Source organism: Cupressus sempervirens, chromosome 3 (assembly GCF_028749045.1).
Source record: "Cupressus sempervirens isolate cs-2001-9-10 chromosome 3, ASM2874904v1, whole genome shotgun sequence".
Taxonomy (NCBI): Eukaryota; Viridiplantae; Streptophyta; class Pinopsida; order Cupressales; family Cupressaceae; genus Cupressus; species Cupressus sempervirens.
In genome coordinates this window covers 591,050,992-591,123,080 of record NC_143120.1, presented here as the reverse complement: position 1 = coordinate 591,123,080, position 72,089 = coordinate 591,050,992, and the positions used below count along the sequence as shown (strand labels likewise).

The 72,089-nt window shown below is 34.8% G+C and overlaps 1 long non-coding RNA gene across 1 annotated transcript; it reads left to right on the top strand.

Moving 5' to 3' along the window:
- Positions 1 to 29,013: 29,013 nt before the first annotated feature.
- On the top strand, positions 29,014 to 64,158 carry LOC149568054 (uncharacterized). The gene is made up of 2 exons (XR_016361653.1): positions 29,014 to 29,062; positions 63,712 to 64,158. It is a non-coding gene; the product is annotated as an uncharacterized LOC149568054 (long non-coding RNA).
- The last annotated feature ends 7,931 nt before the right edge of the window (positions 64,159 to 72,089 follow it).

The following is a 72,089-nucleotide window of genomic DNA, read 5'->3' as shown; positions in this document are numbered from 1 at the left end:
ACTTACTTACTTACTTTCTTTACATCTGAATGATACAATACATTACATATATATACCATCCAAATAAACAATACATGCAAGGTCGGCCAAAACAACAAGTGCAAATCTCTATACAAAGTTGGCCCAAGGTAAAAACTCGGGTTCACTGAACTGACTCGGTGTCCTTCTGATACTCGGCATCCACTACGTTACTCGGCATCGTCATGCACTTGGTAGAAGTGAAGGCACGGTCCATACTAAACACTTCGAGTAGTTCTGAACTCGGTAACCACTGGAGACTCAGTAGAAGAGATTTCACTCGGTGAACACTTCTATCTGAACTGTAGCTCGATGATCAAAGGAAACACTCGATAGAACCTTGTGACTCGGTGATAGTTAGTTTCCTTGATAACCGTCTGAGCTCGGTAAAATTAATTTCCTTGATAACCGTCTGAGCTCGATAAAATTAATTTCCTTGATAACCTCAGGAGCTCGGTTATCATGAAGTTCTCGGTCAATACTAAGTACATCTTCACTCGGTCAAAACTAATTCCTTTCTTTACCTCGAACACTCGGTAAACATTGGCTGCTTTGTTCACCTTGATCACTCGGTAAACACTGACTTCTTTGTTCACCTTGATCACTTGGTAAATACTGACTTCTTTGTTCACCTTGATCACTCGGTAAACACTGACTTCTTTGTTCACCTTGATCACTTGGTAAATACTGACTTCTTTGTTCACCTTGATCACTCGGTAAACACTGACTACTAGGTAAAGCTTGGCTTACAAAGGAATGTCTGGTGAGAGCTCGGTAAGCATTCAAAATCCAATAAGTGTTGTAACTAATGACAAAAATGTATCATAATGCCAACAATCTCCCCCTTTGACATTAGTGACAAAAACACTTATGAGATAAAATTTATCTGACATGCTGATGACTGATTCTGAATATACATAGCTTCGTTATATACAACTCCCCCATAGAATGTACAAACAGTATTTACATGAGCTGTATATCTCTTCCTTTGTACAATTTCTCCGAAAACACTTATTCACCCATAGTATACATATCCAACAATAATCTCCCCCTTTTTGACAATAATTCCAAAGAATAAAAGAATATATATACTTATATAGAAACACCAAAATGAGAGATGAACTTTGAATGTACCTGGAGAATAAGCTGGAGAATCTTATCCCAATTCTCTTGCAAAATTTTGCAGGTGGAAAGAGCTACTTGAACTGCAGCCAAAAGTTCAATCACATGGTCTGCAATGGAGAAGTTATTATCATGGATTAATGTCTTTGAATGTGCAATGTGCTTCTGCATTGAATCCATGATGGGAAGGATCATGTTTTGAATATCTATCAATGTAGATTGGATCCTTGCCTCTTCTCTCAACAGTTCTGCCTGCTTCTCTGACAAAAATTTGATCCTGAGGTGATGAGATGAGCTTGAACTGGGGTCAAGCTTCAAGTTCTATGTGCTCACCTTCAGATCCTCATCAATTTTATTTAGTTTCTCTCTTATTTCCTTAGTGTACTCGGTAACATCACAAAGCTTAGCAAAAAGAGATGTTACATTATTAAAAGAATTTTCCATATCTGCCAAAACTGAGGTTAATGCAACCTGATTTATTGCAATGTTCTGGGAAATGTGCCCCAACACCTTATTATCAAATTTCTTTGTTGCACGCTCAATCAGCTTTTCTTGTCCGGAGGCATCTTCATTGAATTTATTAACTGCCTCTTCCAATTGAATCAAAATGTGTTGAGAAGTATCAACATCAACACCGATAGCCTTAGTAATTATGTTCCATGCATCCTCAATTATCTTGTATTCCTTATCCCTTTCTGATCTTAACTGCATCTGAGTAGCCTTTTTCTCAATAAGTTGACTAGCATACCTCATTTCTTCAATGGTAGCATTATCAAAGTCAATCTTTGGAATTACTATCTCTGTGTCTAAGTCAATGTCTTTAGGAATTTCCTTTTCAGTGATCATAAGTCTTAATGGTTGCTTTTGTTTGACTTCTGAGATGACTGGTTTGACCTTTGGGATAGACACAACAGTAGAGACAGAAGGACTAGCAGTAAAAACTGGGATGCTTAAGGTTTGAGTGCCAATAGGAGTATGTACAGGGTCAAAATTTTGAGTACTGGCCAAAACTGGTGATACACTCGGTAATATAGTATCTAAGCTTACTGTGCCTGAAGTAGATGGCGACAAAATTGTAGAACAAATTGGAGTAATCAAAATTGGAGAACTTACAGCAATACCAACAGATGATGATGGAGTCGAGGAGGCCAACTCGGTAGATGAAGAGGGGTGCAGCTCGGTAGACGAAGAGGGATGCAGCTCGATAGATGAAGTGGTAGTCACTTCCACTGATGATACCTGGAGCTAAGATATGGCAGGTGTAGATGGTAAATCTGGTGTAGATGAACCTGCTGAAGCTGACTCCAACCTTGATGATGTCACAAGTTTAGCTAGGGAGTGAGGAAGGGATGCAATAACTGCTACTGCAATTTTTACCGTATCATCCTCCTTATCTTCCTTTTCAGCTTCTTCCTCTTTGTCTTCTTCCTCTTTCTCTTCCATCATTGCATGCAACTCTCTTGGTGTAACTGTGATGGATGGAGCGCTATCTGATTCATCACTACTGCTGCTGCTGTCATCATCCTTTATTTCTACTGGGTCTACACTGGGCTTATGTAGATGATAGATGTTTTTCCACATGTTTGTAGCATCATTTACAACATGCTCTATATCTTTGATCAAAATCAAACAAGTGTGGAATCTGATCATCATTTTACCTTCATAGATTTTTAATTCAGATTTTACCTCTGCTCCAGTGAGACTAGGCCGAAGATTCTTCAGGGATTGCTCATATATATCTTTTACCGTCTTGGTGGCTAACTCCCATCTTGGCTGTACTCTCTCTAGTAGTTCTTTAGAGATATGAGGAGCAATCTGGTCCGGGGAGTATTTCTATTTTCCCATTTTGTTAAGTACCAGTTCCTCAATCTGCATTTTCTCTGCATCAGTCCTTGTCTCAAATTTCAATGCCTTGAAATTTGTGATTCCAGCTCCTTCTTCCAATGATTTGAGCCTTTGCTCGAATGTAGGTGCAGGCTTGACCAATACAGGTTCCTGAATACCTTTTCTTGTCCTCCGAGTAAATACTGCAGTAGGCTGCTTCTTGGGCTTGGTAATGATTACCTTGCCTTTCTTCTTTGCCGGTTGCTCTTCTTCTGATTCTTTTTCTCCTTCTTCTTTTTCTTCACTTTCTTTATCTTCACCTTTTCCCTCGGTGAGCATAAGAGGACCTATTGCAGTTTTCAGTTTGGCCACTTTCCTCTTACCTTTGCTGATGGCCTGTGGAATTTTGATTTCCAGTTCAATTCTGGCCTTTGCTTCATCATAAGTACCAAAAATCTGTTGCCTTGGGTCTACTGGCTCATTTACCAGTGCTTCAATGATATCCCTTGTTTCATCAATATTTACCTCATATGGAAGAGGTTTCACCCATGCAACTCGGGGTCTAACTGCCTGTATGTACACCTTGTCACAGTCAACCATAAAACATACATCATCTTTATATTTTTCAACAAGCCTAGGAGGAATTCTGAATCGGTTATTCATTCTCTCCTTAAAGTCTTCAAAATAGTTATCCATGATACTATCAAAATTTTCTCCCATCTCTGCTATAAACTCTTTAATCTGATACAAAATTGGGATATCTTTTCTCCATTCTACAGTTCCCTTTGATGGAAAGAATTTTTGTACATAAAATAGTAAACATATTAATAGAGATCCAAATTTATAGGGGTTATTCTTCGATGTCCTTATACTGTCCATGTTCTTGTTTAATTGCTTCAACATTACTTCTGACAGATCAAACTCAAGATTCTTCTTTACAATTTTCAGGGCCAAATCCACAGCTTCACACGGTACACTATTTAATCTGCTGGAACTATATAACTTATATGCAATAATATGTATGCCAAATCTTAGTTCTGGATCTGTTACAGTGTTAACCTTCAATCCTCTACTATCCCACTCGGCTAGGGTTTTCCTCTGTAACTCATCCCGTCCTAGGGTTTTGGTGGTTTTGGCTTTGCTGAGCATTGGGAGACCCGTGATTTTGTGAATCATCTTCTTGGTTATCAAAACAGGTTGTTCCAACCACAACTAACCATTACCTACTCGACTCAAGATATACCTAATCCATTTGGTTTGGAAGTTTCTAGGCATATGCACGATGTGAGTCAAACCTTTAGTTTCCAAATGTTTGTGCTCGATTTTGAGAGAACCATTTACACATAACTCCGCTAGGGCATTATCCATGTCTAATGTCCCTATTTCTTGAATAGCACACTTAAAATGAGTGCGAATGTCGTTCACGAGGAGTACCTTGGGTGGAATCTGTGATTGAGCTCCATTGGGATCGAGTGATTCAGTGATGGCAGGAACGAGCTTGAACGAAGGTGCCTTCCATTTCGTTCCCTTCACAAGTATTTCGGAACCCTTCTTCGCCTTGCTGCTGCTAGTGCTTGCGGATGCCATTGCTACTCGGTGAGTGAAGAGGTTTCGTAAGAATACTTCACTGGAAAATCTCTTCAAATCACTTGAACTCGCTTGAAAGCCCTTTTTCTTCTATGTAAATCTCGAATTCGCGGTGAAAAATGAGGTTGAAATCTGCCCTTTTGATGAAAAATTCACCATTAATGTTCAGTACGGAGGTAGCTGCGATCGACAGACTGTCATCCACTAGCTCGGCTTAAACTTCACAACTCGGTGACCAAAAGAAAATAGGTTAAACCGACCTTAACTCGGTAAGAGAAGAACCAACCATGCTCGGTAAGTGCAACTTGGTGAAAGAAGCCTTATTGCACCCGACTGAGCTCGGTAAGGTCATGTACTGACCATGATCCTGATGTATCTAAAATACTGATTTGATCATATTTTCATTCTAGGACTGCTTAGGATATTGCTTTGTAGATACAGTCCTGGTCTTATCCTGATGAGTCTTAATTGGAAATGGTACAGTCACTCACTTCTTGAGTGACCATTCCATCACTTGAATTATCTGGCTCGGTAGACTTAGGAGTCCATTGTTGCTTCATTTGCTTCCGAATATTGTCTACTTTGATTTTCTTCTCATCCTTGATTTTCTTTATGTTCATGCAGTTTTTAGATATATGACCAAGTTCTGTACATGTATGACATCTTACAGTGGTATCCATTTTTCTTAGGTGATGCCTTGCACAGTTTATGCTAGTATGACCATATTCTCCACAATAATGACATCTGCACCAAGTGTTGTAGTCCCAACCAAATATTGCTTTGACAAGTTGTTCAGCTGGATTAAATGATTTGGATTTGCATTGTGATGCCTTATGACCTTGCTTTTTGCATTTGTGACATTTACCTTCAAATTTTGGTTTCTCTTTGCATTCATTGGCTTTGTGTCCATGCTGATTGCAATTGTAGCACTTTCCATTAAATTTGCCTTTTCCATTGCTCTAACATCTGTTAGATGTATGACCTAACTTACCACAGTGGCTGCAAGTAGGTCTTTGATTCTTTTGAGTACCCTGTTTGGAGGATTCACCTTCTTCCTTGTATCCAAGGCCTGCTTTACCATTTTGTTTATGAAAATTTTCTTCATTTTGCAGATTCAATTGATCCATGTCCTTTTGAGATTTTACCATTCTCTCATTGACTTGTTTTTCAGAGATCAGATCACTTTGTAAGCTTGCATTGATTTGCCTTTCAGTAATTAAGTCATTTCTCAAATTTTCATTCTCAGATCTTAGATTCATAATTTCTTCATTTGCATTAGATAATTGAGTTACAAGATTTTCTAGCTGAGAGGATTGATTATTCCTTACCTCTAAGTCTTCAGCTGCCTTTTTCCTTTGCTCCAAGATTTCACATAGCCTGATGGACTGGATTTCTTGTTCCCTTTTGAGCTTTCTTAATTCTTCCTGCAGAGATCTATTCTTTTCTAAAAGTTCTTTGATTGCTTTGTCAGCTTCATCTGAACTACTTGATGGTGAGAGATCTTCAATCTTTTCTTTAACATACTGATGGTCATTCATTTTCCTTGCAAGTTCTTTTCTTCTTTTCAAAGATTGTGAAAGATGCTCTTTTGCTTCATTGAGTTGAGCCATGGCCATTTTCAGATCTAGCTTTTCATTCTCAATGGTTTTGTCAAGTCTGAATATCTCCATTGTCCTTGATCTTTGCTCAAGCTGTGAAACTTTTATCTTGAGAACCTTAAAGCTCTGATACCAATTGTTGGAAATATTCAAGATGTGACAAGTTACTGAGAGGGGAGGGGTGAATCAGTAACTCTTAAAATTTCAAACAATAAAACTGCATACTGATATATTCACCATTCATCCAAGTAACCTATTGTAAGCATGAAACAAAATCATTTGCAATACTTGAACACACAGATTTGGTGACCCAGAAACCTTCCAAATAGAAAGTAAAACTGGGGTGGGGATGAAACCCACAAAGCTTCGTTACTGCAGTATGAAGTTGGTCGGTTAAGGCTTACAATGACCACTTCTGGTGATCTACCCTGTTAGGAGCACAAAGGATTGCTAGATCCACCTTGTTAGAGGATTTACAAACATACAATAAAGTATGCACTCTGTTAGGAGATTTACAAAAGACTGTTAAGTCTACCTTGTTAAAGGATTTACAAAAACTGATTCACCTGTTAGAATGAAACAGTGGATCTGATTGCAACTGATTGCTGATAAGATCCGCTATGCTCTGATTCACCTTGATGTGATAGATAAAACTTTTCTACTCCAAAACTCGACCTTGCTGAATACCTTCACAACTCAGCACATATACTTTCGCACGCATGTATTTCTTTCACACTTTCGCTATTTCCATTACTCTACTTTTCTTCTTACTTACTTACTTACTTACTTACTTTCTTTACATCTGAATGATACAATACATTACATATATATACCATCCAAATAAACAATACATGCAAGGTCGGCCAAAACAACAAGTGCAAATCTCTATACAAAGTCGGCCCAAGGTAAAAACTCGGGTTCACTGAACTGACTCGGTGTCCTTTTGATACTCGGCATCCACTGCGTTACTCGGCATCGTCATGCACTCGGTAGAAGTGAAGGCACGGTCCATACTAAACACTTCGAGTAGTTCTGAACTCGGTAACCACTGGAGACTCAGTAGAAGAGATGTCACTCAGTGAACACTTCCATCTGAACTGTAGCTCGGTGATCAAAGGAAACACTCGATAGAACCTTGTGACTCGGTGATAGTTAGTTTCCTTGATAACCGTCTGAGCTCGGTAAAATTAATTTTCTTGATAACCTCAGGAGCTCGATTATCACGAAGTTCTCGGTCAATACTAAGTACATCTTCACTCGGTCAAAATTGATTCCTTTCTTTACCTCGAACACTCGGTAAACACTGGCTGCTTTGTTCACCTCGATCACTCGATTAACACTGACTTCTTTGTTAACCTTGATCACTCGGTAAATACTGACTTCTTTGTTCACCTTGATCACTCGGTAAACACTGACTTCTTTGTTCACCTTGATCACTCGGTAAATACTGACTTCTTTGTTCACCTTGATCACTCGGTAAACACTGACTACTAGGTAAAGCTTGGCTTACAAAGGAATGTCCGGTGAGAGCTCGGTAAGCATTCAGAATCCAATAAGTGTTGTAACTAATGAAAAAAATGTATCATAATGCCAACAATTGTATGCCTTGAAAGGGCATGTTGATAATGTGAAGAATATGTATATATTGTGAATATTGACTTTGGAAATCCTCCTCATGGTGAGAGCCCACCTTCACCCATTATTTGATTCATGTGATGAATCTTTGTGCAAGCCTTTATAAGGGTTGTGATATAATTATTTGTGTAAATCGGTCATTTTTTTGTGGTTATCATGGCATCTGAAAATGTAGCACGGAACCATTTATGCCTTGTTTCCCCAAGCTCAATGGGTGGCCTCCTTGAGGCCTAGGTTGGGAGGTGAGCCTCCATGGTTCCCATTTTGTCTTTCTTTTGTAGGTTTTCACTTGAAGAGTTTGAAAGTTGATGGTCATGAAGATCATTACTTGCATAGAAGAAGACCCCTTTATGAATGGTGTTGAAATGGAGAAGTGAACTCCATCTTATGATGAGCATTCTTTGTGTAGAAATGTGTTGTCAGTGGTCTCATGTAGAGAGATTTTGAGACATCTTGTTGTGTGATTCTCCATGGTGTATTTTGAGTAATGTCTCCACCACCTTGTGTTATTTGATATTGTGTTGATGTTGTTTTATCATTGCTTAAATTTGGTATGTGTTGAGAAAAGAAATTGTATCATGGTATATCATGGATAATGGATTGAGCATTATTATTTGATATCTTTATCTTTTCAGAATTGCATGGGAATCAATTAATTGTAGATGTTCAATATTGAAAGTAAAATTAATTTTAAGATATGCATTGGATAGAATGGAATTGTTGATAGTATATTTGTTGAGATTAGATAATATTAAATGTTTCTTGATGTATATTTGATGCTCTGAAAATTAGTTTCAAGGAATCTTGAGTTCTTTATTGCAAATTTGTTTATTTGATAATAGCATAATGGTTGCTTCATGATAAATTGCTAATTAAACTAGAAGATGATAAGGTGTAATGCAATATTAGACCATCACAAATTTAGCCTTAATATTCATTAAGAATGTTTCAAGGGAACTAATTGATTAGTAAACTTAAAAGAGGTCTATAGATGCACATTTTCATTCTAGAAAATGTATGGGCAGACCCAAGAAAACTCATTCTATTACAGGGAAATAAAATAATAAATCATGGGTTTACAAGTTAAAATTAAATCAACTTAAAATCCTCCTTAATAAATAAAATGTTCATGATAAGAAGCACATTAAATGAGAGAATATATTTGATTAAATAGTCCAGGAATGGGACCACTAGTGAACTAATTTCCACCTATGCAGTCGACCACCCTATGTGCATGTATATACTGGTTAGCAAAGGAAATAAATTAGACTTAATAAAATAAGTCAAAAAAAAATCACCTATCCCACTTGTCTTGGCGCAATAAATAATACAGGTGGCTTTTTAATAGACAAAAGATGTAACTTGTGGAACAAATCCATGAGAGTTCTGGATTCACTGACTTAATTTAGACTTTAACATTCAAGTGGGTAGCAGATTTAATGGAGCAGGAGCTATCACATTGACCTTGCCATATTCTCCAACCACCTTGTTTATGGGGGCATGTGAACAGTAAGAATATGAGCAGAAGATGGAGGTGGGCGACCATGTAAGAAGAATCAAAATGTTTGGAAAAAAAAAACAAAAGTTTGTAATCATAGCTTGGACCCACCTTACCTTGGACTTATTAGGCGCCATTGAAACTTGCATGGAAAAAGGCACTTGCTCCTAGCGCCATCATCTACCCACATGGACATGGTTTAGGGGTTGACTCCACTCATAAATATGTGCATTGTATAATCCAAGGAATGCTTAGGCAATAGGGTAGTGATAAGATAGTGTTAGGATGGGGTTTGAAAGCAAAGTAAATAATTGTTTATGTTTTATTAATTATTTGGGATTCAAATTATTTTAATTTTAGAATATGAGTTAGTTGACCACTTTAAGTATATAACTATATATATGTAGAATAATTTGGATACAATAGTTTCCAATTTAGATAATTTTAAAAAAATAATAAAAAGGTAAAAGTAGTATATATATAGATTGTTGTTAAAGTTTAACAGTTAAGAGTAGAATAGTTAGAAATGAAATTGACATTAGTTTATTTGATGATAAATCGAATATTATATGTAATAGTCATAGTTCATGTTATGGATTAATGAACACATACTTAAATAAGTGGATAAAGATATATCCAAATTATAATGATAATTGAATTTTAATTAAGAGGAAAAAAAAATTTAAAAAATTAACTCAATATTAACGGAACAAAATGATGAAAGGATGGAACTTCTTTGTATGGCAGTCCTAAATCTTTCCATTGATCCGACAAGTTGAGTTATACTCTCACATCATAGTGCTTCACTTGGAGGGTTCTTATCCATAACATTTCCAAGTAGAGAATAAAATTAGTTGTGTTTTTGCCTCCTAGAATTGTGGCATGACAAAGAAGTAGGATAACTCAGAAAAGGATAAGTAGGATAACTCAAAAAAGGCTAAACTAAATGTTGAAGGTTAACCAAAACCTGTTGATTAGAAGAGAAGGATAGGTGGAGGTGGATTTTGTAGTAATTGTTTTAGATGTGGTGAAGAAGGGCATAGATCTTTTTTGTTGAAAACAATTGATTAATTGTGTATTGTCTTTGATATTATACAAAATGTCATATCATTTCTAGTTAGTATATGCTGAGCTCACTCAAGCGATGAAGATAGTTTCCTATGTCTGCTGAGTATTCTAGAGTTTTCCTAGTTTAGAAGATACTATCTATCGAGTTCCCTCGGTCATCAAAGGAAAGTTTGTTGAAGATAAGTGTTAACTGAGCTCGCTCGGTTAATGAAGAAAATGTTGGATGGAACCACTGTTAATCGAGCTCACTTGGTTACCAAAGGAACTTTGTAAATATGAAATGTTAATTGAGTTCACTTGATTAACACAGGAAAATTATTTTTGAGTTAATTTCTACCAAGCATGGTCTACTAATGAAGGATTTTCTTGTTTTGGCATTTTGAGTTCAATTGACTTAATTATTGGCTCTAGCTGATTGAGGAAATGAATATTAAGTATTCTAAGTTGTATTCAAGCTAACTTGACAATGTGTAAGATATAAATATAAATTCAAGTTGAGGATTGAAGGTGTGGAAAAAAAATAGAAGATTTGATGATGCTTAGAAGAAGCAAAGTAGAAGGATAAGAAGAATATCCTTATTGAGCTACAAAGATACAATCGATCAAGAATGATCAAGTATTCAAGCCAAAATTGAGATCTGTAATCAATAATTTAGTTGTATCATCAATTAGGTCATCTCATTGTTACTTTTTAACCATTGTAGTAGTGGTCTAAATCTCTTAATCGAGTTGGCTTAACAACTATTGTAAATCCTCAAACAAGGTGGCATTTCTAGATTGAAGTGTGTAAAGACCTCTAACAAGGCCACTCCTAACAAGGTGATTAAATCCTCTAATAGGATCACACCTAATAGTGTGTTTTGTAACCTTTAATAGGGTTGGCTCCTAACAAGGCTCACTTCAGAATAGTGAAAATCAATAACTAGTTGCAATTGGTAGTTTTTTCGAAATTGGGTTTCCACGTTAAATCTTGGTGTCACTTGTGTTCATGCTATTTATTTTATGTGTATGTAACTAAGTTAATCTTAAGGCTAATCATAGAAAATATCTTAAGTTCTACATTTTTTGAGTTACAATTGTTATTTTAGTTATTGTCGAGTTATAGTATTTGCTAGTATAAACTGAATGCATGTGTGTTTGTTGAGTTATAGAAAAATACAATTTAATTAGAGTTTTGATTTGTGTTGACATCTAAGAGATCTAGGATTTTTTTTTTTAGTAACTGATTTACCCCTCCCCTCTTAGTTACTCCTCTTTTATTTCCAACAATTGGTATTAGAGCTTCTTAATGCTTGGAAAAAAGCATTCAAAGACCTAAGCTAAAGATCAGGATGTCTTACAGAAGGGAGATTCCGAAATTGAACAGAGATAACTTCAAGGCATGGTAGAAACTCATGAGGATACACTTGGAAACCATTGGAGATACAAGGCTAAAGAATCTAGACACCAAATACAATGCTCCTACCAAAACTATGACCATTGAATAAATTGCAAAGAAGAAGAGTAATAATATCATGATGATTGATACTGCTTCATCTCTCAACTATGTCAAATTTGATGAGGTCAAAGATTGTGGAACTACTTCCAAATGGTGGATCAAGCTTAAAGTCATCTATGGAGGAGATGAAAATGTGAGCAGAGCCAAAGAAAAAAGTCTTAGAGGATAGTTTGATCAAATGAAAATGAGAGAGGATGAAAACATTGCAAAATATGTTGATAGAATCAAAGCCAATGTCAGTGCTATCAAAGCCTCTAGAGGAACAAGTAATGATGTAACAATGGTAAGAAAGGTACTCAGAACCCTAATTTCCTATCTATGCAATCAGAGTGTCTGCTATTCAAGAGATGAGATGTGATCCAAATCATACTATAAATTTGGATGCTCTAGTTGGAATATTGATAGCATTTGAACTAGATAACTATGATAATTATGTTCCTAGTTCTAGCAATCTTGAGTTTGCATTTGAAGCCAAGGTTTCACTCGAGAAGAAAGTTAAAAGATATAAAAGAAAACAATCTAAAAGTGAAGAGGAAGACAATTCTGACAATGATCTTGAAACCATTAAAGCATTTCTTGCAAGAAGGTATCCCAAAGGAAAAGGAAAGTATAAAGGAAAGATTCATCTAATCTGTATCTCTTGTGAAGAAGTTGGACATAGTGTTACAAGGTGTCCAAACAAAGAAGGCAAAAATGAAAAGAAACATAGGAAGTTCAAAGGAAAGAAGGATTTCAAAAACTAAAAAGACTACAAGGATAAAGGTAAGAGATATTATTTTATAGCTAAAGATTTAGATAATAGTGTGGATGATGAAATGGTTTTTATTGCTATAAAAGATGAATCTGATGATGAAGGAGATAAAATGGAACTTATCTCTCATGTTAACAAACAAGATACATGGATTATTGATAGTGGCTTCTTGCATTACATGACTAGTGATAAAAAAAATTGAACACATGGAACATTATGATGATGGTACTATGAGATTTGGAAACAATGAACCTTGTTTCATAAAGGGAAAAGGTTGTACCTCACTAACCAATGAACTTAGATGTGACAATGCTTATTGGATTGAAGGACTAAAGCATAATCTATTGAGTGTGGCATAGTTGAATAAAATTGGATTCAAGGTGGAATTCATGAATGGGAAGGCCAAATTACTAGATGGAAAAGGAAATTTGTTTGGGTCTAGAAAACAAACAAAAGGTAACCTATTCTACCTAGATCTTAGTGAAAGTTCATATTTTATTGCTCAACTAGAAGAAAGCTAGTTATGGCATAAAAGGTTATGTCATGTGAACTTTGACAATCTAGTCAAGACAAGAAAAAACAAAAGAGTAAGAGGTATTCCTAGTCTGAGGAAACCTGATATGGGTTTGTGCAAAAAATTTCAAATTGATAATATGAGAAAGACAAGTTTCAAAAGCAAAGACTATCATTCAGAAGAAGTCTTGAAGGTAGTTCATACAGACTTATGTGGACCTATTGGAATAGAGAGTTACATTGGAGATAAGTACTTTATTCTATTTGTTGATGATTATTTTTAGAATGATGACTGTAATGTATCTAAAAGAAAATTTTGAAGCTTTTCAAAAGTTTAAGTGGTATCTAGCAAGAGTAGAGAAAGAAACTAGAAAGAAGTTGAAATGTTTGAGATTAGACAACAGTGGTGAATTCATTTCCAATGAGTTCAATGAATTATTCATTGAGACAAGAATTTAGAGACAAGTATTAGCCCCTGGAACACCTCAACAAAATGGTATAGCTAAAAGAAGGAACGTATCCATCATGGATTGTGCAAGAATCTTAATGATAAAACAGAGTGTTGCAATCAAATATTGGAAAGAAGTAATCAGTACTTCAATGCATACCTTGAACATAGTATAGTTAAAGAAAGACTCAAATCAAACTCCTTATGGAATATGGTATGGGTACAAACCCAATGTAAGTTACTTGAAAGTATTTGGTAGCAAATGTTATATCTTGAAGGAATTTAGGAAAGATAAATTTGATGTCAAAGGTGATGAAGGCATATTCCTAGGATACTCCTATAGACATAAAGCTTACAAATTTTTGAATCTAACTACTCATAAGATCATAGAAAGTACACATGTGAGAATTGATGAATTTGCATAAAAGAGTGAAGAAGAAAGCAGCAGAGAACCTGAGGATTACAAAAGATTTGTTTACTATGAACCTAATACACTAACAAATCTATTTGGAAGTTAGAAGGCCTCATCTCTTGAGTCCTCAAAATCTCCAAAAGATACTGAGTTGCAACTAGTGGAAGCTGAGTCATAGTCTAGAGGACTCGAGTTGCAATCAAATGCTACTAAGTTGTTGCCAGAGCAAACCGAGTTAGATGGACCTGAGTCACATACAATGGGAACCAAGTTTTATATAGAAGATCATGAAGAGGTTTATGGAAAATGTTTTAAATCAAAAGTACCTATTTTAGCAAGATATGTCAGAAGGCATCATGCACCTAATCAGATCATTAGAGACAAGTCAGATGAAACAATGACAAGAAACAAATTGAAAGGTACATGTTTACTTGTTGAACTTGAACCTAGAAATGTTAAAGATTCTTTGGATAATTAAAGTTGGATTGAAGCTATGAATGAAGAAATAGAAATGATAGAGAATAATAAGACTTGGACTTTTGTTCCTAGACCCAAGGATAAAAATGTAATTGGCACAAAGTGTGTATTCAAAAATAAGTTGAATGAAGATGAAAAAGTTTCAAGAAACAAAGAAACGTTAGTTTGTAAAGGTTATTCTCAAGAAGAAGGTATTGATTATGGTGAAACTTTTGCTCCTTTCGCAAGATTAGAAGGTGTTAGAAATTTACTAGCATATGCAGCACATAGAGGATTTAAAGTTTATCAAATAGATGTAAAATTTGCATTCTTGAAAGAAATTCTTGATGAGGAAGTCTACATAGAACAACATAAGGGTTTTGTAGATCCTAGAAAAAGAGATATGGTATAAAAATTACACAAAGCATTGTATGGTCTCAAGCAAGCTCTCAGATCTTGGTATGAAAGACTTTATAACTACTTGATAAAGATTGGTTTTCAAAGAACAAATGATAATAGTAGTCTATATATCAAAGGACCAAACAAGAAGATTGTGTTGGCAGAAATCTTTGTGGATGAGACTTTATTTATAGGAAATGATGACTTATGCAAGGCATTTTTAGTAGAGATGAGTAAAGAATTTGAGATGTCCATGTTTGGAGAGATAAAATTCTTTGTTGGATTGCATATTCAACTGAAGAAAGATGACATCTATATTACTCAATCCAAATATATCAAGGAGATACTAAAGAAATTTGGAATGGAAGATTCAAAATCTGTTGGAACAACTATGTCTACTAGACATAAGCTTTCCAAAAATGATGATTCAAAAGAGGTAAATCAAACCACATATAGATCAATGATTGGAAAATCACAATATGTAGTGCTCACAAGGCCTAATATTACATTAGCAGTTGGTATGGTGGCAAGATTCTTAGCAAATCTCAAAGAAAATTACATTATGGCAATCAAAAGAATCATGAGATATCTAAAAGGTACTGAAGACTATGAATTATGGTACAAAGAAGGAGGCAATTTGGATTTGAAGGTGTTCACAAATGTTGATTGGGCAGGAAGTGTTGATGACAAAAAAAGAACAAGTGGTGGAGCATTCCTTCTTGGTAAAAGACAAGTATCTTGGACAAGCAAGAAAGATAATTATATTTCTTAGTCCATAGTAGAAGCAAAGTATGTGGTAGTAGCAACTAATTGTTCCAATGTTGTTTGGTGCAAGCAACTATTGGCAAGTATGAAGATAAAGATCAAGGATCTAGTGGTTAATTATCTGTGATAACACCAATGCAATTAATATATCCAAGAATCCTGTGATGCATACCAAAACCAAACACATTGTTATAAAATATTATTTTTTGAGAAAATTAATACAAGATAAAGAGGTAAGATTGGAATATGTGAATACTAAAGAGAAAATTGTAGATATATTCACTAAGCCATTACCTAAGGATGAATTTTTGTATCTAAGAGGTAAGTTAGGGGTTATTCCCCTATTTGAGGCTCACTAAATGAAGTTTAGTGATGCATCAACCAGAGTAGTTGAAGATTAGATAATTGATACAATATTGACAGTTGATCCTACCATGCTCACAATTACATTCAAAGGAAAGCCCAAGATTGAAGACCAAGGTTGTGGTGAGTTGTTTATGTCACAATCCTTTCACATTTGGAAATTACCCCTTTCTCCCAAGTCATATGGCATACCACAACTCATGTAGATCAGATAGTCCAAATTCTCACTATAGAAGAAGCCCTCCATGGCTTTCACTAGTGGAGGTGGACTACATGAAGAGTATGTTCATGAGAACACATCCACATGGGTTGGAAAGGCTAAGTAAGGACAATAACCTACTCCAATATCCCCATAAAAGTATGGACCTAGATTTACCATCATGCAGAAAAGGGGATATGACAAATGTACTAGCCTTGGACCTCAAAAATAAGGCATAATTGAACCTATTGTTGCACAAGGACAACCTCGTAGTCTAGGGCTTAGATTTAAGCCATTCCTATTCAGCCCTCCTAGTACTAATTTATCCTTGTGTGAGAATGTGAACACTTCAAACAATGAAAAGGCACCTAAGAATACTGATCCAAAAACCAAAGAGACTAAACCCAACACCAGTGATCCTAATAGCCCGTATGGACTTGACTTCTAAATATGGAGCTCATGATCCTTATGATAGCAATACCCATGTCTTCACCTTTGACCAAAGTTTATTTAACACCGATCATTGCATTTCCCTAGTCCACCCCAAACTCATTAATTAGGACCAACAAGGACCACCAACATTTGATCAATTCAAAAATGATGAAGCCATTGCAAAATTATTTGAACTTTGTGAAGGCATACCATGAGAGGACCACAAATTAGGATTTTCTATTGACTTGAACATTGTGGCATATTTTTGGGAGTCATGTACATCTTCCTATCACAAAATAGAAAACCAAGGTAAAAATGAAAAAATTGACAAGAATAGGTCTCTTGGTGAAAACCAAAAGGTGCCATCAAACTATGAAAAATTAAAAATAAAGGACATATCAACTAAAACCTCTCTAAGGTACCTTAGATGGAAGATTGGACATACCCCCACTCAAATAAAAGTTGATCTTTCTTATTGAAATGATAGAAGAAATAAATCTAGGAACACCTAACAATCCTAAGATCATACACTTTGTAGCCTCATTGTCAAAAGAAGAGAGGGATGAATTTGTTAAATTCTTTCTAGTGAGATAGATCAACTTTGTCTAGGCTTATGCAAACATGCCAGGATTAGATCCAAAACTAGTCCTTCATCAATTTCCATTAAAACAAAGAACAAAACCTGTAAAGTAGAAGTTGAGAAAAATGCTTCCCCAAGTAGCTCTCCTTGTCAAAGAAGAATTGAAGAAACTATTAGATGTGGATTTCATAATACTCATTGATTATGTAGAGTGGATATCTAGTACCTATAAGAAAACACTCTAGGGGCATCTAAATATGTACACATTTTTGTGATCTCAAAAAAGCATATCCTAAAGATAACTTTCCAATGTCAAATATAGATATCATCATATATATATGATAGCTTGATATGAGATCTTACCATTGATTGATGTCTTATCAGGATACAATTAGATTAGAATAGCTCCTAAAGATAAACATAAAATATCTTTCACATGTCCTTAGGGTACATATTGCTAGAATGTCACAACTTTTAGCCTTAATTGTGTTGGGACAACATACTAGAGAATGATGACTACTATTTTCCACAATTACATGCACATCTTAATGGAAGAATATATAGATGATCTACTATGAAAGTCACCTAAAAGAAGAGATCACTTGGGCATCTTAGACAAAATATTCAACAAAAAGGAAGGCCATAAGCTAAGATTGAATCCTAAAAAGTGTGTCTTTGGATTTGTTTTTTGAAAACTCCTAGGATATATTGTTTCTCAACAAGGAATCGAGGTTGACCTTGGAAATGTAAAATCAATACTTGAAATACCTCGTCCAACCAATCTTAGAACATTAAGAAGCCTACAAGGGAAGCTATAGTCTATTCATAGATTCATTGCATAGCTGGTAGATAAATGTCACTCCTTTTAGCATCTACTACATAAATGATTATTCTTTTAATACAATAACCAATGTGATGATTCCCTTCAATAGCTCAAAGACTATCTTCTAAATCCACTAGTTCTAATGGCTCCTATTATGGGAAAACCATTTATTCTATACATATCAACTACAAAAACAATAGTAGGAGCTCTCTTAACACAAAATGATGAACAAAGGAGAGAGAAATCCAATTATTACATTAGTAGAACACTTGTGGGATATGAATTGAACTATTGACTCATTAGACAAGTGTGCCTTATTTTTTTCTTTACAATCCAAAAGCTAAGGCATTACATGCTACATCAAGGAACCATTCTTGTCTCTAAGATAGACCCATTAAAATATCTCCTAAGAAAAGTTTCTCTCACAGGGCGCTTAGCCAAATGGGTTATGATCCTCAATGAATTTGACATAGAGTATGTGGTTAGAAAATCAATCAAAGGGAAAGTGATAGGTGATCAATTAACACAAGAACCTATAGCAGATGATCTTCCCATGATAATAGATTTTCTAGATGAATCTATATTTAACATGGATATAGCTATCAAAAAAAAGCTTTATGTTGTTGGCTCACACACAAGAAATGGTTCAGGAGATGGCATTATATTTGTCACACCTCAAGGGGATATAATCCCTAAGCCATACCAGATAGCATTTAACTTTACAAACAACATAGTAGAGTATGAGGCAATGATAATAGGATTGAAGCTAGCCATCTAATGGAATATACAACATCTAAAAGTATAGGGTGATTCCCAATTATTCATCCAAAAAGTCAATGATGACTATCAGACCAAAGATGATAAATTGATGCCTTACAAATAGATATAAGATTTCCTCAAGTCTAAACTTGTAATTATCTCTTTTTGTCAACTCCCAAGGATACATAATAAACAAGCTGACACTATGGCCACTATTGCTTCTATGATTGATGTGCCACAAAATCTTGAACATTGTGAGTTCCTAGTAGAACAACTCTTGATACCTGGATTTGATCTCTCTCAATCTAAGTTTATGTGTGAACTTGTTGGTTCTAATTACCCTTGGTACCAAGACATTTATGACTACCTACATACCCAAATCCTATCTCTATACTTATCCAAGAATGAATGTTGATCCTTCATCTATCAAGCCACTAGATACGTCATTATCGATGATACCCTTTACTAGAGATCCTTTGACCAAGGTTTTCTTAGATGCCTTAATTTGTAAGAATCAAAAATTGCCTTACATGAGGTACATGAAGGTATATGTGGATGCCATTTCAATTTTTTGAGTCCAACCAAAAATTTGGTAAGAGATGGATATTATTGGCCCACCATGGAATAAGATGCTCACAATTTTTCCAAAACATGTCATAAGTGCCAAATACATAGTAATTTGGTTCATGCACCAATGTAAGAACTTTAGTCAGTAATCTCTCCATGACCTTTTCCATAGTGGTAATTTCATCTCATTGAAGCTATTACTCATCCTTCCTCTAATGGCCATAAGTGTATTAGCATAGAAACTAATAATTTACCAATTGTGTTGAATTTGTCACTTTGACTTTCACTACTTGAAATCAAATTTCAAGGTTTATCCTAAATTATACTATATACCTCTATGGAGTCCCTATTTCCATTATTACTAATTGTGGTAGTTCATTTCAAAACAATGACATTGGCAAGCTTTGTAAATAGTACAATATCTACCATGGATACTCTAGTATTTACCATATACAAGGTAATGGATAAGAATAAGCATCTAATAAGACCATTATCAAGATCCTCCAAAAGATTGTTAATGACTCTGGTCAAGAATGGCACTTGCAATTAAATCTAGCTCTTTTGGCCTACTGAACAAGTGTGTGTACTCCCACTGGTGCAACACCATACTCTCTAGTTTATGCCACTAAGGCCATCCTTCCTATTGAGATTGAAATTCCACCATTGAGAGTATCCCTACAAGACATTATTGATTATGAGAACTACAAAGTATCCAGACTACATGAACTTGAAATTCTAGATGATTAGAAGTGAGCTGCATTAACACATTTTCAACCTTACCAAAACCAACTCAAGAGGAGCTATAACTAGAAAGTCTAAGGTTGTCACTTTGAGGTCAGTGATCTAGTCTTGAAGATGAACTATAAGACCCAGTAGCATAGAAACAAACCAAGCAAATTTGAATCTAATTGGGAAGGACCCTATGTAGTTGTTAGCATGAATGTTGATGGTATTCCCTTGGGGGAGTATCCTAAACATTTCCAAATCATGTGGGAGATTGTTAGAATGATTAACATGTTGCATTCATGATTGTGTTCATCATTTATGTCAATATAGTATATTTCTATGATGACTGGCAAAGTAGTAAATAGAGATCAAGGTCATACAGACAAATAATTGATCGTAAGGTCAAGAATAGTTAAGGATGTATTATACACTATGTCCTAATGATGAGGTTAAGTGTGAATCAAGGAGAGAATATGTAGAAGATATGCTTGATTACAGATAGTAGTATATAGACAAAGTATATGAGAGACAATTTTTAGTGAATAGATTGTATCTCCTAACAGAGATAGAATTGTGACATGTGAAGTTAGATAGTGATAGAAGATAGACTAAGGGAGATGGCAGTGAGTGTGCAAGGTTTGAGGTCACAAGTGTAAGAATTTGTAAGGATGCAAATGTTGTATGATTCTAATATATTTAATTATCTTAATGTAGTCCTAATTTAATTAATTGTCAAATCCTCAAGGTTGACTCGAGGAATTTTTTTGAGGACATGGTATAAAAGGAAGGATATTTTCCTTATTTGGAAGTTTATCAATTGTGTGGATTGTGTGAACTTGAGTAGAGTATTTGGTAAATGCGAGTAGGAGATCCAAGGGATTATTGGATGAGAAGTTTGTGATTTGGTATTGAGATCAGAAGAAGAAGAGAACTATGGTTGATAGGATAGAGGAAGAGGAAGTACAAGAAAAGTTCATTTCTATTATTTTGCAAGGAATAATACAAAGATAAATTGGATAGTGAGTTCAATGATCTTTTCCCTGAATTTGTTTGGATAGTGGATCCATATGCCTTCTACAACTCCTAACAAGGTTGACATGACTCCTAGCAGGGTTGAAATATCCTAACAAGGATTCAAAGTCTCCTAATAGGGACTGATATGTACTAAATGCTTTTATTGACTCCTAACAAGGTCCATCCTCTAACAAGGAATATTTATATTAGTACATCATTTTGTGGGTACCATCCCCACTGGGGTTTTCCCTCTGGTCAAGGATTTCCCTAATCAACATATCTAGTATTATTATGTATGAGTATCTTGTTATGGTTGGTGGATATATTGTTCACATGCATATGGATTAATAAGGTTGATAATTGTTATAATAGTTGGATAATTGATTCACCACTCCCCCCTCTTAGTTATATTGGTGGAGTTTACTTTCTAATAGTAGTCATAATAGTAGTCACTATAGCATTTAGGTCAATAGTATATCATCTTGCAACTCAGGATGGAAAACCACTACCTATTTCCATCAACAATATGCATCTTTGTAATTATTATACTTCATTCTATCTAAAAGTCCTAAAAACATATATTAAAAAATGGCAAAAGTCTTGAAAAAAATCAAAAAATGACAAAAAGTCCAAAAAAAAAAAAGTCACAAAAAAATGGATGCCAAGTGATGAAAACCTAGCAAACAAGTATCTTGGCACAAAAAATTTAGTCAAGAGAAAAAAAATTATCCAAAAGTGAAAACTTGGCAAATTGGTACTTTTGACAAGTACTCTAGTGAAAACTTGACAAACAGGCGCCATGTGTAATCAGTTGTTGCTCCTCCATCTATCAGGATTCTATCTTATTTTTCCCCCTCCTTTTCATTCCTTAATCACATCCTTCATACTATAATACATCTCTAGTCCTTGATCATGTCCTACAAAATGGTTAATACCTCTTGTTATCTTACCCAAGCGTCACCAATTTGTACATACTATGTCTTTGGCCTTTGTACATAGTTTGTGTCTTATTTGTGTTGAAACAATTGATTAATTGTGTATTATCTTTGATGTTACACAAAATGTCATATCATTATCAGTCAGTGTATGCCGAGCTCACTTGGGCATTGAAGACATTTCTTTGTGTCTACCGAGTATTCTAGAGTTTTCCTAGTTCAGAAGACAGTGTCCACCGAGATCACTCCAGTGCCAAAGGAAAATCTATGGAAAATGAGTGTTAATTGAGATCACTCAGTTAATGGAGGAAATTTTGGATGGAAATAGTGTAACTGAGCTCACTCAGTTACCAAAGGAACTTTACAAGTATGAAGTATTGACTAATTTCACTTGGTTAAGAAGGGAAAATTGTTTCTGAGTTAGTGTCTACCAAGCATGGTCAACTAGCAAATTCTAAGTTGTATTCTAACCAACTTGATTAAAAGAAATATATAAATATAAGGTTAAGTTGAGATTTAGAAAGTGTGAAATACATGGAAGATAATTGAAGATTTGATGATGCTAAGAGGAAGCGAATCAGAAGGATAAGTAGAATATTCTTAAGGAGCTGAAAAGATATATTTGATCAAGAAGGATCAAGTATAAAAACTAGAATTAAGATTTGTAATCAGAAATCTAGTTGCATCCAAATCAGGTCATGTCATTATTACTCTCTAACCATTGTAGTAGTGATCTAAATCTCTTAATAGAGTTGGCTTAACAACTATTTATAAATCCTCTAACAAGGTGGCATTTCTATTGAAGTGTCTAAAGACCTCTAACAAGGTCACTCCTAATAGGGTGATTAAATCCTCTAACAAGGTCACACCTAATAGTGTTTTTTGTAACCTTTAATAGGATTGGCTCCTAATAGGACTCACTTCAGAAGAGTGAAAATCAATAACTAGTTGCAATTGGTGGTTTTTCCCAAATTGGGTTTCCATGTTAAATCTTGGTGTCAAATGTGTTCATGCTATTTCTCTTATGTATTTGCAACTAAATTAAAGTAATGATAATCACAAATAACATCTTAAGATTTTCATGTTAATTATTTTCTGGGCATTTTTAGTGTTTAGCAAGTTATGGTAGTTTTTTGTGTGTTTGCCAAGCATTAGCAGAGTTTGGTTTTCAGAGTTTATTTTGTACTAACATCTAATGGATCTGGGATATGTTTCCATAGTAACTAATTCACCCCTCCCCTCTCAATTATTCCTCTTATATTTTCAAAAATTGATATTAGAGCTCTTAGTGCTTGTAGAGAAGGTTTCAAGGACCTAAGCTAAAGATCAATATGTCTTATAGAAGAGAGATTCTCAGGTTGAATCGAGACATCTTTATGGAAAGGACTTGTGAGATTGCATCTGGAAACTATTAGTGATTCAGGTTGCAAATATCTTGATACTAAATAGAAGACTCCTACTAGAACATTATTATTTGAACACATTGCTGAAAAGAAAAATCACAACATCATGATGATTGATATTTCATCTACTCTTAACTATACTAAATTTAATGAAGTAAAAGACTACACTACATCTCATGCAGTGTGGATCAAATTAAAAGACATTTATAGAGGAGATGAAAATGTTAGAAGAACTAAACTAGAAAGTCTCAAAGGTCAATTTGATTAGATGAAAATGAGAGAAGATGAAAACATTGCAAGATATGTGGAAAGAATCAAAGCAAGTGTGAGCATAATCAAAGCATCTAGAGGAGACATTGATGACAAAATAGTTGCAAGAAAGGTATTCAGAACCCTTCTTCCTATCTATGCAATTAGAGTTTCTACTATTCAAGAGATGAAATGTGATCCAAATAGCAATATAACTTTGGATGCTCTAGTTGGAAGATTAACAACTTTTGAGTTCGATAACTATCATAAATATGTTCCTAGTTCCAAATGTATTGAGTTTGCATTTGAAGCCAAACTCTCACTCAAGAAAAAGAGTAAGAACTCAAAGGCCAATCAATCAAGAAGTGAAGAAGAAGAAGAAGAAGAAGAAGAAGAAGACAAAGAAAAAACTAATAGTGATCTTGAAGTTGTTGAATCCCTACTTGCAAGGAAGTATTCCAAAGGCAAAGGAAAGTACAAAGGTAAAATTCCTCTAATATGCTTTTCTTGTGAAGAAGTTGGTCACATTGCCACAAGATGCCCAAATAGAGAAAACAAGGATGAAAAGAAAAATAATAACTACAAAGGCAAGAAGGGCTTCAAAAACTACAAAGACTACAAGGACAAAGGTAAGAAATCTTGTTTTATGGCTAAAGATTCTGATAACAGTGAGGACAAAATGGTATATATTATTGTAAAAGATGAATCTAATGATGAAGGAGATAAGATGGAACTTATCTCTCATGTTAGCAATAATGACACATGGATTATTGATAGTGGCTGCTCACATCATATGACTAGAGACAAAACAAAGTTTGAGCACATGGAATATTATGATGGTGGTAGTATGAGATTTGGAAACAATGAACCTTGTTGCATAATAGAAAAAGGATGTATCTCTTTGGCCAAAGAACTTATATGTGATAATGCTTATTGGGTTGAATGACTAAAGCATAATCTATTGAGTGTGGCATAGCTGAATAACATTGGATTCAAGGTAGAATTCATGGATCGAAAGGCCAAACTACTGGATGGAAAAGGAAATCTGGTTGGATCTGACAAAAAAACAAAAGGTAACCTATTCTATCTAGATCCCAGTGAAAGTTCATGTTTTATTGTCCAAGTAGAAGAAAGCTAGTTATGGCACAAAATATTATGTCATATAAACTTTGATAACCTAGTTGAGATAAGAAAACACAAAAGAGTAAGAGGTATTCCTAGCTTGAGGAAACCTAATATGGGTCTATGCAAAAATTGTCAAATTGGTAAGATGGGAAAGACTAGTTTCAAAAGCAAGAACTATCATTCTGAACAAATCTTAGAGCTTGTGCATACAGACTTATGTGGACCTATTGGAATAGAGAGTTAGAGTGGAGAAAATTTTTTCATTCTTTTTGTTGATGACTATAATGTATCTAAAAGAAAAATCAAAAGCTTTTCAAAAATTCAAGTGGTATCTAGCAAGAGTAGAAAAAGAAACTAGAAAGAAGTCAAAATGTTTAAGATCAGATTCTCCAATGAATTCAATGAATGCTACACTGTTAAAGGAATTAAAAGACAAGTATCAACCCTCGGTACATCTCATTAGAATGGTATAGCTAAAAGAAGGAATAGATCCAACATGAATTGTGCAAGAACATTGATGATAAAAAAGAATGTTGCAATCAAATATTGGAAAGAAGCTATCAACATTACAATTCATAGCTTGAATAGAGTACAGCTAAAGAAAGACTCAAATCAAACTCCTTAAGAACTATGGTATGGATACAAACCTAATGTAAGTTATTTGAAAATATTTGGCAGCAAATGTTATATCATCAAAGAATCTAGGAAAGGTAAATTTTATGTCAAAGGTGACAAAGGCATATTCCTAGGATACTCTTGTAGAAGTAAACCATACAAGTGTGTGAATTTGTCTACTCATAAAATTATAGAAAGTGCACATGTGAGAATTGATGAGTTTACAAAAAAGAGTGACGAAGAAAGCAACAAAGAGCCTGAGGATTACACCTCTAACTCACTCTAGAGCCCTCTTATCACCTCCATCATCTAAATTACTAGCTCTTTGTTACCTATCTATGTTGGCACTAGCATCTCCCATGGGGAATCTAAGGGACCCACATCTATATCCATCATTGGGGCATCCATGCCTATGTCCTCATCCCTATTGGACTCACTCCCATCCTCACTGTCATCCCCTCCATATCCACCCCTATTGTCTCCACCCTCCTTATCATCATATCCCTCCTCATCCTTATCACCATTACCCTCCTCATCCTCATCATCCCCTCCCTCTATATTTGTCTCCTCCTCCCCATCACCCTCCTCATCTTCATCATCTCCATCCCCACTATCCTCGACATCCCCTCCCTCTCCATATGTCTCCTCCTCCTCATACCCCATATCCTCCTCATCCTCCTCCTCCACAACCCCCTTCCCTCTATCCTAGTATGTATGTGGTTTGACCCTCATTACTAGCACCACTAGATCTATCAAAGGCCTCAGTCAATATTGTGAAAACCATCTATCATATTCCAACATCATACCTACATCCATCACATCTTTTGCCACTCCCCATAGATAGGGATGTAACTCCTCTAGTTTTGCATATGTTACCTAAGTCCTAATGGGTGCTCCTCACTCCCTAATCTCTTCTCTCAACCATGCAATGATTTTTATAGGAATACCATGTCTCTCCCCAAACTATCATTGCACTTTCTTTGGAAAATAAATCTCAACGACAAAATTCCCAATGATGGTATGCCCAATCAAGTACTACTCATGTCTATAATATGGTAGGTGGATCTCATCATCCTCCCACCCAGAGTAATCTTTGTATGACTTCCATATGAACTATGTCAGGGTATCCAATTGATGTTTGAAGTATAATGTATATCCTCCATAGCTATATACATATGGCATGTCCTCCACTACTACTTTCTCTACTATAGGCCTAAATAACATTATGTGCTCATATGCACAAATCTATAGTAGTATTACCCTAATCTTGAATGGCAATCATCCTCTGTAGGAAATCTAGTGGAGGTGATAATATAGCATCCCTAACATGCGTGACCCTCAAGAAAATATAATCCCATCCATCACCATCTCCTCCAATACCTTGCCCCATCCCACTAGAAACCCATGTCCTTTCATGTCCAAAATCAATAATCTCCCCACCAGCCAACATATCACTGTTATAAGGTGCTCATGCAAAAGCTACAAGCATCTCCAATCTGATGTTATAATCCATGATCCTTAACTTCACATCTCCACATCTGAACATCCAATGTAGAGTGGCTTGCCCTGTCATGGGTTCATACACTACCAACTCCCCATGTATAGGAATTTGAAGGATGTGCCAAACATCCTTTAATTGCATAGTCCTCTCTCAAATAGGTAGGTGGAAGGAGCTTGTCTTTGAGTGTCATCTCTCTATTAGTGTTTTCAACAAGCTCCTATTCCCTATAATCTTAGGCATAAACATAATATGGTATAGCTTGAGCCCAGTTAGTATCTCTCATTTGGAAATAGTCATTTTGTAATGTAATGATAGACTCGGTGGCCTATGTCCCTTGTCCTCAACAAGGGGAGGTCCTCTTGCATGATCAAACACCTTGTGTCAACATTGTGTAGTTTTTTGTGTTATTGACCAAGTTTGATCTAAGTATTGTAAGCACTCAAAAATGGTCACCTTGACTATGTGCCCTGATTTCATAAGTTATCTAAAGCTTGACTCAATATTTACATCATCATTTCCTTTGATCAAATTAAACTATTTGAACTATTCAATTTATTTGAATTATTTGAAGTATTTAATTAATCATTATTATTTACATCAATTTCTTGATTAAATTGGAACTATTTTAAATAAATGGCTGATCACTTTGATTTTTGGCATTATTTAATTAAAGGAATTTTCTCCCTTTTAGTTAAATAAAACCTCTCTCCACATTATTTTATGTGCAAAATTTATTATTTTAAAAGAAATAAATTAAATAAATGTCACACACTTTACTTTATAAGAAAAGGGATTATTTTATTTTTAAATACCTCTCATCTTATAATTTTTATGGAGTTTTACACTCCACATCACTAATTAAATGCTAATTGCACATTCTTTTATGTGGATCACACCCTCTCATTTAATTTTCAATTTCCCTCCAAATTCCTCATGCCTCTTGGCTTTGGTATATAAGGAGACCTTCCTTCATTTTTCATGATGCAATTTTATTATCACAATTATGCTACATGTTTTTGGAGCTTTCATGCGATTTCCTTGAGGACTTGAAGTATTCTTATGATTGATCATACTTTCATACACACTTGATGCTACTACTATACTTGAAAAATTGAAGCTTTCTTCAAGGCTTGCAGATATCTTGCATGTTTATGTCCATTTGAATCTTCCATTCATTCGATGTATTTGCAAATACCAAGACCTATGTTCATATGAGAGCCACCTCTCTACAAACCTTTGTACATTGATGATAGGAAGCCATGAGTTGATTCTTGAGATCTTGCATTTTCATGGAGTTTTACAAATTGATCTTGAGTATAAGGATTCATAAAAGTATGTTTTTTTATTTGTCCACATGTTTTACACACATTTTTTGGTTGTCCCACTTTTACATGCTAGTTTTTTTGGAGCTAACCCCCTTGTCCAGATTTTTCTTAGAGATAAAACCCTAGATTTTAAAAGATTTGATCATATCTCCCAAATGGCCTAGATTTTCTGTTTGAATTTTTGTTTGCAAATTGGAGACATATAAAAGAAGCTTCACTAAAAACTTCAAAAAATTTCAAGGTATTGTGATTTTTTTATAATTTTTTCTTTATTTTTCATTAAAAAAAATTAATTTTCAGCACAAATCGGCATTTTTTTGGAAATTTTTACATTTTTTGAAATATCTTTAAATTCTATAGTGGTTTCATTCTTCATGTATTAAATTTGGATGCAATATCATAGCTTATTTGGTCAATTTATGAAAACTAGTCTATTTTGGGAAAATAGTTTCCTAGGGCACAAATGAAAAGATCTTTTTAAAATTCTAACATTTTTGGAAAGATCTTTGTTTTTAAATAGGAATTTCCTTTCTACATTTAGGGTTTGGGATTTGAATTTATTTCAAATAGGTCCAATCTTGTTAACAAGGTCAAAAATTTAAAAAAAGGGGGGCATTTAATGATTAGCTTGCACTTATTTTTCACATGGTTCAATGCATGATATAAGTTGTCATTTTGATTATTTCCTAGTTATTATTGCTCATAAAAATTGATTTTTAGTTCTAACCATAGGGTTTCTAAAAGTTGAATATACATTGCATATCTTGTTTGATTATTTGATTGTTTTCTTATCTTGCTTGTTGGAAAGTTCATGGGTTGCTTGCGCGGAAAAGCTCAACAAAAATAAAAATAAGGTAAAATATTCTAAGTGAATTGCATGTATTACCAAATAGTTTGTTTAAAGCTCTATAACATTTGGTTTCCTTTCATTAAAATGAACCTCTCACATGTCTTGCTTGAGTGATTTTCTGCTTTCATAGATCACATTCCAATTTCTGCTCTAAAGTAAAAGAACAAACATAGATTTAATTTCTCACATATCTATTAGACATAGTAATTAGGCCCTATGAACACTATTTTTGATCTTGATAGAGTGGGCTTCAAAGCTCTTCTTGATGATGGAACCACTTGTAGGTAGGGAAGGTGTTGATCAACTCTTGGTTCAAACATCGTCAAGTCTTCAGTAATTGACAGTATGTTCTCTCTTAGTCCCTTTTAGAGAGAAAAAAAAATCATTTTCGTTAGTAGATCAACTTTGTTGATTTGGTATCAATGATTTAGCAGGTCAATTAATCTATTTGTTTTGTTTTGGTGAGGTGAAGAGGTTGGAGGACTATGCTATGTTCCCTTTAGGAGCATCAAAAACTCAAAACTCTAGAATCCAAACTAGTCCACATGTGGTCCATATTGTGAGTCACCTTTAAGAGAGGGTTAACCATAGCAGACACTCCCTTTATTTGGTAAATTGTTCTAATCAAAACTTCAAAGTGGTGATAGTCATATCTGGAAGTAATAATCACTATATAAATTTCTTGTTGGAAGAAATATCAATGGGTGCAAGTCATGTTATGTTACTGATATCCTCAGCATCTCCAATTGATTAAATTCTCAAAATGTGTCAAAACCCTGTTGTGCCTAGATTGGATGTCATATGCATGATCTTGTAAAAGTTACTATTAACTGTTACTAGAAACCATTCTTAAAGGCCAATTTTCTATACTAGGTCTATGTGCATGATTGGAAAACATTTTTAGAATATACACAAGTAGTGGTTCTAGGGATTAGATTCATACTATGACACTATTCTTGTTCATGCGGAAGGTTGATTTATCCCTTAGTCATTGGTTGTAGACATTTTCTTAAAATCCCTAATTTTTTATCTGTGCCTAATTATCATTTATAAATCTAAAATTGATCGCAGTTGGTTAAAAAGAATAATCAAAATTGAGTTCCTCAAGTTATCGACCCAACTTTCTAGTTTACTATCCTACTACTACCTTGCTTATTGTGAACCTATTGCCTAGTTAGCATTCATCATTTGGAGAGTTTAATTCATTGATCTGACTTTAGAGTTACCTTTTTTTTGTCATTCCTAAGTTGATTTGACCATTATGGATCTAATCCTAAATGTCTAAACTTTTTGGTCATTTGGATTCTTGTTTCATAGCTCCCTTGAGTTAGCGAATCTTGCCTTACCTTGTTGCTAAAATCAAGACTTGCAAACTTTAGACACTACCCTAGTAGCGAAAGATTTCTCTTAGATTCTTTGATCTCATCCTTGGATTGTGGGTATTCAATCGTCTAAACATATCATTTTATCTCATATTATTACATTTTTATATTACATTAGAACTCTTGGATATTTCCACAATTATGAGACCTCCAGGCATATTGTGTTGGCTAATCGTGAGACCTCTATGACAAATTGAGTTGACAAGAGTTACAGACAGTTACATTACTATATTTTATTAACTAGACAAGTGATTACTTTACTACCCTAGAGTGATACCAATGCTTCTTGGAGTCTTCCTATTTACAAGAATTTTCCCTCTCATGCCAGTTACAACTAGGTTTCAAGTGAGTCATGGTGAATGACCTCAAGTTAACTTTGATTAATTACCCTTAGTACCAACTTGTCAAAAATGTAAAGGAAAAGAACCTATCTTTGATCAACCACCTAAGAGAGAAACAAAAATTGGGTTTAATCCTTCTAGTTATCTCAGTGAGTTGAACACATCTAGAGATTCCTTACATCTTGAGAATAGAATCTTTGAACAATACATGTTATTCACTGGAAACAAAGACAAAAGAATGGATGACATGATTAATGATAGATTATTGCAAGAATGTGGAGTTGAGCAATTAAGGCCTCATGGATTTCATGAAGTTATATATGGATCTACCTCAATGAATGATTTTGATAGAGATTTACAATGAGGAAATCATCACTACTCTCCATTTCTTACTCCTAGATTTTCACCTAGATCTTTCCATCCTATGGATGATAAAGCTAGACAAGTTGAGTTGGAAAGGCTAGTTGACTTGGAGAAAAAGGAAAAGTAAGCATCTCAACAAATTGATAAGAGTTTAGCTAAATCAGCATAATTGAGATAGAATGTTACTTCTAAAGTCCCCTTCTCTCTTGGAAATGATATGGGGAGACTTAAGGATTTTGAACAAGTCAATGAGGAATACTTGAATGCCCATGTTACTCATAGGATTGAAAAGATAGAAAATAAGATGATTAATGGTATACTTCCACAAGGTGGAAATGGTTATGTGTCTTCTACTCCTCTTCTTGAGTCTCCTAAAGGTAATGATGAAGAGAGACATCTTGAGAAAGAAAGACAAGCCTACATGGATGTATACATACAATGTGAGGCTGAAAAGAAAGCTAATGAAATAGAACATAAGAGACTTAATGATATGTGTTCACAAGGTGGTAATGTTTGCCTGCCTTTTATTCCTCCAGGATCTCGTAGAGCAATTTGACATGTGTCACCATCACCTCCTCTGAGGAAACCATCTCCTCCACCTAAGAGTGGTTCAAATCCTCCAAGATATCAACATAAACAGTATTCACAACAATATCCTTAGCATACTACACATGGTTTTGGTATGGATTATGATCAACTAGAACAAGATCCTAACTTTCACAAGTATATGGATCAATATGTTGAACTCAATAAGGATAAATATTCATGGATTAAATCAAAAAAGGTGTTCAAGTACGTTACCATTGTCAAGTGTGTGTTGATAGATTTGGGTGTGGGGCTAAATATTTGTTCCTTTTGTTTGCTCAAACAATTGGAATATTTAGAGAAATTTATCAATACTCAAAGATAATTCAGTATCAAATCTTATGATGAAGTTGTGAGAAAGTCTAAAGGGTTGACTATTTTACCCATTCATATTAGGCCAATTAAGAAAGACATTTTGTTTCAAGTGGTTGACGCTAATCCTTTTGCATACAACATTTTATTGGGTAGACCTTGGATACATGACATACAAGTGGTTCCCTCTACATATCATCAATGTATTAAGATTCCTTATAATAGGGAAACATGTTGAAGTTGATGAAAGATCAATCCCATAGCTCCCAAGAATCACCTGTATGCAAACACTTGTCACAAAAAGAGAAGCAAAAAACTATGGAGGCTAAAATTGCGAAATCCATAGATGAGACATTCTTGATGAGCAAAAAAGAAATTGCTATTATCAAAACTAAATGAATAAAATTACAAAGAGATCAATCCTTATAAAAGGAGATCAAAATCCAAAAGGGTAACCTAAAAGGTAAAAGCTATTTAATAATTACTAATTAATTATTAAATAGAGAATGAAAAAAGTGCATAAAGAAAAATCTTAAGAAGAGAGAAAAGGTAATTTAATTAATAAAATTAAATTAGCCTTTTTCTCTAACACCTCCCCTTAAGATGAGCAATAATGCATTTATAAACAATGCAAAAAGAGGAAGGAAACTATAAATGCAATACTAAAAGCAAACTTGGGTCCCAACAACAAGGCCTAATGAGGTACCCAATCACAGCAAAATCTCTATGAAATAGAGAACTAGAGAAAACCTAATGGGAAAAACTTTACTCCAAAAAGAGATAGCTAAAAACCTAGTGAAGGACTGCAAAAGCCTCCAACTAGAGGAATGTTCTAGAAAATAGGAACAAAGAGTGATCATGAAGAAAACCACTGAAGCATGTAGAAGTTGCAAACTCTGTCAAAAAGAAATTTCTAATCTGTAGAACCTCCTCTGAAATAGAACCTGACCAGGTAGAGAAGACTGTAATCCACATCAAATCAGAAGGCAAACAAAGGCAAACAACTAAACTCAAAAATAAAGATGACATGAAATGATAAAGCCTAAAGAACTAATCAATCAAACCAAGGAAGCATGAGAAACAACAAAAGAACCCCCCCTAATGTAAACAAGGCTGAGGTGATAGGCCACTGAGAAAGTGGGTTAGTATCTCCTGTAAAACAAAAAGAACCAAGAACATCGAGAGTGAGGAAGAGGTACAAACACCTATAAAGGCACATTTCATTGACACATCATGGGGCTAATGTCGTGAAAGGAACACTCACTTGACAAAGAAAGAAGGCACTAAAAGGCAAACAATTATCACCCCATGGCACTTTATAATGTAGTGCGAGTATAATAAGTCACAATGATGAAAAAGATCCCAAAAATGCAAGGAGTAGCACTTTATCTCAGTGTGTTTGCATAAACATGCTTACAAATGATATCAAAAATGATTAGAAAGGGAAAAGAGCTATTACAAAAGATAGTATAGCCCAAAAGAAGAGATCCCATGCCGCAAAAAAATCCTCGGACATAAAACATCCAAGATATCCACCATAGTGCAATAAAGAAAAAAAACATGATAGAAAGAGCATGGAGTAGAACCTAGAAGAAAAAATAGCATTTCTAAAAAGAGAACTAAATTGGCTTTCCAAAAATATAACATTTCTGAAAAATGGAGTTGGGATGCTCAAGATATGCCCTCTAGAGTGAAAAATAGAACACCTAGCTTTGACTACCAAAATAGGTAACCAAACTACATCAAAACTCCAAATAACCTACACCATCATGATGGGCTCAAAATAATCTTTCTGATGCTTCTTTCAGATCAAAAAATGGAGTCTGGATGAACAAGTTATGGCCAAAAAACCACAGACAACTTTCAAGACAAACCAAATCATAGAAGAGATGGTTTGAAGGTCATCAAATCTTGGCTCCAAATTTGTTGACATCACACCTGTGGCTATCAGACCTATTGCATCAGTACTTGGCTTGACATGCATTAGTACCTTGCTGACATTTGTGTGCTTGATGATGCAAGCATCACATGCTTTTTTTTTTAAATACAAGAAAGAAAGTGTTTTTTGAAACTTTTTTTTTGGAAAAACATGGGTTTTTTTTTTTTTAAGTGCTTTTTTTTTGTTTTTTGATTTATTTTAAATAAAAAATAAATCATCACCTTGTAAAGTGTGCCCAAATTTGGGAGCAATTTTTGTGCCTCAAATTTCAACTACATCCAAATTGGATAAATTTTATATGGAAATAGGCATTTTTGGGTGCTACAAATCCAACAGAGAGGTTTGTTTGGGCTCAAAATACACCAAAAAAATGACCCCCCTAGATCCAATACAAAATAACTCTGAAAATTGAAACCCTTTGAAAATTTTTTAAAAAACACAGATCTGAAAGCCAAGAAAAATCTCTCATAAACTAAATAGGGGCATGAAGATCTGGAGCTCTGATACCATGTTGAAGTTGATGAAAGATCAACCCCACAACTCCCAAGAATCACCTACATGCAAACACATATCACAAAAAGAGAAGCAAAAAACTATGGAGGTTGAAATTGCTAGATCCATAGATGAGACATTCTTGATGAGCAAAAAAAAAAATTGCTATTGTCAAAAGTGAATGAATAAAATTACAAAGATATCAATTCTTATAAAAGGAGATCAAAACCCGAAAGGGTAATCTAAAAAGTTACAAAGGGTAACCTAAAAGGTAAAATCTATTTAATAATTACTAATTAATTACTAAATAGACAATGCAAAAAGTGCATAAAGAAAAATCTTAAGAAGGGAGAAAAGGTCATTTAATTATAGAAATTAAATTAACCTTTTTCTGTAACAAAAAAATATGTATTGCGGGGGAGAATACTTTATCTATCAACAAGATTTTAGTTGAGTCACATGTTCCTCTCAATAGCTCTGTAGATGAGATATACACTAATTTCAAATTATGTGAAGACAAATTTAGACATCTTGATATAGGAATGGGAGAATACAAGACAAATTTTGTTGTTACTCTTCCAGTTTCACATTGTTCCTATAGATTACCTTCATATGAAATGAAACCTTCTTCTCCTACTAAGATAAAATTTGATACATTTGTATCCTTCATTCCTATGGAGGAGAAGAAAGAAGAAATTGTTGTTAAAGACTAGATTTATAAGGATGAAAAGGTTAAACATGATGAAATTTTTTCCCTAGATCCTATTAACTATGGGAAAGGTTATACTTTTTTGAAAGATGTGGGGTATCTTGTTCATGGTCCTTTGAATCATAGAATGGATGCATGTTTTGATCCTCTTAATTGGCTTGATGGAAGAAAATATAGAGATACCATTGGTTTGGGATTTGGAAATAATTATGATCATGGGCCCATCTTTGATGTTTATGATGATGAAGATGAGGAAGTATATATACTTGATACTAAAAATTAAAATGATATGTGTAATGATTGGGTCCCTTTGATGATGAGACTTATTTGAGAAGATAGGCCTACTCTAGTTAATTATGACAAAGAAGCTTTCACTTTAGGAACCCAACATGTTAATGAAGCTTCTACATCAAGAGCCCAACATGGCACAAACATGGAAAATGATGAGTCGGATATTGAAGATCCTTATAAAGAACACCAACATAAGGATATTATTTGTTTAATGAAAAGAGAGAGATTTACTTATGATAACAATCAAGCTTCCATGTCAAAAGGTCCCAAACCATCATGGTTTAAACATCCTAGTCGAGATTCAGAAACAGATTCACATGAGTATGAATAGGATTCATTTTCGGCACCTTCTACAATTGATTTGGGCATTGATGTGATTCATACTTATGATGCTCAGCCCAATGCAGTTAATTAGCCTAACTCTCTAGTTATTTGAAGGATTTATGATTCAAGTGATATTGAGGAAAACCATATAGATTTTGACTCTTCGGTTGCTAGTGAAGATGAGATCCATATTTTCAACCTTGTGTCTTCTACATTCTTATCTCTCATGTACCCTAGTTCTTCTAGAGGACATACATTTATTATCATAGCTACTAAGTACTTTACTAAATGGGTTGAAGTTGTCCCTCTTTCCATTACTACAAGTAAAATAGTTTCTATGTTCATCTTGAACTATATTATTTTTAGATATGGTATACCTTCTTGAATTATTATTGATAATGGGGGTCAATTCTAGAATAAGGATCTTAAACAGTTGTGTAAGAAATTCAAGATTAAGCAACATTGGTCTTCTATTTTTTTTCCTCAAGTGAATGGTCAAGCTGAGGCTTCAAACAAAAATCTCATAAAAATATTGCATAGAACTGTCAACAAATTAGGGAGAGATTGGCACTTACAAATTAATCCTACTTTATGGACTTACAAAACTAGTATTTGTACTCCTAGTGGTGCTACACCTTTTTCATTGGTTTACAGTTCTAAAGTTGTTTTTCCTTTAGAGGTTGAGATTCCATCATTGAGAGTTACTCTTAAAGGTTTAGTGACAAATGAAGATTACATAATTATGAGATTACAAGAACTTGAATTACTAGATGAGAAAAGAAAGGCTTCCTTTGATCACATGAGAATTTATCAAAAAAGATAATCTAAGACTTACAACAAGAAGGTTTTCCCTAGAGAGTTTTCACTAGGAGACCTTTTTCTATGTGAGAATCCTAAGAATTGGTAAAATAGAGCTCAAAAAGGAAAGTTTGAGCATAATTGGTTGGGTCCTTACATTATTACAGTTGCTTTTGGATCGAGTGTCTATTATTTGTACTCCTAGTGGTGCTACACCTTTTTCATTGGTTTACAGTTCTAAAGTTGTTTTTCCTTTAGAGGTTGAGATTCCATCATTGAGAGTTACTCTTAAAGGTTTAGTGACAAATGAAGATTACATAATTATGAGATTACAAGAACTTGAATTACTAGATGAGAAAAGAAAGGCTTCCTTTGATCACATGAGAATTTATCAAAAAAGATAATCTAAGACTTACAACAAGAAGGTTTTCCCTAGAGATTTTTCACTAGGAGACCTTTTTCTATGTGAGAATCCTAAGAATTGGTAAAATAGAGCTCAAAAAGGAAAGTTTGAGCATAATTGGTTGGGTCCTTACATTATTACAGTTGCTTTTGGATCGAGTGTCTATTTATTATCTACACCTGAGGGAGATCAGCTCCCTAATCCTATCAATGTGCTTCATCTAAAAATGTTCTACTCCTGATGTCTTTTCTCGCTAGGGGCATCTATATATATGTTAGAAATAGATAATGTTGAGAGGGGGGGTGAATCAATATTCTACAAACTTTTTCCCACAACTAAATATTGTTAATTACTTTATAACTTGCATATGAAAGTAAACCAACAATGCTAAATAGTAAATATAAACATGCACAAAGAGAACTCATAACACCATTATTTATTAACTAGGGAAACCTTGGTTAAGGGAAAACCCTGGTGGGGATGATACCCATAATATTATCCACTAAATAAAAGAATCATGCTAAGGATATTGACCCTATTAGGATTCTATGATGTACATATAGTTTCGTGAGTCCTTGTTAGAGGACTAGGCCTTGTTAGAAGCCTCAACCCTATTAAGAGTTGTTTTAAACCTATTAGGAGTTGATAGAACAAATACAATGTATGCAAGAAGAGCCCACTTCTCTAACATGCAATTATACAATAAAGTTCCTTCACAAGATTAGATATACATACAATACTTTCTTACTATTGTATCTCACACTTGCTCTGAATTCACTTCAGATCTCACATCATATAAGTTTTCACATCACATATACTATCTTCACAATAGTTCACATCAACATATATTGCTTGCACATCTCATACTCAACGCTCTCTTATCTATGCAAGATAAGATCTTCATATATACTTTGATGATTTAAAAACTATGCTTTATCAACCTTTATGCTCTTACAAGCTTACCCAACTATACTTTAGGATGTTGGCTAACCATGACTAAGTAAAAATTTTGTTACCAAAATAATTCCTTAAGTTTTACAACTTAAAACTCTAATATGCTTTGTTCCGCTCTGTTAAATACCTAAACTAGTATTTTAACTATAACTCGTGTCATATAGTCCATACAAGCATGTGCATTGGAGCATGTCATCCTAACATTGTCATAAAGCTATCCTCAAATAGACATGAGCTAATTCAAAGTGTGTCATCCATGCATATCACATTTTTATTTGTACTACTACAAATTGTCTAACACATAGACAATTTTCTAACTCTAAATGCATAAATGAAATGTTGAATACATGTTGTCATATATGACAACTCTCTAGACATCTAACTAAGCATATTTCCAAAAATCTCCCCCTTTGGCATTGATGGCAACATTTGGTATAATTGGCTAAGTCCCAAAATGATCTTATACAAAACATAAGTAAATACAAAAGTAACTACACAAAAATTGCCTTCAAAATAGAAACTATTTTATTCATGTTCTGATGTATCATTACATTCCTTATCACTCCTTGCATTGATAAATAAGTGTATTCTCCCTTACATATACATGTATACTATGTATACAATTACTTCTCCTCAGTACATACAATTTTTCTTACATATATTACTCCCCCTCTGACATCAATGGAAAAGGTGTCAAAAATTGTATACAAAATCTAGGTGGCCTATTGCTGATCAACTTCATATCCTAGAAAACAAGTATGCACATAAAAATTTTAGTCTTTAAACTTCCTTCTTCTAGATCTCCTTAACTGTATTTGAGATACTAATGAGTTTGCAAAGTGCATAAGGTTCCACTTCTACCACGCTCAAGTAAGTATATGCATTTTTTTCATAGGAGGCCTTGCCTGCAAGATACTCCTCCAATTGCCTCTACAAAGTGTTGATCTTAGGTGAAAATTTTTCTCTAAGAGTAGAGTACCTTGTTATTATATTTTCCTTATCAATGTCTATGCCTCTTATCGCATTATCGATCTTCTCGACTTCTATTCCAAAATCTTCAATGTTGGCCTTAGGGAGCTATAATCTTGTAGTGAGTGTGTGAAGCTCACTCATCTAACCCTTTAATTAATTCTCAAAATCTATCAGGTATTTGTATGATAGTTTGCATTATCCATACAACTTCTTACCTGCATCAATATGCTTTCTCAATTCCTTGATGCATTCATCAAGTTGCTTCAAGTCGTTCCTCACATTCGTGCACACTATATTAAAAAGTGATACATCATGTTTGGCTTGCGCTTGTGCTGAAGAAACTTCTGACAAGTTTGTGAATTCTTCATCAAAAGACTTCACCAATTCTTTAGCCTTAAACTGCAAGTCTATATTTGTGACGGTTGTGGTAACTATCTTTTGCATCCTATCCAAGACTTCTGATAATGTCTTCTCCAAAGACTTAATTGACTTGTTCTTTTGGAGAAATTTTCTCAAATACCTCATTAGTCCTTTTTTATCATCATCATCATCATCAGATAATGTTGTTGCTTTTGTTGCTACTACTAATGGAGTTGCTACTAGAATGAGTGTAACTACTTTCAATTATGTACTCTTCTTGTCTTCCTCATCCTTCTTCCTCTCTTCTTCTAATCTTTCTCTCTTAGCTTCATTTTTTCTTCTTCTTCTTTCTTTGATTCTTCTTCTACTTTATTCCTTTCCTTTTCCTCTTACTTCTTCTTCGTTTCCTCTTCCTCTTTCTTCTTTTTTCTTTCCTCTTCTTGTTGCTTCTTTTTCCTTTCCTCTATTGTCCTTTTTTCCTCTTTTCTTTTTTTTTGTTTTCTACATCTTTTCTTTCTTCTTCTCTTTTTCTCTCTGCTTCTTTCTTCCTTTCTTCTTCTTCATTCATCTCTTCTTTTCTCTTCTTTTATTTTCTCTTAACCTCTTTCTTCCACTTCTCTTCTACCTATTTCTTCTTTTCCTCTTCTTCATCTTCCTCATCAAAGCTGGTATAAGCAGTAATATTGCTGACATTGCCAACAATGTTTGTTCCATATTGAGAAAATGGATTTTCTTTGGTGTCCACTATTATGTGCATACTATCCACTTGCATGGATTCAATATCCATGATAATATGAGGAGGTGATGGTGCTTGATGTGTCTCCTCAACATTTTCCTCATCACTAGATGTGTACTTGCCTATACATATATTGGGCTTACTAGTTTTGACTATGCACTCACTTTTGGCATAGAAGTCATATATTTTACTATGGCTTCTTAAGTATCCTTCTTAACCTCTTCATAATTTCCTCCCATCAGAAGAATTTCTCAACTAGGCTCTTCTCAGTTTCATCCTCTAATTCCTCAGAATCACTAACTTGCAATGTCTTTCTTATTTTCCTAGGTCCACTTGTAGTTTGCTTGACCCTTTTCTTGGTGGATGCTGTAGGTTCTTGTTTTACCTTCACCAATCTTTCTAACTTCCTCTATGCAATTGATGTTTCAATCTTTGGTTTCCTTTTAGGTATTTGAATTGTAATTGGTTGTATTTGCGCAATTGTAACATAGGGTGCCTATGCACTAGGTTTTGCAATATTCACACCTTTAGTTGGTGTTGCAATAGAAATTGTTGTTGCTAGTATTACCTCAATCTGTCTACTTGTCTTTATTTCCAATGCTATACCTTTGACCTCATCAAACTCCTCTTGAGTCATGACTAATTCCTTAAGGATGGAATCTATCTTCTTCTCCACATTTTTCTTGATTTCCTTACTATGAAGTTTTGAGTGAACTTCCCTTACTTTCTCCTCATAGGTACCCCATCTAGGGCATTCAATGTCCTTGTCTAATTGGAGTATGATCTGTATATACTATTCTATGAGTTTTGCACTTATTTCATATCCCATGGGCTTAATGAATTTCACCCTTGGTTCTACTGCTTCCATACAAGTGTTGTCAATTTCCACCACTAACCATAATTCATTTTGTACTTCTCCACCATGGAGGGAGGGATTATGTATCTTTCCTTCATCTTAGACTAAAAAGCCTTCATCATCTTGTCAATGTCATCATCTCTGACATTCTCCAAATTTTCTCTATTACACTATATTACCAACTTCATTGCACACTTATTACTTTCCCAATTTTTGATTCCAAGGAACTTCTTGGTTGTGTAGAAGAATAAGTGTGTCAATAAAGACTCAGATCTAAAGACTGCATTCTTAGTCTTCTTCAGTTTTGCAATGTTGTCCAATAGTTGAGTTCTGACTTTCTCACATAAATTTTCTTTTTGTATATCAACTCTCATTACATAGGTTGTATGTATGAATCATATTGGTACTAAGTTAACCCTTGAACTATGGTTAAAATTAGATCCTAAAATATTACTTAACACCTTGACTCCTTTGTCCTTAATCATATCCACCTTCATATTACATTTTAGTCTCAACTAACTTCCTTATATTTCTATCATTCACTAGGTTGCGTCCCTCATTACTTAGACCTGTGACCTTATGAATTAAGTCATTGTCAATTGCAATTGATACATCACCTATCCAAAACATCTCATCATGAACTCAACTCAAAATGATTCTAGTCCACTCACAATTATCACACTCCATGTAGAACATATACTTCACTAGGTTTAACTCACTAAGGTGTGTGTGCTTAGATTTCAAGGTTAGGTCATTATTACACATGACTCCTAACTCCTTATATATGTCTTCATCTCCAATACTTTCAATCTTACAATGGATATAACTTCTAACATCCTCTACATGTAGCACATTTGATGGGATTTGTGAAAATGTGCCTAATAGATCATCCACTAAAGAAAAAAATGGATGTTTCTTGAACTTATACCTCAATCTTTTACTAACATCATATACCATCTGACTAGCCATTGATTCTTAAACTGTATATATTGAAAACTCATTCCAAACTTCATAAAATACCTTAAAATATCATGTTTAGGATTTTTGCAACTTTGCACTTCAAACACCTTTCTTCACACTTGAAATCGCTCTCAATTTGCCTTAAACTCTTTGTGTGATCAAATGGTACTCACAATATTTTTTGCAATCTTTAAATCACTTCAAATCGGACTCTGCATTGAATGTGCATCTACCACAAATTCAAATATTGGCATTTATCATCAGTAAACTTATTTTCTATCTTTCAGCTCACTACAATCATATCTAAGATAATGCACTTAACCATAGCTTCCTCTCTATGTCTTCTAGTTGTCATTAATTGCACAACTTCTAATTCACTCTCTAACATCAATTATTATTAACCGATGCTTTGTCTCTACTAAAACTACTTGATTAAGATAGGATGAGTCAAAAACAATTTCTAACTTCAATTTTCATTCAGGTGCATGAGAATATTGTTCTTCCAAAAATATATAAGAACTCTTTGGATTACAAGCTTTTAAAAATGCTTCTTTGAGTTCATCAACATGTTCTTTGATTATTTCCTTCTGATTGTTGTTACTGCTATTTCCATTCCTTCTATCATTTATGTTATTTTTCCTTCTATTAGTAGGATTTCTATTGAAATTCCTTTTGTCCATTCTAAAAAATCTTGTTGTGTGTCCAAAGTTATTGCATAAATGACATATAGGTGCATTTCTCCTTTGATTGGTTTGATTCTGACTATTAGGTGCTCTACAATTCCTTGCAATATGTCCAGGATTATTACACTTGTAACATATAATCAGTTTCCTTTCACCATTGAGTCTTTCTCCATCGTTGGATCTACTCTAGGATCTTCCTCTTTCATTACCTGTAGGGTTAGTATTCCTAAACATTATACTATTACCATCAAATTTAGGTCTCCTACATTCTAGTACTTTATGTCCATAACCATGACAATTATAACAATAGAAATTAGTAATAGGTTTAAAATACTTACCTATGCAATCTCTCTTCATATGACCAAATTCATTGCATATGAAACATCTACCTCTGAATTCATGTCTAACTTCCTTGGGTGATTCATCTTTCTTAGGTTGATCAACTTTCTTTGTTATCTTAGTTTCATTAGATTTCTCAGAAAAATCAACAATCTCAACTCCTTTAGATGACTTAATCTCATTCTAATTAGTTTCTTTAGGGGTTTCTACAATTGGATCTGATTCTTTGCTAATTTCTACTTTCTTGGCTAACTTTTCTCCAATAAGATATCCAAGACATATTTTGTCATAAGAGGGTCTCTGAAAAAATATCTACTCATCAATTTTCTCAAAACTTGTATAAAATTTCTCTAACTGTTGGTTGGCTTGTATCAACTCTCTTTTCACAATAGTGTTGTATTTTTCTAACTCAACATGTTCAATCTTGATAGAATCTAATTCAAATGTTACTTGACTCAACCAAGATCTAAGGTTTGCATTCTCAGTTTTAAAATCAAGTTCATTCTTACTATCATTTTCCTTAAGGCTCAATTTAAGTTCAACAATTTTTACTCATGTTTCAAGATCTCATTTTATTTCTTAAGATTTCCTTCTTCATCATTGTCACTAGTTTGCATATTTGATTCCTTGCCAAATTTTAGATCATCAATCTTGTCTTTCAATTTGCCAATGTAAACTTTTGCACCTTCATACCTGTCTTTCAGATTCTCTTTCTTTTATAAGAAGATCAATCTGCTCAAGAGCTTCTTCAAGATTTCTCTTTAACTGCTCCATATCCATAGGGATATTAATCAATTTTTTAAGCCTCTTTAGAGTAACTGTGCTTTGATACCAATTGTTAGAAATAGATAATACTAAGAGGAGGGTGAATCAGTATTCTACAAACTTTTGCCCACAACTAAATATTGTTAATTACTTTATAACTTTCATATTAAAGTAAACCAACAATGTTGAATAGTAAATATAACCATGCACAAAGAGAATTCATAACACCATTATTTGTTAATTAGGGAAACCCTGGCCAAGGTAAAACCTTGGTGGGGATGATACCCACAAGATGATCCACTAAGCAAAAGAATCTTGTTAAGGATATTGACCCTATTAGGAGTCTATGAAGTACATATAATGTCTCAGGTCCTTGTTAGAGGACTAGGCCTTGTTGAAATCCTTAACCCTATTAGAAGTTGGTAGATCAAATAAAATGTATGCAAGAAGATCCCACTACCCTAACATGCAATTATACAATAAAGTTCCTTCACAAGAGTAGATATACATACAATACTTTCTTAGTGTTGTATCTCGCACTTTCTTTGAATTCACTTTAGATCTCACATCATATAGGTTCACATGTCACATATATTATCTTCATAATAGTTTGCATCAATATATATTGCTTCCACATCTCATACTCAATACTCTCTTATCTATGCAATATAAGATCTTCATATATACCTTGATGACTACAAAACTATGCTCTGTCGGCCTTCATGCTCTTACAAGCTTGCCCAATTATACTTTAGGATGTCGGCTAACCATGACTAAGTAATTGTTTTTTTACCAAAATAATTCCTTAAATCATAAAACTCAAAATTTTGATATGCTCTATTCTACTCTATTAAATACTCAAACTGGTATTTTAACTATATCTTGCTTCATACAATCCATACAAGTTTGTACACTGGAACACATCAACTTGTCATTGTCATAAAGCTATCCTCAACTGTGCATTAGCTAATTCAAAGTGTGTCATCCATACACATCACATTAGTCTTTGTACTACTACAAATTGTCTAACACTTGGACAATTTTCTAACTCTAAATGCATAAATGAAATGTTGAATACATGTTGCCATAAATGACAACTCTCTAGACATCTAACTAACCAATATATTTAATGTATTTATGGGTCCTAAATTTTTTTTTCAAAAAAATGATATATTCCAAAAGTTAAAATTAAAATAAATCCAAGTGGCATGTGCTGCTTGAGGCCTTTGTACTCCTATCTATCGACATATCCCCTTGACACTTAGCCATTCCTCCATCATGCCTTATTTTGACTCCTTGGTCTAGAATTGGTCTTTTTCTTTGTCTAGGGGGCATACATCTGCATCAAGTTAGGTCTCTTAGATGTGTTAGTCTTTGGGACACTTCATAAATGGTGTTTTTCAATACTACAATGTTTTTTTTTTTAAATACCACCCAAAATAGTGTTTCTAAACATTGCTCTAGGAGTCTTGAGATCCTTGCCTACTTGTGAGCCTTTGACCTTTTCCTCAAAACTCAATGTTGATAATCACATTTAAAATTTTTAACTTAATGCTTGAGCTATGCTTTAATATTTTCTTTGTGTGTTGATTGTTCGTTGCTATATATATACATGTTTCTTGCATCATTTGTTCTTTTATTCCCTCCCTAGTCTCTTTGGGATGCATAGCTAGAGGACTAGGGGTATGTGGGTTCTTTTTTTGTTGTGTGATTTGATTGACATTGATTTTTTTGAATGTCTCTATGGTTTCTTTGGGATGCATAGCTAGAAAACTATGGACCATGAGACACATTTTTGGTTGATTTCTTGCTTATGTGCTTTGATCTCAAGACTCACAGTATTTTTCAACACTAAATGAATCACATTCATATCTCCATAGTCATCTTGGTTACTAGTGATGGTTGTGTGATGCTTCCGATTGCATTAATATCTTCATGGTTACTTTGGTGGCTAGTGATGGTTGTGTGTTTTCCATGTAATTGAGATTTCATTCATATCTTCATGGTTTTGACTAGTGGAGGTTGTGTATCATGGCTCTATGATTAAAACTAGGACCTTATTATTGGCCGAAATGAGCAAATACATAAAATAGAAAAAGTTTCATATGGACATGAACATGCATTTTTGTCCCCTTTTCCTTTTGGGGGTCTTATTTCTTCTTTTTGGAGGTCTCCTTCATCTTTTGTGATCCCTTATTAGCTGTGATCATATTATGCTATTTATTACACATGTTTTGTTCATGATCTCAATCAAAATTTCTTATCTTAAACAATTGATATTTCTTTCAGGCATTTTCTCTCTTCTTTCCATCTCTTTCATTTCTTTGTCTTTTATTTTCTTTTCCCTCATTCTTTCTTCTTGATTTGACCTTGCTTTTTGATGCTTTGTATTTCTAGTCAAATTTTATCTTGGGGAATATATCTTTTCACTTATTGATCATCCTTGTTGTTCTTTCATCATGGTGTTTCAAGTTGTGAGACCGTTAGGTTCATGCCTCGGGTCCCATGTGTGAGAGTTTCATTAATAAACCTTTATTATGATTTGATCGCACTTATCTTGTTCTTTCTTAACCTCTCCTTCATTTTGATTTCAATCACGAGGGTGTAGGAACACTCTGTTGCTCTTTATTTATTGCTTATTTGATTCAATATCTTTCTATCTTTTTCTACCTAGCTTGGGGGAGATGATTATTTTACCTGGGGCATGTCAGTGCTTGGCTTATCATTTTCTGGGTGTTGATATTTATCTTTTTCCTTTATCTATCTTATGAATTGAATGGCTAATTTTTTTTTTGGATTGTATTCCACAATTGTGAGTCCCCTTGGGAAAATTTTCTTACACAACTATGAGTCCCATACGGGCAAGTTTGTGTAACAAGAGTTTTACTCTTATCTACCTTTGAACTTTCAATCTTTGGTTCCCACAACTATAAGGCCCTTGAGAAAGTTTTTGTTGGATCTTTTGAATATTTTGATTTGGTTCTTTGACTCAATGTGTTCTTGATGCTCACGCTTTAGTCAAAGAGGGGCAAATGTCAGCACTCAAAAATGGTCACCTTAACTATGTGCCCTGCTTTCATAACTTATCTCAATCTTTAATCAATATTTGCATCATCATTTCCTTTGATCAAATTAAATTATTTGAATTATTCAATTTATTTAAATTATTTAATTAATCATTATTATTTTACATCAATTTCCTTGATTAAACTAGAATTAATTTTAAATAAATGGTTGATCACTTTGATTTTTGGCATTATTTAATTAAAAGAATTTGCTCCCTTTTAGTTAAATAAAACCTCTCTCCAGGTTATTTTATGTACAACATTTATTATTTTAAAAGAAATAAATTAAATAAATGTCACACACTTTACTTTATAAGAAAAGGGATTTTTTTTTTTTAAATACCTCTCATCTTATAATTTTTATGGATTTTTACACTCTACATCACTAATTAAGTGCTAATTACACATTCTTTTATGTGGGTCACACCCTTTCATTTAATTTTCAATTCCCTCCAATTTCCTCATGCCTCTTGGCTTTGGTATATAAGGAGACCTCCTTCTTGCATTTTTCATGATGCAATTTTATTATCACCATTATGCTACAGGTTTTTGGAGCTTTCATGTGATTTCCTTGAGGACTTGAAGCATTCTTGTGATTGATCATACTTTCATATACACTTGATGCTACTACTATACTTGCAGATTTGAAGCTTTCTTGAAGACTTGGAGATATCTTGCATGTTGATGTCCATTTGAATCTGTAAGAATTTTCCTAAAGGAAAAATTCACCCAGGAACTAAGAACTCAAACACAAGCACAATTGTAGACTAGAAAGACAGAGTATGATCAAAATGATGATATATTCATTCAATATGCATTGTGAAGTACACTAGGAGTGCTAGTATATAAAGGCCTCTGAGATACATCTAGAATGCCTCGAAATCAACATCATGATAAGACATACAACTAGGCACATGTCCACCAGATATGGGTTATCCTCCATTAAGCATGGAAGTAAGTGTGGTGATGAGAGGATAAGCCCACAATGGTGTAACATGCAAATCAGTGTTGTAGACACCATGTGCTAAAATAGAGTTGCATACTTTTGTGTTTTCAACATGACAACTCGAAAAGGTACACAAACTCCTAAATGTCTCACAAAATAAAATAATAAAATAATGCATTAACCTAAGTAAACTTAAGTCTAAATAGTAATAACGTATTTACACCAACACCTGCCCTTAAGTGCAACTTAGGGGAATGCCCTTAAGCTTATGAAAACTCGGATGAAGATGCATGATGGGTCCCGAATACTAGGCCATGTTAGGTACCCATGTACATATTGAAATGCAATCTCTCATAAAGAAGAGAAAGAGGGAAAACCTCATGGGAAAAACCCTGCCCCAAAAGGAGCCACTCCAAGGAAGAAGCTAGTCCAAGAGTGCAGAATGATGTTCCTCCCCTTTGGAAGAAACAATGGAAAAGGTACAATCTTGAAGATGTATGCTGGTCCTAAAATTTGCTCAAGTATCCCTATGTTGATGTTGATGTTCACCCCTTCCAACTATGCTGAGAAGAAGGAATTTAGATCTAGCAAGGATGTCTGTTGAACCTGTTCCAAGGAACCATCTATCTCCTCAACTAACAAAGAGACCTCTGACAACTGTTGTTCATAAGGATCCACAATCACACCAACTTGTAAATATTGATCATGTAGAGAATGTACATGAGGGTCAGAGTGAGCCCTCGCAACAACTATAGAAGGATCATCATCATCAATGAGAAGATGTAAGTCCTTAAGACTGTCTCCCAAGTCTGCGGTGTGTGACTCCACAAACAAACCTGAAATGTTTGCCATGTAGTCATCAACTGAAATTGGAGTTGGAAGACAAGATGTACCATGCTATGTTGGACCTTTCACTGTGGCAATGTAAGCATGTGGACTATACTAATGATGTGACCTCTCACTGCAACTATCGATAAAACCCCATGTATCTGAATCTGTTGAAGCACTATTGCTGGTGTCACTATTAGTTTCCACTATGTGTGATGTGTGGAGAGGAGTAAAGGATAAGCCAGGTGAACTTTCCACAAAGTGAACATCCTTCTCCACAAAAATCTCATGAGTCTCTAGATCCATTAGTCTATAAGCTTTAGCATTGTCTTGATATCTAATGAAAGTACAAGGCCTAGGTGTTGGTGCCTTGCAACCCCTAGAAGATAGGTTTTCCCATGCTGGAAAATCAAAGACTTTAAAATAACTCACAACTAGTTTTCTACCGCACCATGCCTCAAAAGGAGTCTTCCCCTCTAAGCCATTATGAGGAGACCTGTTAAGTATGTGAGTAGCACTGCTAATGGCTTCAACTTCAAGTGTTGGATCAAGAGACTTGGCATTTATCATGCAACTTGCCATGGTCTTGAGAGTCCTAATCATCATAGCTACAACATCTGTCTTGTGTAGATTGAATGCTAGTGAATTCTGAAGATCAATCCCCTTAAGTCTGCAAGAGTCCCTAAGTCTTCTGTCCACATATTTGTTCTCATTGTCCACTCGTAGAACCTTGATGGATTTCCTTGACTTGTGTTGAACATGAGCCTTGAAGGCTTGAAGCTTATGAACCACTTCACTCTTATTTTGAACGAAGTAGACCCAAGTGAATCGTGAAAAGTCATCAACAAATGTGACGATGTAGCGGCCTTGGCTGACTGAAGTCACTGCAAAGGATCTTGCTAAAACCATGTGAACTAACTGGAGAACAATTGGAGCTCTGGAAGACTTCCTTTTATCAAACTCCTCCTCGAGATGCATATCCACTGAACATGATGAATACTCACCCTTAGAAAAGCTAATGTTAGGTAGACCTTTGACCATGTGTTTTGAGCATAGTTGTTGAAAAGAGCAGAAGGCAAGACGACCAAACTACTCATGCCATAATGTAGATTGTGAAGTAGAGTGAGTCAACAAGGCTTGAGAAGGAGACTTAGGCACAAAGTGGGAGAAGGAATAAATCCTCTTGTCATCATTGAATTTTCCCACTACAACTAATGAATCATCTTTTAGACTTTGCACCATCACTGAATCTGGAAGGAACTCAACTTTATGAACATCTCCGAGGTGAGTGATTTGGTAAATTGATAGGAGATTGGAGCTAAGGTTTGGAATGTAGAGAACATCTTTGAATTCCCCATTGTCCATTTCCACATGTCCTTTTCCTTCAACTTCCATTTTAGTATCATCTCCCACGGAGATGTGGGGTATCTTTGACTACTTCAATGAAGAAAAATCTCCCTTTGAAGAACCCATATGATAGGAGGCACTAGAGTTAAGTATCCATTCCGAAGAAGAACTTTTATTATCCATAAGTGCTTGCCCTTTTCCCTTTGAAGAGGTTGGAGTTGAATCCTTGGAAGTACCTGGCACTTGAATATTGTTCTTCCTGAGTAGGTTTTCCAACTCATTGATTCTTTTAGTCTTGCAATGATGTTCATCATGATTTGGCTTTTTACAATATGCACAAAAGAGCTTGTCCTTCTTTTCATTACTTCCCTTCTTGTTGCAAGAAGAACCGCCTTGTTGTGAGGAGGATTGTTGTGTCTCAGACTGTGATTTCTGCTTCTTCTTCTTGTTGCTTTTCCCTCCTTGACTTGATTGGTGCTCATCACTAGCCACCCAGGCTTTAGTCTTTAATGACTTGAGAAGTCCTAAATCCATCAAGTGAGATTGTTCAACAATAAAGTGGAAAACTAGGACTATGAGGGGATGAAGTGGAAAACATGGATACAGTGGATGGATGTATGTAAGGGTCCAAAATGGATGGAAGGGATGAAGGGTTTGGCAGTGGAACATAAGGACCTAGAATGGATGGAAGTGAGGAAGGAATGGGAATATGGATATAAGGTCCCAAAATGGACTTAGAATATGGAGGATGGGAAGCTTTAGGTTTGGATGGAGGAAGTTCGGAGTTGGAAGAAGTGGAAGGTATACCAACATCTTGAGACATTATTTCTTCAATGGGATACTTATTAGTTTCAACACAAGATGTGAGTCCATGCATATGGGGTTCATGAATTGATTGGATAGGTGTGATTGGATCATGGGGAGGATTACGATCATGAAGGGAATTGTGTGGGATAATAGGATTTGGAGATGGGGTGGGATCATGAAAGGCAAAGGGATGGGTGCTTTGATCTTGACTTACAAGGTGATCATGTAGTGGAACAAGGAAATCATGAGATGGAATAGGATCATTGAATAGAGTGGAGGGAATGGAGCCATGAGATAGGGTGATTTGATCTTGACATGGAGGAATATGAGTGGACAGAGTGGAAAGAATCTCTTCATGAAGTGGACGATCTATGGAGGCTAACTCTTGAGAGGGAGTGGAAGTGGTAAGGTGTGTGGTACATGGAATGTCTTGATCTTGGTTAGGAATAGAATCATGAGATGAACTAGGGGGGATAAATGGATCTTGAGGGATAGGAGAAGGATGGGATGGAGAAATGCTCAGATCTAGAGGAGAAGAGGAATCTATAGTGACATGCTTTGAAGGAAGAACTTTGGGTGATTGGCTCACTTTATCTTGTTCTTTACATTTAGCCAATAATGATGAGAAAAACCCCTTACAAGGTGGGAATGATGTTTTTGGAGGATTAGGATTGTGAAGGGAATTGCATGGAGGGTTGGGGTTGGATGGGACATGAGGACTATGGTCTTTGAAACATGGGGAAAGAGGACACATGGCATGGAAGGTGGCCTCTTTCTGTTGGCTTGCCAAGAGATAATTCTTTAATTGTTCCATTTCCCTAGCAAGGGCATTTGTGTTGGAGGAAGTGTGTGGGCTAGGAATGGAATTTTATGGAGTTGAAGGATAATGAGGTGGATTTCCCTTGTCAAAGGTAGAAGAACAATGGACATGAGATGGATGAGAGTTGGATATGAAGTGGTGAGGATGGATTTGATATGTTGGTTGAACAGGAGGTATAACTCCATATTGTCTTTGAAGATTTTCAACCATTTGATTAAGCAAATTTGGATCCATAGATGTTAGATGAAGAGATGAATGAAATATGAACCTAGGACTAGGAGCAATTATGGACTTTGTGTTGATTGGATTTGAAATGTATTGCACTTGATATTGGTTGGATTTGATTTTGATTTGATTTGATTTGATTTGATTGGATGAAGGTTTGATTTGATTTGATAAAAACCCTATGAGATTGTGAACAAGTGAATGTGAGATTTGAATTAAAGCCCAATGTTTATGAAAATGTTCCTATGTCCAAAGTTGAAGATTTGATGCAAAGTTGAATTAGAAGAAGACTTGAACGAAATTAGAAAGATTGATTATGGAAGAAGATGTAAATGGATTGAATTAGAAATTGATTAGAAAAGAATGAATTTGACAAGGGATTGGATTAAGAATCATGAGGATGAATCATTGAACGAAAGAATTGGATATTGATGTGGATTATGAACATGATTGGGATGAAGATTATGAATGAGATTAAATGATTAAGCAAATGAGGAAATGATTTGGATGAATAGAGATGATTAAGACTTTAAGGAAAGATTTGAACAATTAAGAATGTGATTAAGACAAGAGATGCATGATGATGATGAGATGGATGGATAGAAGAAGTGATGGAGAAAATGAGAGCTTCTTTTTGTTATTTTTGAAAATTTTCTTGATTTTTTTGGATTTTTTAAGTTTTATGTTTTTTTTGGATTTTTAGGTTTAAGATGCAAAATCAAACAAGGAAATATGTAAAAGACAAGTTTAGATGGTGTTTGTCCCCTTCGAATGGGGAGGTTTTTGAAAATTCAAGCACGTAGAACACACCAACAAACCTATAAGGTTGCAACTACGATGTACAAGGATCAACTAGAGGGCGTCCTCGATATACACAAGGTACGTGAGGCCCAAATCTGTAGATGAAAGAAAATACTATCACACAGCTGAAGGGAGATGGTAACCCAAATCTCCTCCTTCACTTCCCAAAGGTATAAAGTTCTTTGGGGCTTAGCCAAGAGTGACAATATTTTACTTTCAAGAGAGGTGTCTTTCGATTCACCTCCTGATTTTTATACTCTGCCAGAACACTGGAGTTGAGGTCGTCCCAAGTGGTCTTATTTCTTATTTTAAGTGGTCTTTTAAACCTTGAGGCCACTTACTTATTTCTTGTGCACCCAAGATCACCTGAAGGCGCGAGGGGAGAGAATACGTAAGTGGCCTCAAGGTTTAAAAAGACACGTGTTCTTTTCCAATGAAGCTTTAGGTTTTGTAATCTACTTGAAGACACACGTGTTTAAAACATACAATATTCTTTCCAACTTGAAATCGTCATCAACATAAATGAAAAGCACGGATTCGTCAACAAGAAAGTAAATCGAGCATAAATGAAATGCTGAAAATGAAAAATACTAAAAATAAAATCAATTTACTTTAGAGCATTCAAGAGTGTGTGACTTTATTTTAAGCACCAAATCCAAATGTGTTCTAGCCTAAGCATACATGTCAATTTTAAGCACCAATTTCAAATGTGTGTCTAGCCTAGGCATACATGTTAATTGTCCCTTAATGCATTCAAGTAGTGTGAGTTCCTTTTAAGCACCAAGTCGAAATGTTTACTACCCTAAACATTCATTTCAACAAAAGTGTGAGCATTCACAAAAAAATTCCTTTAGGTTTTCAAGAGTGTGTTTAGGGTTTACTTATTAACTTGCATCATACATTCAAATGAAAGTGATTAAACATGCAAGTTCATTAACCCTTGAGTTTAAGTGATAAAAATCACTACAAACTCTCTTAGTGATGAAAATCACTGTTGTTTGTTTTAAGTCTTTCAAACTTAATTTTCAAGAGTAATAAACATTAAAAAAAACCTGCAAGAAAATATGGTTAGGTGTTTAAAATGCTCCCATCTGCAATGCTACAATAAACAAGTTAATTAGCTTCAACAAAATCTCAAAAATGAAGGCTAACTATGGAAAAAAATTATTTTAACTTTTTTTGTAATTTTTTCTATACATGAATAGGCTTAGAATGACCTCAATTCCATGAAACCACCAAAAGTCAAAATTTGATTTATACTTTAAAAAAAAACAAATCGCAGACGACAGAATGTAGGCAGAGACGACAAAATGCGCAAATGACAAACCATTCAGACAACAAAATAACACAAATGACAGAATAGATGGTTGCCAAAAAATCACAGACGACAAAATAGGTCACCAAAAAATTGCAGATGACAAAGTAGCGTAGATGATAGAATAGGAGGTTGCCGAAAAAGCGTAGACAACAATCTACAAAGCGAAGACGACAAAACAAAATTTGTAGACGATAGAATAGAATTTTTTGTAAAAAAAATAGGGAAAATGCAAAGACACCAATATGCACAGACACGAGTATGCAGAGATGATAGAATGGTTTAAGTGAAAATGCAAGTATGCGGAGACGCTATTTTGCAGAGACGCTAGTCTGCGCAGATGATAATCGCAAATGACGTTGCGGCCTGCGGAGATGACAATGTGATGTTTTACGACTAAACTAGGGTTATTTACAGATTTTATAAATGAAACCAAGGACATGGGTCCCACCAAGCTTGCCAAAATTTGTGCTAGAAAATGTAACCTGTTAAGAGCATGGGTTAATGTTAGCACCCAATATGATCACGATTTTAAAAATTCAAGTGCAGAGTTTTTGAACCACTTTGAACTGAAGTTCAAAGTAGTTCAAAGCGGTTCAAATGGGTTCGAAGTAGTTCAAAATGTAGATTTGTTAATTCAGAAAAGTTCAAAGCCCATCCTCAGTCCATGATTTAAGACACAGGGATAGAATTTAGACTCAATGTCTTCAAGATCGATGATCCAATGCAGAGGTGTAAGGACCATTTAATTCAGGTTCAGATGACTTCACAAGAGGCTTTACAAGTTCAGAATTCAGTGATATCATCGTCAAATTGTAAATATGGAGGCATTTAATTCAAGAAGATCCATCCATCAAAAGGGGGAAGATCAAAGGCAATCGGGTTTCATTTTGGATTCAATTCAAATTATTGAAGGTCAATGAATATATTGGATTCTTGGGTTTGTTTATCTTCATCGAGATCATATTTGAAAGATGATTGTCTAATTAAATATTGATAATAATGGAAAACAATGGTATATCTGCCAGAATACATTTCGAGCATCTAATAATAAAAATATAGAGCTCAAGTCAAGCTTCTACAAGATCACTCGCCTGAGGCAGAGCATGTTCAATGGGGCATCGTGATTATATCCAAAGCAATTCAAATCTTTTCATGAAGAAGTCCATTGAAAGCCATGGTTTAACAAGGAACAAATCAACATTCAATTCCTCACATCATGCGAGTAAGAAGCCTTCATCTGTATGATTAAAACCTGACCCTTCACTTGATTCACTGCCATGTGACTTGTGAAGCCCAAGTATTACTTGTTATTTGATCTCGATTCAGAGTAATGATTTCTATGGATAGTTAAAGCTGCAGTATTCAAATTGAAATTCGAGCTTTCTATGAACACTCAAATATAGTTGGAATTTCATCAAATGCCAAATTATATCAGGGATGTTTGTGGGTTTTGTAGAGAAGCTATACTCCAACAAACGTCTTGGGAATTATTCAATTGAATGCTTATCATGGGTTTGTTGACAGCTATATGTTAATGGTTTGATAAAGATGATGATTTTGCTCAGTAAAGAGTGACAGAGGTATCGAAACCCACAGCTTCCAAATAGTAAGCAACAATATTTCATCATAAGCTTGGAATGAAGCCACGTAGAAGCCAACACTTGGGTTATAACCAGCCAAAAACCAAGCTTTAATCTGGTGTATGAAGGCACGTGTTGAAAATGCCAAATATCAACAAAGGGATCTGACTCTTGGCAAGAAAATGAGATTTCAAGAAATCTGCTCCTCACCATTTCAAACTAAGGAGGAGCGTTACACATATGGAAGACAGAATATATTGTGCCCAGATAAAAAAAGGGAGGTGGCGGGCATTAATGACAGTATACATTGTCCAGTCTCAATGCATGGCGAATTAGAATAGAGCTCAAGCATAATCCCGCAGTTAATAATCAGTGGCACATATATGGTAAGGGACATATGCTAAGCATTTGAAGATGAATATCAAGATAGGCCCGCGAATTTTAAAGGAGACTATGCAAGATTAGTATAACCCATGGCCTTCCCCAACGTGCATCATTGTGATAGATAGCGACAATGATGTTGGAAGCTACAAGTTCCTCTACAGCAAAAGTTCATAATTAAAGGAAAATAATTTATGAGAGCCACAACATATGTGCAAACATGGAAACATGTTCAAAATAATCAATAAATGTTTAAAAGTCAAAGTACAGTATTCAAAATAATCCACCAACCTTCATGCGTCTATGAAAAACTAATTCTTCATGAACCCAATCATACACAAAATCTTTAATTAAACTCACAAGACAAATGAATATGGTGACTTCTGTTGCGAATGCCACCATTCAAATGGAGGAAGGCATCTTTCTGTCTTATTTTATGGTCATTCAAAAAAAGACAAGGGAGATATATAAATATATAGAAAGTGTGCAGCAGCTCACAAAATGAAAGATAATGCGATTGGGTGCATAGACTGTTGAGAACAGAGGTCTTTCCTATTGCTCATATAGCCAGGATTTGTGGTATTTGAAGGGTTGTCATGCTTTACAATCATATCATGTTGCACATGTATTGTGTAATTGGGGTCAATGAGTATTAACCTTGGCTTTGCAAAGTCACATCAGTTAGATTTTTGTTGTGATTATGCATTCAGTTGCACATGTCAGCAAGGCCATATTGTTCAATCATGGTGTGGGTATAATAATTGGTGAAATTGCTAAGGATAGAGTTTCAATGTTTCAAGGTGAAAAAATTTAGAGGATAAGGAGGACTGCATGCCAATGTTGATTTGATTTCTCTTAAATGGCATATGATAAAGAATTGGGAAAACTACTGCCATTATATAAAGAATTTGATCAGATGGAATTACATGTCAGTTAAGAAAGCTCTGAAAAGAATGTTATGTGGAAGATGTGCATAATGATGATGCTCAGGAATATGTGACAGTTGCCTAAGTGTTGCCAGTCAAGCAATTCATATAGTTAAATTAACCATCACCATTTAAAGTTACCTAATGGGATATGATGACAGGTGTGGAGCCAGCTATCCAAAGAAGCATATACATTTTAATTATATAATGGCTGGATAGATTCATATTTATTCATAAAAGAATAATCTCACCACTATGGCCATTATTAAATCTTGACGATACATTTTTATATTATTCTAAAGTGGTGATTATAATGTAAACAACATTATAAGTATTAATAGTGTGATAAAGAAAGTGAATCTAAGGGAAAGAGGAATATGTAAAGACACGAGACTAAATAGAAAGGAAGTGGTAGAAAATCTTTCAAGAATCAGTTATCAAAACTGAACAGTCACTGACATCAAGGAAAGATAAATAGGTTCCAGCAAATGTAAATGGGGTTCCACTTTTTCTTCTGGCAGCTACAGACTATGTGCTATCAGCAGGGGGAGATTTTTCAGTTCTGAGGGAAAAGAATGTAGACTTTGGAGCTGTAGCAAAACAAAGCTTTACTTGCTAGACTTTGCGTTAGTGATTAAAGAGGAATTTGATTTTGAAATGTAATGTAGAGGAGATGGTTTTCATTTTTTGATGCATGTGTAATAGGATATGTGTAGTCTTTTACATCTTAAATAGGGGAGGTTTGAAAGATATCTGCAAATTAGAACTTTGAGTCTATGTAGTTTTCTTTCCACTAATAGTTATGTTGCTGTAACTTTCAGTTTTCTTTAAGTGCATCAGATGTGCTATTTTTTGAACGCATTTGATATCAAGATCTTTTGGAAGCTTTGATTCATCTTTTCTCAGGAGAATGGAAATTGTTCTTTTGACCTTTGTCCTTTGTAATGCAGTGTTCAGTAAATGAACTTTGTGTCATCTGTTGCTCTTTGTTTTTCTTTTCCTTAAGCTATTTGATTCTGCATCTACTCTATGTTTACAGGTAGATGCTTGACACCCTTTCGTGCTTTCTGGTTAAAAGTACCTATAATTAATTCATTGACAAATCTTGCACGGGGAGCTGTACTTGATAAAAATTCAGAAGAAGGTTATCAATCTCATGATAACCTATCCAACTGTTGGTGTTGATCTATCCTCCCATTTGGGCATTCAGGGTCAAATTTGCATACTTTTCTCGTAGGACAATTTGTTCACTAACAGTTAACAAACAAACATTAGCTAAAAACCTTGAAAATATAGCAAAGATTCATCAAAATGAAAGGAACAAACACTAACTAATACTTGCTTGGGTTTTGCAACCCTAAGCAACTAACAAACTCAATCTTCCAACCACCTCTGCAGCTCAACAAAGGCACCCATAAAAGGCCTTGTTGGTGTGTTAAGATGGGGGTATGTTTGGTGTGCTCTCCCAAACACAACAATAAACAAATCTCTTGAGTGTGTGAGTGCAAGTGTGAATGCAAATGTGAATGAAAATGCACCAAGATCCTAAGCTATGTGAGATGAAGAACACTTCAAGAAATGGCTATGGAGAAAGCCATTCTTGAAAGCATTCGAGAATGAAGATGATATGCAATAAAGGAAACTAAGAATGTAAGCTATGGAATGGAAATGGAAATGCATAAAGAAAACTAAATGAATAATGTAAGATGCAAACTAAATCAGCTACCAAATAATTAGCATGAACCTACAAAATCACTATGAGAACTCTACTAATGCAAGCTCAAACTACCATGAAAGCTCAAACTATGAATGCAAACTCAAATCTCAAACCAACATGATAACAATGCAATAAAAAATGAGATGCCAATGCTTGAGACAAGCCCTCTATTTATAGGCTTGAAGGAGGGCTTGGTGAGGTGGCATCCATGTAGATGCCACATAATGTGACATGCAAGCCATGAAAATGGTCAAGAATTCAAAGTTTGCTCACACATGTGTGAGCAAACTTGAGAAGAAGAGTAGGAGACAAGAGTGTGTAGGCATGCCATCTCACACATGTGTGAACACACTCTTAGGCTAATGAGGGGGATTAGGGAGATGATTAGGAATGATTAAGTGGGATTAGAGGAGAAATAGGCTTAAGAGGATGAAAATGATAGTTATAGGCTAGGCTCTAAGTTAGGCTTAAAATTAAATTAAATGAGATTTAATTTAATCATGAGTTTAGAGGAATTAATAGGGTGTAAGGATTTAAATAAATAAAATTTATTTAAAAGGGGGGAGACATGGAGGATCATGTGTTAAATTAATTTAACACACTAGAGCTAGGAGTATTTAAATTAAATTTAAATACTTAGGAGAATGAACTTATTTATTTAATTAATATAATTAAATAAGTAGAAGAATGTGAGCAATGTAATTAATTAATCAATAATTAATTACAATGTCACGGGTAATATTAATAAATTAATATAGTCTTTTAGGGACGATTTTAAGCATCTACAGTGTGTGATTGGTCCGGGCTGACAGGCTTGAAGAATTGGGTTGTGGATGTGTCTAGCTCTAATTTTGTCGTGTGGCTCTTGTGCAGGGGTCCGTGGGTGGGAACACTACACGTAGGCGTGGCCAAAAAAATCCAATGTAATGTGCAAGGTCGCCAATCTTTGTTAACTAGATGCCATAAAATTGCTTGCCACTGACAAAATATCTTTTATGCGCTAGAAAGAATGGACGCAAGTCGAACTGTGTAAACAGCGCCAAAAACGTTATAAAGCAAGCAAAATATGCCTTGACGTCACTGAAGTAGAACGTGCAATCACCGAAGTAGGAATATTCACAGTGGCTTGGAATGTGTAATGTGCGGGGCTAGAGAACTTAAAAGAGTCGGCCAGAATTTGGTTTTCAAGTGTCGAATGTGTTGGATTTATCCCACATTGGCATGGTGGGTGAGTTGGAAGTTGTTTAAAAATAATATTGCCAATGTTGGAAGCAAAGAGTCGCCGAAGGTTGTGAAGTGGCCGGGGATGTAAGGTGCCACTTGGATTTGGTGGTCAAAAAATTGTACAGTGCCCACTGCATGTACCAAAATTTGGTAATATTTGTTGCGATTAAAAAATATTCTCCTGTGACAAATAAAATATACTTCCAAATGGCAGAGTCGAGGTGTCACTACCCGCTTCTGCCAAAAAAAAATTCTCTGCAAGGTGCCCAAAGGGCAATTTTTTTTTTGAAAAAGTAGAGGAAAAAAAATACAGATCTGAAAATGAATTACTTAGATCTACAAATGACCATACCCAAACTGCAAATCAGGGCCTCTAGGTGTCGATTTGCAAAAAAAAATTGCCTCACAATCGACTTTGGCTGAAGATAGCTAAATTTATAGTCGATCTTCACCAAATCAGTATTTCGGATGCAATGGCAAGGTCAGATCTGACTCTAGATGCTCCCAATTTCTGCAGTACTTCAGATTCAGGCTAAGGTGCTGAAGCAACAGTGGTCTCAAACAAATATGCGATGAGAAAATCTCCAAGCTCTAATACCATGTAATAATTTTCCTAAGGGCAAAATTCACCCAGGAACTAAGAACTCAAACACAAGCACAACTGTAGATCAGAAAGAGAGAGTATGATCAGAATGACGATATATTCATTCAATATGCATTGTGAAGTACACTAGGAGTGCCTGTATATAAAGGCCTCTAAGATACATCTAGAATGCCTCAAAATTAACATCATAATAAGACATAAAACTAGGCACATGTCCACCAGATATGGGTTATCTTCCATTAAGCACGGAAGTAAGTGTGGTGATGAGAGGATAAGCCTACAATGGTGTAACATGCAAATTAGTGTTGTAGACACCATGTGCTAAAATAGAGTTGCGTACTTCTGTGTTGTCAAAATGACAACTCAAAAAGGTACACAAACTCCTAAGTGTCTCACAAAATAAAATAATAAAATAATGCATTAACCTAAGTAAACTTAAGTAAATGTAAATAGTAAATACGTATGTACACCAATAGAATCTTCTATTCATTTGATGCACTTGTGAAGACCAAGACCTATGTTCATATGAGAGCCACCTCTCTACAAACCTTTACACGTTGATGATAGGAAGCTATGAGTTGATTCTTGAGATCTTGCGTTTACATGGATTTTTATTGATTGATCTTGAGTGTAAAGATTCATAGAAGTGTGTTTTGCTATTTGTCCACATTTTTCACACACAAGTATGACCTAGGTTTGACTACTTTTGACCATATTTGACCTAGTTGACCTAAATTTTGACCTCTTCCTAGGGTTTTGATCTTGCACACAAAATTTGGGGTCATTCTAAGTTTTTTTGCATTGTTTTCACACTCCGACACACCCAAGTGCATAGTTGAGCTTATCAACTAGGCCCATGCCATAGTTGGTCATGCCAATTATGCCCATGGCATAGTTGGTCATGCCAACTGCACCTTTGGTACACTTGAGTGTGTTTTGGGTGCACTTGGGGTAGTCTAAGGCTTGAAACTACCCCTAGGACCTTGTTTGACCCGAATTTAACCCCTATATGACCTAGAAAAGTGTGAAATACACAGAGTCCTTGATGTACTCACATCTTGTCATGTGTCTTCTCATCATTGGTAGTTATGCTCTCGTTCTTCACGATGATGCTCCTTTGGTAGCCTATCCATTTTCCTTGCTCTAGAGCTCTTTCCTTCCAAATGAGAGAGTAAAAATGACCTCCAAGCCCCTCTCCAAACCCTTTTGTAGCTATTGTTTTACCTAGATGGACATGCAAGATGCCCCTTTTGCATTGATCATGATTCTTTTTGCACTCCAAACCCCATAACTTTTGTGTTTGAGCTTTGGTTCTTGATTCATTAGTTTCTATGGATTCATATCTTTGTTGTCAACAAATTGATCTATCACTTGCATTTTTTGATCAATTTCTCGAGGGGACACCCATATATACCACCCTTGCTAGGGCATATTTTTGTCCCTTTTTCATCAGTTATTCTTTGACACAATGCTCTAAATAAAATTGTATCAAAGAGGGGCAAAATGGAGACGCTAAAAATGGTTTGCATCTACTTTTTTATCATATTTTCATACTAACATGTCTCATTTACTCATTTCACTAATTATGATCTTTTGGCCAACTTGAAAATCATTTAAGCATATTTCAATATGTTTTTCATCATTCACACCCCTATTTCAAATTACCTATAGATCATTTCAAAATCAGTTTATGTTTTATCTAAACTTTTTAGAACTGGCTCTAAATCATTTCAACATCATCATAATCTTGTCATGTCAACTCTAAACCATTTCAATGTTATTAGAATCTCTTCTAACCAACCCTAAACCATTCCAAATCAACCCTAAACCATCTTGAATCAACCCTAAACTATTCCAGGTCAACCCTAATCGATCTGAAACATGTCAAACATCCCTAATCAATCATCATTTATCCAATCCTAGGCATTGTCGTATCCCTCAATGCCTTGTCAATCTATCAAATCTATCAAATCTGACCTTAGCACCGCTATGTCCCTTAGGGCTAGGTCAACCTATCATTTTTTTCATTTGATCATTGACATTTTTGAGTCCCTTAGTGTCAAATTGTGGCCTTATCCAATCAATTTAATAGCATTGAGTATGCTTTTTGATGTTATTACGATCAATCGTATCAATCAACTTTGATTCTATGGCATTTACAATGTCCGTTAAATGTCATATATCCTTAATCCATGTCATATGTCCTTGAAATTTCATCAATCCTAATTATCCAATCAATTTGATCATGGCTTTGATCTACCCACCACTATCCTAGTCGATATATATAATCATTGCAATTCATCTAAAGGGTAATCCTACATTTTTTAATTAATTGATCTATAATCATTTACTAAATTTTCCTATAGGATTAGATAACCCATAATCTATTCCTATGTCATTTTTTTCATCCCACTTTACTAATTATTCTTATTGACCAATGTTCTCAATTAATTAATATTTATTACTAAATTGATTCATTTTTGCAAAACATGGGAATTCTTAATTTCCTAATTCCTATTTTCCCATTTCTAATTTCTAATTTACTAATTTTCATTTGTGTTTACTAATTTACATTTGTGTGAAATTATGAGTTTTTAATTCAAAATTCCACCTAGTCCTAACACATGGTCATAATAAACAGAACATGATGGAACCAGATGGAGGAAGATGATAAACAGAACACAGACAAAGATAGGCTGGATGTGGATAAAGCCAAGGACAGCACTATGGAGCAGGATTTGACGAACGCCCAGGATCATAAGGCAGAAGAGCAACAAGAGTGCGCCGAAGCTGCCCAGACCATGCTCGAGATGGAGAAGTAGTCTGCTAGGTTGGGTCTCTGTCCTTTGGTTTTTGTTTCTCCTGGCTTTGGCTTTTTGTCTGGTCTCTATTTTTCTGGTTGGTTCTCTGGCCTTTTTAGTGGGTAGTTGTTTCGGGCTGGGCCTTTGGGCTTATTTTCAGCCGTAAGGCTTTTGTTTTGGCTGGGCATTTTTTCGCTTATTTTCAGACTTTCTTGTTGTTAAACTTATGGGTTTCAGGACCCCTTAAAACCTGTTTACCTTATCAAAAACACATGGTCATAATGCGTCATAGATTCTCTTTCTACACATGGCTAATATGTGTCATATTTGTCATATATTCTTTCTTATGCATGACTATAATAAGCCACAGTTGTCATAGATTGTTGTCTACACATGGCTATGATGTGTCATAAGCTTGTCATAGATTCCCTTCTACTTTAAGTCATGTTGACTCATATGTGTCATAGGATCTTACGTATGGCATATTATGTCATATTCATCATGGATATTCCAAGGAATGTTGTGCCAAATTGTACACTTTAAAATGACAAATGTCCATCTCTTCATTCATGTCTAACTTCTTGCATTTTGGCTATAAATTGAGTCATTTTGCACTTTTTTTCCTCTTAACCAAACTTCTAGTATTCTCTACATCATTCATTATGGAATTTTTTCATTGTCTTTTTCTTTTAATTATAGGTGTACTATAGGTAATTGGAGCTACATCAACATCAACAATGGAGAAGAAAGGAGAACATGGAAAGTACATTTGAAAGGGGGTTTTGATTGTTTTTAATCTCTCTTTTTTTCAATGAATTAATTCATTGTAGATTGGAATAGTTAGCATAAGATATTTGAGTTTTTGGTTGCTCATAGTATGCTATCCCACCTATTTTCTAGTCCTACACTACTAAATCCCTAGAATTTTTAGTCTTTTAAAATGAGATAAATTATTTTTGAAAAACTATTTAAATGAATTATTTTTGTTGAAACTAGATGAGTTGTGTAAGAAAAAAAGGTTATTATTTTTCAGCCATGAAAAAACTTTGAAGCACCATTTTGATGAGAAAGATTCAATATTAAGACTTTTGATCATGATTTGTTTCAAAAAATGAACATTTCAACTAATACATAACTCTTTAATCTTTTATGCTTCAACACAATATTGAAACTTTTGAAAATTTTTCCTAATGGTAATGCAGGTTTTTAAATAAAAATATCATTTGTCTAAAAGATTCCTCTTTCATCTTTGAAAGCTCTTTGTGGTGGGGCTTTTCAAAAGCTTTTAAAAATTCACTAAATTACATTAGTCTATTTGTTTTCAATATAATAATAATAATAATATCGTTGGTTAGTACTAGTAGAAGCAAATGCTTACTTCTAATGTATAGACTATAGTTCAAATGACAACTTGCAAGATCTTCTCATTTATGGCTTCCTGAGTTGCTTATTAATAGTTGTATTATGTCTCATCTCTTTTCTTTAGTGAAGTGATTTCCCACTCATCTGACTTTCCCTCGCTATAAGAGAAAAAGATGTAATGGACACAAAAAAAATAGTGTGAAAGGAATCCTATTGCATTTGTACTCTAGTTGCATAAATGACAACTTGGAAGATCTTCTCATTTACAATGGACACAGCGTGTAGTAACTTAAAAGGAAGCACTAAAGCCTATCTCTAGTTCAAAGGATTATTTTTGGTGCGCTTTTTATTTAACATTTTAAAATTGTATTTTTGGCTATGTTAATGAATTTGTGTGTTTCTATTGATTGTGAAGAGAATTTTTATCTAATTATCGAGGTGATCAAGAGTCTTGAGATTATTTAGACTGGGCTTTGGGACGGTTGGGGGTTTTAGATCTATATTGGAATAAAAAATTTATGAATTAGAAAAATATATGCTATAAAATTAATTAGAATTTTTATCCAGAGGCTCTTATTTAGTACATGTACTTTGTTTTTTCTATTAGTTTATATTTTAGATCTTATTTGAGCAGGTATAGTGAGACAGATTAGAAAATAAATGGTTATATCAACTTAAGCTTTCTATCTGCCACTTGTCAATCATTTGAAGTTTTGAAATTCCTATCAATTTTTATTTTATTTTATGTATTTTTACTCTATTGAATTCAATATGTAAAGTAATAAAGTGCATCAAAAGGAGCCTAAACTTTTTAAATTGCACTACATAATGTATAAGACACCGCTTGAAAAATCTGGACAACTGCTCAAATTCCATTTGTAAAATCACACCCTTAATTTAATAATGCAAATGCCTTAATTTTTATTAGTATGTTGAATTTAGATTAGATGAATTTTTTGAGAGATCTGAAAATTTACATATATTTTTTAATGTAGTTGATTTTTAGTTTCACTTCGCCAAAAAGCATAAAAATTAACAAATTTTTTACAGGACCATAAAAATAATGGCATACCTATATATTAGATGGTGATGCATGAATATGGATGTGAAAGAATTAATGAACACAAACTTACATGTATAAGACAACTTTGAAAAGGCATAGATTTTAAAGCATTGGTGAGGAGGGAATATTTTTAAGCATATAGGGGAGAGGACCTAGTACTTGAGCACCCTAACTTCACACTTATCAAAATCTTACGTGGAAATTTTAAATCACATCTAATTTCTTACAGCAATTTACTTAGTGAGTCATCTACTTATATCCAAGCTTTCAAGCCCACATTATCACTTATGATGCCACATCATCATGTTTTCTACTAAGTTGTCCGAAACAAATCAAATAAAAGTGAGACCAATGGTCGTTCAAAAAGGGTACCCATACTTGCACACCTAATGTGGCATCACATCTCTGGTTACTATTTACAACTAAATGTACATTTCATTCAATTTTTGGTAGTCATCATTGTACTAATAATAACTTTAAAGTCACAAGTATTAGTACAATGTTGTCAAAACAATTGGTCATTAAATTAAGAAGTGTAGGTATCAGTTCAACAACTCCTATCACAACCATTGGAACCCATTCAAGTACTGGGTAGGTAGTTCAGATTGTCATAGGTGATTAGTAGTCATTTAAAAATCCTTGTCAAATACTGTTGTATAATTTTCCAACAAGGCTTTTGTAATGTCTTTTTTAAAATTTACCTAGGATAGCGATTAAGGTTTTCTTGTGCAAGTTGTGTGGTAGTCAACCACAATCTTGGTAGTCATGTGGCAGTCACAGATGTGTATGCAATTTTCCATTCTGTAAAACTGTCAGCAATATTCTTACCCAATTTATCATTTAGGTTATTGAGTTATGCTATCCTTCAAGATGTGTCTACAGTTTCCTTCACAAAAATGCCAGTAATATTCTTACCTAAAATTATTTTAATAAGATTTTAGTTTAATTAGTTGAATTTTTTTTATTGTATTATAAGATATATATATTTTAGAGATATTATCAAACCATATAGACCTATGGATGATTGTAAAACTGAACTTGTTACTTATGAAGACTAATTTTTTATATATAGATATCATATTGTACATATTAATTCATTAAATGCAAAAAATTTATTATATTTTAATTTTTTATTAATTAAACAAATAAGGACAAAATTTACCTTTCATAATTGGATAAATATTTCCAATGAATTGTACCTCATAATATTGTAAATCACTATATAAAGGAGAAATGCCAATAGTAAAACAATCCATTTGTGTTTGTTAAGAAAGGACCTCAAAGGTCACACATGATATATTTTGTTTTGTTTTGATAGCATTAACATAATCACATTTCTATTCAAGGATCCAAACCAAATAATATTAAGGAATATGGTAACTTTTGGGTGCTATATTTCAATTAGGTTATAAGCTTTATTTTTTATTCTGTGTTCCTTTTGATCAATAGTTGAAATATTGACACTTTTTAGGAAAATGTTTTCAATTCATAATTTTAACTTGTTCTGGATTGTAGGGCTATTAATTGCTCAATTTATTTTTTTTGTTTTAGAGAACTTTGACTTCTTTGGAGCCCTCTCCACAAAAAGATTTTATCATTGCATTTTGGAAGAATAAGTTACCACACAAGTAAAGGAAAGGTCATTAACAATAAACTTCCCCACACTCCACATGAGATGTAAGGATCATTTGGCCAAAACCTTCACCAAGATCCAAACTCCTTATGTAAATTGCAGAAGTCATCCTATCATCCTTCAAAGAAAAATGGGGTGTATTGTTCATGCAAAAAGAAGCACCAATTTACAAAAACATGATGATGGATTGGCATCGATATGACAATTTTGGGGTGTCAAATGATAATTGGATTGCATTAGGATTATGAAACTTGAAGTTGAGTCTAAATACTAGGATGTGTAGGAGATGACATACTAAATATGGTGAATCAATCATCTGATATGTAACAATCCCTTTCTATCACACAATTAAATCTACACCTGTCATGTCCCCTTTTCAAATAATTAAAAAATAATAATCTTTGCTAAGGCAGGCAAGCCCAAGAAAGTGAAGTTTCGGAAAAAGGGGGTTAATCTTTGGAAACCGTTGGACTAATAAATGAAAATTATTATTAAAATATGTTTCATTAACCTCTCTTGGACATGAGTTATGGTTATGCCATCTTTTAAGGGGTTTGGAGGCATTTTGGACTGAGGCCAGAACTTGATTTTTGCTCATTCTTTGTTATTCTTCAGAAGCTGCCAAACCTGTGGAGAAGGAGACCCAAGAACGGGAGTTTGCAGGTTTCCAGGGAGACCCAAGAACGGGAGTTTGCAGGTTTCTAGGAAGGCTAAGGATGGGAGTTTGAAGCCATTCCATGTGCACACTCATACAGAGTTTGCCTTTGTGCTGAACAGTGCAGATTTGTGGGTTTTTGGGTGTGTTTTTTGTATGAGTTTGATGTTTTCAGTTGAGTATTTCATATCAGTTTGGGTTGCTACTGTATTTCAGACTTTAAGGTGTTAAAATAGAGCTGAATACATGTATTGGGACATGATTAAACTTTTGAGATAGATTATTAGTGTTTTTGTGGTGTTTTCGAGCATTTTTGTGTTAATTTCGGGAGCCCGATGAGCATAGTTTTTGTCCTACATTTGAGAAATGTCGTGTAAAGGCTATACGGATCTGAAAATTTCATTTTGTAGGCTGTTATGCTGCTGAAATTTCTGTAAAAATTTCCACTTTCAGATTTATTAATAATAGGTGAAGCTGTGAAGCTTTTGGCACAATTTCTAGCATACCCGATTTGGGGTTTCTTGAGAAATTTGGTGGATCTTTGTGATATTAGTTGTTTGATCTTGAAAATCTGATTAGAGGTTGGAAATATCATACAAAATCAGAAAAGGGTCATTTCAGTGGTATCAGAGCCATGATCTTGCCAGCCTGAGGGTTTGTAGAAGTTTTCATGTCAGTTTTGACAACTACCCAGATCTTGCATGTCAGTTTTGACAACTACCCAGATCTTGCATGTCATAATTTATGGTTGCATGTTGCTTCTAATCAACTGCATGTCAAAATTTATGGTTTCATTCTACTTCTAATCATTTGAATGTTAGTTCTTGGTGAATTTGGTGGTTGTAGAAGTTTGCATGTCAGTTTTGACAACTACCCAAATCTTGCATGTCAGTTTTGACAACTACCCAGATCTTGCATGTTAGTTTTGACAACTACCCAGATCTTGCATATCAGTTTTGATAACTACCCAAATCTTGCATGTCAAAATTTATGGTTGCATTCTACTTCTAATCATTTGCATGTTAGTTCTTGGTGAATTTGGTGGTTGCATGTTGCTTCTAATCAGCTGCATGTCAAAATTTATGGTTGCATGCAACTAAGTGAAAGAGAAAAAGATATTTGCAGCGAGAAAAGAATAAAAAAATTTTGATCAAACCTCTAGTTGAAAGTAAAAGTACAAAATCCAAGGAAGGGAAAAGTATGGCTGATCCAGATGAGATGGCAAAGAAATTCTTCCAAGACATCCAAAATACTCAGAAGCAAACAGTGGATAGTTTGGTAGAAACTAGAGAGGCTTTGCGAATATTGACAGAAAAACTACAAGGAGTTGCATCTATTAATGAGAAAGGGAGAACTTTAGAGGAGCCAAGAAATCTGAAATCCACACCATCTAAATCAACCAAAACTATTTTCTTGCCTGCAGATGAGCCACCAGTACCAAATCCAGCCATTAATCCTGTGGAAGAGGTTACAGGTAACTTGATTACATTAAGAGCTACTTACAATGGCTTAGATGATGACTTTCATAGTTCAGTTCCTTTTAGAGAATATGTGGATATGATGAACATTTTGATGCCCAAGAAAGAGTACAGAAGGGAGCATGATATAAGTGGAAGAGAGCTCAAAAATAAAATAAGCAAGTTTATAGCACCTACTTTTGATGGAACAAATAAAATTTCAGCTAGAGCATGGCTAAAAAAATTACAAACCTTCTTCACACTTAACCCCATGAAGGAGAGTGATGTTGTTCAAATTGCAAGTCTACACTTGGAAGATGCAGCCTATGATTGGTGGTATCATGGAATGACTACTCAAGGTCATGATCAAGTAACTACATTTGATGATTCTAGTCAAAGAGTGATAGATGGATTTGACCTCAAGGATGATGATTATGAGGATGTTGTTGTGCATGATGGTGAGATACCTAGTAGAGATGAGCAAACATTGAGCATTCATGACTTTTCTGAGAGAGAGTACCAGGCACAGTTAGATGCTTCGTCACATGAGGTTGAGGCTAGTAGTACTTCACATGATTTATCTCGCCAGTTGAAAGTGAACAAAGATAGTATTGTGACTTCATTATCTCTTCATGACAGGTATGTGGAGTTAGTTGGTATTGGTCATATTACTCAAGTGAGGATTTTGCTTGAGTTACCAGCTGATTCTAGTTTATAGATATGGACTCGAGATTGTTATATTGGCATTTGGGGTTCAGTTGACTGGAGATCTTTAACACATTTTGGTAGCAATGATTGCTTGGGTGCTATCATGGATTTGATTAGCAGATTGCACGGTGTTGTCTTTTCTTGTGCCAGGAGCTTATCCGATGTTGGTATTAGTTTTTATACATCGGTGTTGGGCTTTGTTCATATATCCAGTCGACCATACTTGTTGGAATGTGTTGATGATATTTCATATTTGGCAGTGTGTATAGATGAGTCCCAGGATCATATTGGCATTGATGACATCCAGGAGGATGTAGTGGGTAGTTTTGAAGACTTAGTTTCCTTGGGTATAGAGGAGTTGGACAGCAATGCTAATGTTTTTGATACTCTGTATGTTGATATGAGCTTTAGATTTGATTCACATGATATGTATTGTAATTCTCTAGAGACTAGTGACTTTGAGGATACTCCTTTAGACAGTGCATCATAGGAGGTTTGTAGGAGACAGTCAAGCCAGTGCCATCATGTGTCTAATCAGTTGAGAGTTAGTGACTGAGACATTGCTATCACTTGCCAACATTTTGTTGTTGCTCATCAGTTGTTAGCAGTTTATGGATGGGGTTCTCCTACTAGTGATGAGCAGGAAGGCAGTTATCTTTCCTTGACAGAGATCCACTCTTTATGGGAGGCTATTCGGATTTTGAGACAAAATTATATGCAGTTGGTAGCCGACATAGATTATCTTATGGAGTGGGGCAGTACAGCATATGATGCATTGTTGGCCAAGGAAGATGAGGTGAGTGAGCTTACTGAGCAGCTTGAGGTGGCTTCTGAGATTCTTGAGAGTACACAGTTGGCTTTCAAGGAGTCACAGTTTCATTTGGCTAAGGTGACCATGGAGTTAGAGCGACTACAGTCTTTACCTAATTCTATACAGTCACAAGTTGTGGTGTTTGGTGATCTGAGGATGTCCATGGCCGAGATTGTCAGAGACAGTGGAGATGGGGATGCATCCATCTTTGATACTAACATTGGCATATCAAGTTCATTCCCACTAGAGTCAAGTTCAGTTGAGTTGGGTGTTGTAGTAGATTGTTGTATGCCTGACATGGTGGTGGCCTCTAGTACTGATAGCACAGAGACTAGAGATGTATCAAAGATCATGTGTGATGTTGGTGAGTTGGCAGTTGGCATGGTTCCGGCTAGTAATACTACTCCCTTGGTGATATCTTCAGAGGTAGTAGTCAGTTCCAACATGGTTAATGATCAATTGCAGTTAGTTTTATCTAGATTGCAGTCTAAGCCACTGACTGAGATTGGAAAATTCTATCAGCATTACACTATGAGGTATGCTAATCAATTTACCTTTGATGACCATGCTGATGAGATGATGATACAGAGATGTACTTTGGTTCCTAGTGCTTATCATCAGTTATGGGACAGTTTGATGCCTCAAGATGAGAGTTGTGATGGGCATGACATGGTGATTGGTTCTACAGTTGACATCTTGATAATATGTGACTTAGAGCAGGAGTTTGGGAGTGATGCTTCAGTGGGTGTTGTTATTGATTCTACTCCTTTGGCTATGACATCTCCTGACTTAGCTAGTGATCAGTCACAGTGGGTTGTATCACTTGTTCATGGTGAGTTGTTGACTGAGGTTGGTTTTTTTAATCAACATTATATTGCAGGGTATGTACATCAGTTAGCATTTGATCCTTGTTTTGAGGAGTTGATGGCAGGAAAATTTGGTTTGGATTCCATTTCTTACTCTTTATCTTGTAATGTCTTTTCACCATCAGTAGTGCAAGGGAGTTATGGTTATGAGATAGTGGCCGGTGATTTGCAGAGTTGTGTTGACTACAGGAGTTGTACAGTGTGTGGATTCTCCATACTTGGTATAGTTTCATTCAAGAGCATTCACCATTGTTGCAGAGTTGGATTGTACATTCTGTATAGGCCAGTGGGATGTGTTGATGGTATTTACTGTGTTGGTAGTTTGATTTGTCCACTTTACTTGGGTTTTGATGTTCTAAGAGTTTGTGTCTCATGGGTTTTTGACTGTGGTAGTGGTGATTTTGGAGTTTGGTTGAGCTATAATTATCAGTTTGATTATGGATTCCTCTTGGTCATATTGCAGAGGATATTGCAGGGGCCTGTGTTAATTGGTAGTAGTATAGTTCATGACTACATTTGGGA